This window comes from Salvelinus namaycush, chromosome 20 (assembly GCF_016432855.1).
Source record: "Salvelinus namaycush isolate Seneca chromosome 20, SaNama_1.0, whole genome shotgun sequence".
NCBI lineage: Eukaryota > Metazoa > Chordata > Actinopteri > Salmoniformes > Salmonidae > Salvelinus > Salvelinus namaycush.
Window position 1 is genome coordinate 14,578,833 of NC_052326.1, and position 72,089 is coordinate 14,650,921.

Genomic DNA, 72,089 nt, shown 5'->3' on the forward strand with positions numbered 1-72,089 from the left:
CCTCATGGAGTCTGTTTCTGACCGTTTGAGCAGACACATGCACATTTGTGGCTTGCTGGAGGTCATTTTGCAGGGCTCTGGCAGTGCTCCTCCTGCTCCTCCTTGCACAAAGGCGGAGGTAGCGGTCCTGCTGCTGGGTTGTTGCCCTCCTACGGCCTCCTCCACGTCTCCTGATGTACTGGCCTGTCTCCTGGTAGCGCCTCCATGCTCTGGACACTACGCTGACAGACACAGCAAACCTTCTTGCCACAGCTCGCATTGATGTGCCATCCTGGATGAGCTGCACTACCTGAGCCACTTGTGTGGGTTGTACACTCCGTCTCATGCTACCACTAGAGTGAAAGCACCGCCAGCATTCAAAAGTGACCAAAACATCAGCCAGGAAGCATAGGAACTGAGAAGTGGTCTGTGGTCACCACCTGCAGAACCACTCCTTTATTGGGGGTGTCTTGCTAATTGCCTATAATTTCCACCTGTTGTCTATTCCATTTGCACAACAGCATGTGAAATTTATTGTCAATCAGTGTTGCTTCCTAAGTGGACAGTTTGATTTCACAGAAGTGTGATTGACTTGGAGTTACATTGTGTTGTTTAAGTGTTCCCTTTATCTTTTTGAGCAGTGTATATATATATACACAATTTTAAGCTCTATACTATACCTGTTCCCACTATGCATAGTTGGATCTTATAGTGTGATCGCCAGCCTTGTCTTAACTACAATGCACAGAAAAAAATACATTGTTTCCACAAGGCATTGGATTGTTGGAAATTAAGTAAACCTCTAACATTTTGCTACTTAACCAAACCCCCTAGGGTCTCCATTTCCATGCTGATTACAGACTAAGCATAATGGAACATTTTTTATTTAAGTGCCTTCCCATGTTGCAAGAGAAGGAAAGATGTTAATTCAACAAGACATCATAGTAGATCCAATGAAGACAATGAATCTCCCTTTTCATACAAGAAAAACGTCATACTGCATGATGCATCTTTCTGGAACTTTCAACTCAGATGACAATGATGTTTAATTGATATTGGAGAGAACATCGAATTAACAAACGATAAGGCATTGAATGGCCCATGTTACCAGTGCAATAAAGCATACAATAAAAAAACAAGCCTGGTATATTTTTAAATCAATATCCAATTTATTTTTCACTTTCATGTATTCCTGAATCATTGCATACTATAGGCCTACAGTACAAATTCTGAAGGTCTGAGTTCTAATAGCATTTATTGCGCAACACACTGGAGCCCTCCTCCTGGTACTCCTGCACCTTCACCCACATGGGCTGGAAGCTGCTGAGGCAGGTGATGATGGAGCCCCCCACCCAGGAGGCAAACTCCCTGTGAGCCCCAGATAGCATCCCGATTATGGAGTCCCTCGGGGCCAGTTTCTCCATCTCTGCCTGGAGCCGCTCCGGGAAACCGCTGAACATCGAGGAGCCGCCACACAGGGCCACGTTGGCCATCAAGGCCGCCTGCCACTCGGGGGCGCACTTCTGCAGGCTGTTCGTGGCCAGGATGTGAACTCCGGGCTGCGACATTCCTGCGTCGGATGGACAGAATAGGATCTCAGGGCCACGGAAGCGCTCGTCGCCCAGGGTAATGGTGGTGCCATCGGGGAGTTGATAGTCCAGAGGTGTGCCTTTGTCCTCAGAACTCAGCTGGGAGACGTAGCAACTCTGCTTCTTCATCTCTTGCACAGAGGACTTTTGCTGGAGAGCACTCCCATGTCCAACGTCGGCCAGTAGTTTGCTCAGATAGTCAGACACACGCTTTCCAGCCAGGTCCATGTGAAATGTGGCATGTGGTAAGCAGTAGCCATTGCACACTGGAGAGACAGAGGTGCAGCCAGCCCCAGAGTCCACCACTAGACCAGTAACCAGTCCATAAGAATACATGGACAGCACAGGCTGGTAACCAACATACATCGCTGGGGCCCCAAACCCTTCAAACAGGAGTTCAGCTGTCTTCTCTCGGTTGGAGATGGGAGAGAAGGCTGGGTCAGTCATCAGGATGCCATGCTCTTCAGGGCAGACTTGCAGCTCCTCATAGAGCACATGGCTCCACAGCTTCTCCAGGGAATCCCAGTCACGTATCATTCCACTGGTGATGGGCCTCTTGAGAATGAGATCGTCTGAGTCCTTGCAGGGAATGTTGTTTCCAAAATAACATTCAGTTTGATCCTTTTTGGACAATCCAACCACTGACCTCAGAACTTTATGGGGCTTCTCATCTCCAGAGAAGCCAGCTTTGATGGAGCCTGATCCTGGGTCGATTACAATAGCCACATTCTGCTTGAAGTCCTCACTGCTATCCACTGCAGTCATTCTTAGACCGTCTGTAATTTGTTTGAACAATGAAAGCAAAAGTTAAAGTTATTTTTCTTTCTCTAGTTGTCCCCAAGCATGTCTGCAACAATCAACTCTTATGAACAGAGACTAATGGTCTGAAAGACTGCTTTATTACTTGAAAAAACATGTTTGTCACAAAACCTGTGACATCACAATGGCATCAATGGCCTTGTAGCATCACCACAGTGCTCCAGTCTGGGTGACTATGGCAACGGATGATCACAGGGTTATTTCTCAGTATTTGTGAACATTAGCTGACAAGGATAGCTTTTCACACACACACACACACACACACACACACACACACACACACACACACACACACACACACACACACACACACACACACACACACACACACACACACACACACACACACACACACACACACACACACGCCTGGTAAATTATGAATATTTTTTTTTTGAGTGGCTGATTCTGTGAGTTGGGCAATCATTACCTACGCCTCTTCAACATCTATAATGGGAGAGAGGATGAATGTTCCCATCCAAACTCATCATAGCACTTACAGGACATTTGATGGCCTGTAGAATCATTGAACTGCTGTAAACCTTGAGGTGAAATGTTTCTGCATCCAGTACATATCATCCCTCACTATGTGATTAAGATAAGGATGAATAATAGAGGCTTCAAGCATTGTATGGACCAGTTTGAACTGGATTCCTCACATGCAATAAACAGGGCATGAGAGTGGTTCTAATTTTGAACATTATTCTGTATTACAGTAACAAGGAAAGTAGGAAACGCACAGACCAAGAGTTGTTACTGAAGGCAGATTTGACCCCCAATAGCACCTTTTACACTACCAATCTGCATTGGGTTAACACACTACATTTTAGTGGAACAGGATCCAGTCACACTGATCTAATTACACACATACACACAGACACACACATACGCACACACACACACACACACACACACACACACACACACACACACACACACACACACACACACACACACACACACACACACACACACACACACACACACACACACACTTATGCATCCAATCCTTCCTATGATGGAGTTAACCTACAAGTGTCACCCCTCCGTGGCTACTGCAGTGGAAGAGTATAATTAGAAGCTGTTTGTTTCTGACCCTTGGGCAACAGAAATATTGGCTGTAGGAGTTAACAGTTCACTGATGTAAGTCACTACTAGCCTGAGAGCACGGGAAGGTATTCACTTTCCATGACATACAAGGGGAGTGATACATGCTCTGGAGAGGGGCCACATGTACTGGACCCTATAAGTACTGGACCCTGTTAGTGAATCCTATTCAATATAAGGTAAATCAATGAGAACCTCTCTGATTAAGACTATCTGTCAATGTAATACAGATATCGCTTCACAATACCCGGTCTCAAAATTGTTAAATCTAACAAAGTAGATGCTCCATCTGCCCCATTGATTCAATGACAACAATGCAGTACTTCATATCATATAAATGTCATTGTACAGGTATACATCACTAATTAATTCAACATTGGTCAGGCCCAATAGCAGTCAAGTCTGCCCACAGTCTGTCATAAACGTCTAGGCTTTAGATGAGCTGTTTTATGGCCGGCTTACGCTCTGCATTGAGTGGATGTTGAATTTAAGAAGTGGAATCAAAGTGGACAGTGCCGTCCTTCAGCTCAGTAAAGCTGATTATGTTCAACCAGATAAGCGTGTTTGTATCAAACAGAAAAATGATTGGTGCCCAAAGGCCTGCACAATGACAGGCATGCAGCCAAATGGCAGAGCTCTCACACTATTCATTTAAATCTCCCACAGTCTATTTACATATAGCAGGTACTGTATATTGGTATGCCAGGATCCTCTGGGCTATTTTTGGCTCCCGCTTTGACGGTTTTATATAGTATATGGTGATGAATATCCATGGTCAGTGTGTGCAACCAAGAGAAACTGATTGCATCCTAATGATGATAAGAATGATGACGAGGGTATTAATGAAAAGGACAAATACACCAACCATGTCATAAACAAATGAATTGTAACATTTTATATGGTCCATGCCTAAGGACACTCAGCAAAGCTTTCACCCATTGCTTTTAAGGATAATTGACCAAGGTAATAGCTTTCCAATCTGACTCCTAAGGCTACAAACAGAGCTTTAAAAGAACTAAATTATTAAGCGGCTCTAATTATAGCAAATAAAGAGATCCTTGCCGTGCATAAAACAATGTCTAATTCCTTACTAACTGTCATTGTTTGGGAGATTTTCAAATAACTCCTGTGGGAAGAAGAAAAAAAAACATGGCGGAAAAGTCAGAGCATAACAATTGCAATCTGGCAGTTATAGTATATTTCTGACACTTCTAATCAAGCATCAGCAAACTATTAGATTAGACATCCACCTGCTGGAGGCCCTTTTTATACATGAATTCAGTTGCACTTCAGGCTCTGCATTATCCCACGCATCCCATTCTTTCCAGACAGATTATACAGTACAGGTTATGTTCCTGTAGTCCACAATCAGCTTCTTGGTTTTGCAGAGAGTTGAGAGAGAGGTAGTTGTCCTGGCACTACACTGCCAGGGCTCATTCCTCCTCCCTATAGGCTGTCATTGCTGTTGGTTATCAGGCCTACAACAGTGGTGTCCTCAGAAAGTTTAATGATCGAGTAGTAGTCTTGCATTATGTTATTTGTCATATGCTTTATAAACAACAGGTGTAGACTAACAGTGAAATGCTTACGGGTCCTTTCCAACAATGCAAAGATAATGAAAATAGAGAAATAATAGAAAAGTAAAACAAGTAATTATAAAGGTAATAATAAACACAATGAGAAATTATAACTTGGCTATATACACGGGGTACCAGTAAAGAGTAGGGGTACGAGGTAATTGAGGTAGATATGTACATATAACTATGAATACACTGACACATAATAAAGAGTAGCAGCAGCATATGTGATGAGTCAAAACGTTAGTGCAAAAAGGATCAATGCAAAATGAAAGCTGAAATGTCTTGAGTCAATAAGAATTCATCCCTTTGTTATGGCAAGCCTAAATCAGAACAGGAGTAAAAATGTGTTTAACAAGTCAAATAATAAGTTGCTTGGACTCACTCTGTGTGCAATAATAGTGTTTAACATGATTTTTGACTACCTCATCTCTGTACCCCACACGTACAATTATCTGTAAGGTCTCTCAGTCGATCAGTGAATTTCGAACAGATTCAACCACAAAGACCAGGGAGGTTTTCCAATGCCTCACAAAGAAGGGCACCTATTGGTAAACCAGACATTGAATATCTGTTTGAGCATGGTGAAGTTATTCATTACACTTTGAATGGTGTATCAATACACCGAGACACTATAGAGATACAGGAGTCCTTCCTAACTCAGTTGCTGGAGAGGAAGGAAACTGCTCAGGGATTTCACCATAGGCCAATGGTGACTTTAAACAGTTACAGAAGTTAATGGCTGTTATAGGAGAAAACTGAGGATGGATCAACAACATTGTAGTTACTCCACAATACAAATATTCCAAAACATGCACCCTTTCTGCAGTAAGGCATTAAAGTAAAACTGCAAAGAATATAGCAATAATATTTACTTTTTGTCAAATCCAACACAACACATCACTGAGTACCACTCTCCATATTTTCAAGCATTGTGGTGGCTGCATCATGTTATGGGTATGCTTGTAATCATTAAAGACTAGGGAGGTTTTTAGGATAAAAATTAACCAAATGGAGCTAAGCACAGGCAAAACCCTAGAGGAAAACCTGATTCAGTCTGCTTTCCAACAGACACTGGGAGACAAATTAATCTTTCCGCAGGACAATAACCTAAAATACAAGGCTGAATATACACTGAAGTTGCCAAGATGGCATTGAATGTTCCTGGGTGGCCTAGTTACAGTTTTGACTTAAATTGGCTTGGAAATATATGGCTAGACTTGAAAATGGCTGTCTAGCAATGATCAACAACCAACTTGACAGAGCTTGAAGAATAAATAAAAAAATAATGCTAATATTGTACAATCCAGGTGTACAAAGCTCTTAGAGACTTACCCAGAAAGACATTGACTCAGGGGTGTGAATACTTATGTAAATGAGATATGTCATTTTCATTTTCAATGAATGTGCAAAAAATTATAAAAACATGTTTTTACTTGGTCATTATGCAGTATTGTGTGTAAATGGGTGAGGAAAAAAAATATATTTAATCTATTTTGAATTCAGGCTGTAACACAAGAAAATGTAGAATAAATCAAGGGGTATGACTATTTTCTCAAGGCACTATATGTGAAAATGCTATTCATTGACTGCAGTTCAGCATTCAACACTATTGTTCCCTCCAAGCTCGACACCAAGCTCAGAGCCCTGGGTCTGGGAACCAGATCCTGGACTTCCTGACACGCAGACCACTGCCTATGAAGATTGGCAACAAAACCTCCTCCACACTGACTCTTAACACAGGGACCCCCCAGGGGTGTGTCCTCAGTCCTCTGACGTACTCTCTGTTCATCTACGACTGCGTGGCTTTGCACGACACCAACTCCATCATCAAGTTTGCTGACGACACCACGGTTGTAGGCCTGATAACCAACAATGACGAGTTAGCTTATAGGGAGTAGGTAAGTTAACTGGCATTATGGTATCATGACAACAACCTCTCCCACAACGTCAGCTAAACAAACAAGTTGATTGTTGGCTTCAGGAAGCAGAGGAGGGAACATGCCCCAATCCACGTCAACGAGACTCCAGTAGAGAGAGTCACAAGTTTTAAGTTCCTCTACGTCCACATCAATGAGGACTTGACATGGACCAACAACACCACCGCTCTTGTCAAGAGGGCGCAACAACATCTCTACTTCCTAAAGTGGCTGAAGAAATTCGGCATGCCGCCAAAGGTCCTCTCCAAATGCTACCGGTGCACCATTGAGAACGTCCTGACCGGTTGCATCACAGCCTGGTACAGAAATAGCTCCGTCCATGACTCCAAGGCAATTCAGTGGGTGGTGAAGACGGCCCAGTACATCTGGGCCATCTGGACCATGCTCCCACCCACCCAGGACAAATGGTGCCTGAGGAAAGCCCGCAGCATCATCAAAGACCCCACACACCCCAGCCACGTGCTGTTGTCTCCCTTATCGTCGGGCTGACAGTATAGGAGCACGAGGTCTGATACCAACAGGCTCAGAGACTATTTCTATCTACAAGCCACCAGACTGCAGAACATTTGAGCTGGACTGACCACTTGCTCTGTTTCTCCGCATCTTAGCACACATGCACTCCTCCTCATGCACACACCCACACATACATACTTTAAAAGTTGCGAGCTTACACCACGGGACTTAGAGGTACCCAGCGTCACGGCTTCATTGCTCCAGACCACCACAAGGGGGAGTTAGAGCACTCATTATGCATTTGGGTCCCAAGGTTTTTATATGACCAATCATATCGAGTGGTTCCAATGATGAATATGACGCGAGCCACCCATCACTGGGTGAAGATGGCTAACAAAACATTACGGTGGAACCAAATGTAAGTAGTTATAACGTCATAACGAGTCAAGCAAAAAATGTACAATTGAGAGGAATATGTTAGTTAATGTAGAGACAAACGTTTGTGCATATTTCTTTGTCATAAAGTTAATTTACAAAAATCGCTATTTAGCAAGTTATCTGACTAGCTAACATTAGCCAGCTAGCTAGTGTTGTGACATGATAATTAATTTGTAGTTTGTGTTTTCGGGACTCCTGAGAAAACCAGCAAACCAGGCTGTCGTCTTGTGAAACAGTGGATGTAAAGAATCTAGCTAGCTAAAGCATTTACTGCAAATTGAATGTACAATTGTGTTAGCTTGCCTTGCAATGCAGTTGAAGTAACACAGTTAGCTAACTATTTACTTGCTTATTGTGTAGTGGAGGAGAAAAATAACTGTATGCCTATAGATGTGTAGCTAGCTACAGTATGTAGCCAATATTTGTAAGGACCCTAAAACTGTCACGCCCTGACCGTAGAGATCCTTTTTCTGTCTCTATTTTGGTTGGTCAGGGCGTGAGTTTGGGTGGGCATTCTATGTCTGGTGTTCTATGTTGTTTATTTCTTTGTGTTTGGCCGTGTGTGGTTCTCAATCAGAGGCAGCTGTCTATTGTTGTCTCTGATTGAGAACCATATTTAGGTAGCCTGTTTTCCAACTTTGAGTTGTGGGTGATTATTTTCTGTTTAGTGTTTGTCGTCACCTTTCAGAACTGTTCGTTTGTCGTGTGTTGTTTTGTTAGAGTGTTCAGATTTATTAAAGATACGTATTTATGAATACTTACCACACTGTACCTTGGTCCTCTTCTCCTTCTCCAGACGACGTACGTTACAAAAACGTTAGGTTCTGAACTAATATTCATACCAGTCTGTGAACCTCAGCTATCATGGTTGTTGTATCAACTTCAAGTCTGAATGGCATTAATGAAGCCTATGGATAGAGTAAAATATAATAACTATATACATGTACTGTAGGTATTACCACACATGAGATCCCCACATTGTAGCCTGTACATTGAATATATTCACTGACCATGTACTCTTCCTTGGCAAATAAAGGTGCGGTTCAGGTATGAACCTCTGAGACATTCTTTTTCAGTCATTTCAAACTCCATTCTTTGAATGATGCTGTGTCTGCATGTATGTATTACAATTATACACTTCAAAAGTGTTTGCCACTCCTGCTCCTGGGACATCAATGATTACACATTGTAACTATGCAATAGACTAGAAACATGACTTAAGTAAAGGCTGATTTGTAATTCAAATATACACAACACACACGTATACATTCATGCTACACACATCACAACTGCTGATACCAGACTCTTATTATTCTGCTCAATTTATATGCTTGGTCCCATCCCCCCTTCCTCAACACAGTTGTAAATATTGGACTATAACTAGTTCCATCCTGTATTATATTAAAATGTCATCCACACGCAATCTCAATCGTACTCCACACTGCCCTTTACATTTACATTTACATTTAAGTCATTTAGCAGACGCTCTTATCCAGAGCGACTTACAAATTGGTGCATTCACCTTATGATATCCAGTGGAACAGCCACTTTACAATAGTGCATCTAAATCTTTTAAGGGGGGGGGGGGGGAGGGGGGTTAGAAGGATTACTTTATCCTATCCTAGGTATTCCTTAAAGAGGTGGGGAATTTCCCTTTCCCACCTGGACAAAAGGAACACCTACGTGAGAATGCTGTTCATTGACTACAGCTCAGCATTCAACACCATAGTGCCCACAAAGCTCATCACTAAGCTAAGGACCCTGGGACTAAACACCTCCCTCTTCAACTGGATCCTGGACTTTCTGACGGCCCGCCCCCAGGCGGTGAGGGTAGGCAACAACACATCTGCCACGCTGATCCTCAACACTAGGGCCGCTCAGGGGTGTGTACGTAATCCCCTCCTGTACTCCCTGTTCACCCACGTCTGCGTAGCCAAACACGACTCCAACACCATCATTAAGTTCGCTGACGACACAACAGTGGTAGGCCTGATCACCGACAACGATGAGACAGCCTATAGGGAGGAGGTCAGAGATCTCTTATTTTTGTTGTATTGTCGTGAAGGAACCTGCATGTAAGCAGTTCGTTGTACGATGTATACAGTACCATTGAATAGATCTTACCACAGGCTCCTCCTGTTTCAGCCTCTGCCTATAATTGGTTAGCACAGGAGGTTGGTGGAACCTTAAATGGGGAGGACAGGCTCGTGGTAATGGCTGGAACAGAATTAGTGGAATGGTATCAAATACATGTATTACGTGTGATGGCATTCCATTTGCTCTGTTACAGCCATTATTATGAACCGTCCTCCCCTGGTGGGTAGCAACAGGATAGAGGCCTGATCTGATTTGCCAAAGGGGAGATGAGGGAGTGCCTTATATCCTTCCTGAAAGGGGGAATAACAGTGGTCGTGAGAAATAATAGCAAAAACATTCTGTACGAAGAAAGTGTAACGATGTACGCTGAGAGTCGGGAAGCAAGTTCAGGGAGTGAATACATTTAATTAATAAATGAACAAAACAAGAAACACAAACAGCGCACCAACATGAAACAGAAACAATGACGACTGGGGAAGAAACCAAAGGGAGTGACATATAAAGGGCAGGTAATCAAGGAGATGATGGAGTCCAGATGATGCGCAGATGCGCATAATGATGGTGACCAGTGTGCGCCATAACGAGCAGCCTGGCGAGCTAGAGGCCGGAGAGGGAGAATTAAGGTGAAAATACAAAACTAAATAGCAAAGTTGAGGAGGAGCTGGCAAAAAAGGGCACCATCCACTTCACCTACTTTAAAAAATGCTTTCTAAAAGCCTTTCAAAGGCTTTAAAAAATGCATTTGCCGAAAGACGTGGCCTTTTGAGCAGTGAACCACTATAGCAGAGGTGAAGTTGTGTTCCTGCCAGGGGCACTCCCCCAGCGGGGTCCATCTCCACAGTACAGTCGATTGAGGTTAGCAGAGGATGTTCCCACATCGGCCGACCCATCCCAAAATCAGTGTCCAGTCGACAGAACAAATGTTCCTGACAGTCAGGAATAGTAACCTGTGTCTCCCTCTGAGTGAGCTGGACCGTTAAGTAGTGTCTGACGCTCGGTGGCGACCGTCTGTGTACCCTTGGGCGAGGGGCAGGTCAGCCATGTAATAATGAGTGCACCACCACCCGCCTGCCTTCCCGCCGCCATGACTCAGGGGAGGAACACATCATGCTGTGGCACCACAAACTAGGCTCCTAGGTTTCCTACTGAGTACCCAAATGGTTTTCGTTTACTGCTAAATGTGAAAATGGATTAGTGGTGCAAGAGGTGTAAATTAATGCTTTTTACATCAAGTATCTAAGCTATACATTTTGTACGTTCTTTATGTCTAATAAATCATTGTGTGTTTATTTAATGAAAATAACTCTAAACATATTTTTTATCATTTATTTCCCTGAGCCTCCTTTTGCCATTGAAATGCTCCGTCTGATCATGTGGGTGTGTTGATACAAATATATATAATTTATTTACATACACAGCCCTGATAGGATTGCCTAGACTTTGCCAACCCCACTTAGCCCTTCAAAGTTTTTCTCCAAAAAGCGCTTACTCGAAAAGGGCATTATCATAATCTTCACAATTTCAGAGTATTATTTCAACCTCATAGCGTGGAAACATAGAGAAAAAAAAGAAGAGGAAATCCCATGTTTGACTGCACTGGCCCTTTAAATAAAAAAATCATAATGATAAGATTTGAAACTGTGTGGACTAGGCTGGGGTAAGCTGAATAAAGATCCATATAGTACATCAAATCAAATCAAATCAAAGTATATTTGTCACTTGCGCCGAATACAACAGGTGTAGACCTTACAGTGAAATGCTAACTTACAGGCTCTAACCAATAGTGCAAAAATGGTATTAGGTGAACAATAGGTAGGTAAAGAAATAAAAACAACAGTAATGCTCACAATGCAAATAGTCCGGGTAGCCATTTGATTACCTGTTCAGGAGTCTTATGGCTTTGGGGTAAAAACTGTTGAGAAGCCTTTTGGTGCTAGACTTGGCACTCCGGTACCGCTTGCCATGTGGTAGTAGAGAGAACAGTCTATGACTGGGGTGGCTGGGGTCTTTAACAATTTTTAGGGCCTTCCTCTGACACCGCCTGGTGTATTGGTCCTGGATGGCAGGCAGCTTAGCCCCAGTGATGTACTGGGCCATACGCACTACCTTTTGTAGTGCCTTGCGATCAGAGGCCGAGCAATTGCCGTACCAGGCAGTGATGCAACCAGTCAGGATGCTCTCGATGTTGCAGCTGTAGAACCTTTTGAGGATCTCAGGACCCATGCCAAATCTTTTTAGTTTCCTGAGGGGGAATAGGCTTTGTCGTGCCCTCTTCACGACTGTCTTAGTGTGTTTGGACCATTCTAGTTTGTTGTTGATGTGGACACCAAGGAACTTGAAGCTCTCAACCTGCTCCACTACAGCCCCGTCGATGAGAATGGGGGCGTGCTCGGTCCTCCTTTTCCTGTACTCCACAATCATCTCCTTAGTCTTGGTTACGTTGAGGGATAGGTTGTTGTTCTGGCACCACCCGGCCAGGTCTCTGACCTCCTCCCTATAGGCTGTCTCGTCGTTGTCGGTGATCAGGCCTACCACTGTTGTGTCGTCTGCAAACTTAATGATGGTGTTGGAGTCGTGCCTGGCCATGCAGTCGTGGGTGAACAGGGAATACAGGAGGGGACTGAGCACGCACCTCTGGGGAGCTCCAGTGTTGAGGATCAGCTTGGCAGATGTGTTGCTACCTACCCTCACCACCTGAGGGCGGCCCGTCAGGAAGTCCAGGATCCAGTTGCAGAGGGAGGTGTTTAGTCCCAGGATCCTTAGCTTAGTGATTAGCTTTGAGGGTACAATGGTGTTGAACGCTGAGCTGTAGTCAATGAACAGCATTCTCACGTAAGTGTTCCTTTTGTCCAGGTGGGAAAGGGCAGTGTGGAGTGCAATAGAGATTGCATCATCTGTGGATCTGTTTGGGCGGTATGCAAATTGGAGTGTGTCTAGGGATTCTGGGATAATGGTGTTGATGTGAGCTATTACCAACCTTTCAAAGCACTTCATGGCTACGGACGTGAGTGCTACGGGTCTGTAGTCATTTAGGCAGGTTGCCTTTGTGTTCTTGTGTACAGGGACTATGGTGGTCTGCTTGAAACATGTTGGTATTACAGACTCAAACAGGGACATGTTGAAAATGTCAGCACATGCCCGGAGCACACGTCCTGGTAATCCGTCTGGCCCCACAGCCTTGTGTATGTTGACCTGTTTAATGGTCTTACTCGCATCGGCTACAGAGAGCGTGATCACACAGTCGTCCGGAACAGCTGATGCTCTCATGCATGCCTCAGTGTTGCTTGCCTCGAAGCGAGCATGGAAGTGATGGGCAGGGCATAGCAGGATTTCTTGTAAGCTTCCGGGTTAGAGTCCTGCATTATGAAAGCGGCAGCTCTACCCTTTAGCTCAGTGGGAATGTTGCCTGTAATCCATGGCTTCTGGTTGGGGTATGTACGTACAGTCACTGTGGGGACGACGTCCTCGATGGAATTGCATAAGATTACTCATTTTAGGACATTTTGCATAGTTGACGTTTTAACATTTTGTCTCACTGTTGAAATGCCTTTGATGTTGGTGTTACATATCAAAGAGAATATCTCTTTCTTTCTTTCTCAATAACAGTACGCCCTTAAATACAGGTGGTACTCATAGCTGTTTAATGTGGTCAAACTGAGAGAAAACGCTCAGCAATAGTTTAAATACAATTTAACCTCTCTGGGATCGTTCGGGACGCTAGCGTCCCACCTCACCAACAGCCAGTGAAATTGCAGGGCGCCAAATTCAAACAACAGAAATCTCATAATTAAAATTCCTCAAACATACAAGTATTTCACACCATTTTAAAGATACACTTCTCGTTAATCCAACCACAGTGTCCGATTTCAAAAAGGCTTTACGGCTAAAGCACAACATATCATTATGTTAGGACAGCGCCTAGTCACAGAAAGCATTCTGCCATTTTCCAACCAAAGAGAGCTGTCACAAAAGCAGAAATATAGATCAAATTAATCACTAACCTTTGACGATCTTCATCAGATGACACTCCCAGGACTCAATGTTACACAATACATGTATGTTTTTTTCGATAATGTGCATATTTATATCCAAAAACCTCAGTTTACATTGGCGCCATGTTCAGAAATGCCTCCAAAACATCCGGAGAAATTGCAGAGAGCCACACCAAATAACAGAAATACTCATCATAAACTTTGATGAAAGATACATGTTTTACATAGAATTAAAGATAACCTTGTTCTTAATGCAACCGCTGTGTCAGATTTCAAAAAAGCTTTACGGCAAAAGCACAATATTCAATAATCTGAGTACAGCGTTCAGCCACCAAAGCAAGCCATACAGTTACCCGCCAAATTGTGGAGTCAACAAAAGTCAGAAATAGCATTATAAATCTTCACTTACCTTTGCTGATCTTCGTCGGAATACACTCCCAGGACTCCCACTAAATATGGACGATTACGTCCATATTTATGTCCAAATACCTCCGTTTTGTTCGCGCGTTTAGTTCACTATTCCAAAGGCACAATGCGCGAGCGCAAAATCCAGACGAAAAGTCAAAAGAGTTCCATTACAGTTTGTAGAAACATGTCAAACGATGTTAACAATCAATCCTTAGGGTCTTTTTATAATAAATCTTCAATAATATTCCAACCGGACAAAAGCTAGCGTATTCATTACAGAGGAAAAAGAAGGAACGGCGCGCCCGGTTGACTGCGCAGTAAACAACTCATTGGCCTCAGCCTAGTCCACTTGTTGAAACAGCTCTTATTCGACCCCCTTCCACAATAGAAGCCTCAAACAACTTTCTAAAGACTGTTGACATCTGCTGGAAGCCTTGGGAAGTGCAATCTGGCCCCATAGACACAGCATATTGGATGGGCAATCACTTAACTTCTTCGGGGTAGGGGGCAGCATTTTCACCTTTGGATAAATAGCATGCCCAAATTAAACTGCCTGCTACTCATCCCCGGAATATAAGATATGCATATTATTAGTAGATTTGGATAGAAAACACTCTGAGGTTTCTAAAACTGTTTGAATCGTGTCCGTGAGTATAACAGAACTTATGTAGCAGGCAAAACCCCGAGGACAAACCATTCAGATTTTTTTTTCTTTTGAGGTCACTGTCTTTTCAATGAGATTTCATTGGGACACCAGATTTCTAAGGGACTTGTTTGCAGTTCCTACCACTTCCACTGGATGTCACCAGTCTTTGGAAATTGGTTGAGGTTTTCCTTTGTGTAATGATGAAGTACGGCCATCTTAAATGTGGGTCACTTGAAGTATATTGTTTGAGAGAGGGACATTACCAGAAAAGTTGCGTCAGTTTGTTTTCTTTTTGTATTGAACACAGATCATCCCATCTTCAATTTGTGGCCTGCTGGAGGTCATTTTGCAGGGCTCTGGCAGTGCTCCTCCTGCTCAAAGTCGGAGGTAGCGGTCCTGCTGCTGGGTTGTTTCCCTCCTACGGCCTCCTCCACGTCTCCTGATGTACTGGCCTGTCTCCTGGTAGCGCCTCCATGCTCTGGACACTACGCTGACAGACACAGCAAACCTTCTTGCCACAGCTCGCATTGATGTGCCATCCTGGATGAGCTGCACTACCTGAGCCACTTGTGTGGGTTGTAGACTCCGTCTCATGCTACCACTAGAGTGAGAGCACCACCAGCATTCAAAAGTGACCAAAACATCAGCCAGGAAGCATAGGAACTGAGAAGTGGTCTGTGGTCACCACCTGCAGAATCACTCCTTTCTTGGGGGTGTCTTGCTAATTGCCTATAATTTCCACCTTTTGTCTATTCCATTTGCACAACAGCATGTGAAATTTATTGTCAATCAGTGTTGCTTCCTAAGTGGACAGTTTGATTTCACAGAAGTGTGATTGACTTGGAGTTGCATTGTGTTGTTTAAGTGTTCCCTTTATTTTTTTGAGCAGTGTATTTTGTAGTGACGTTGCACAAGTTGGAAGCTGTGTTTTTCTGGATGAAACGCGCCAAATAAATTGACATTTTGGATATATATCGACGGAATTAATCGAACAAAAGGACCATTTGTGATGTTTATGGGACATATTGGAGTGCCAACAAAAGAAGTTCGTCAAAGGTAAGAATGAATTATATTTTTATTTCTGCGTTTTGTGTCGTGTTGAAATATGCTACTCTCTTTGTTTACTGTTGTGCTATCATCAGATAATAGCATCTTATGCTTTCGCCGAAAAGCCTTTTTGAAATCTGACATGTTGGCTGGATTCACAACGAGTGTAGCTTTAATTTGGTATCTTACATGTGTGATTTAATGAAAGTTTGATTTTTATATAATTTTATTTGAATATGGCGCTCTGTATTTTCCCTGGCCATTACGTTATTGGCCATTACGATTACGTCCCACCTACCCCAGAGAGGTTAAATGAAACTACAAACCTCAGATTTCCCACTTCCTGGTTGGATTTGTCTCAGGTTTTCGCCTGCCATATGAGTTCTGTTATACTCACAGACATTATTTTAACAGTTTTGGAAACTTTAGAGTGCTTTCTGTCCAAATCTACTACTTATATGCATATCATAGCTTCTGGGCCTGGGTAACAAGCAGTTTACTCTGGGCACCTTATTCATCCAAGCTACTCAATACTGCCCCCCTTTCCCAAAGAAGATCCCACCCAACTAAATTAGACGTTACTGTTAGGTGACCTAAACTGGGACATGCTTAACACCCCGGCCGTCCTACAATCTAAGATAGATGCCCTCAATCTCACACAATTTATCAATGAACCTACCAGGTACAACCCCAAATCCGTAAACATGAGCACCCAAATATCATCCTGACCAACTTGCCCTCCAAATACAACTCTGCTGTTTTCAACCAGGATCTCAGCGATCACTGCCTCATTGCCTGCGTCCGTTATGGGTCCGCGGTCAAACGACCACCCCTCATCACTGTCAAACGCTCCCTAAAACACTTCTGCGAGCAGGCCTTTCTAATCGACCTGGCCCGGGTATCCTAGAAGGATATTGACCTCATCCTGTCAGTAGAGGATGCCTGGTTGTTCTTCAAAAGTGCCTTCCTCACCATCTTAAATAAGCATGCCCCTTTTATAAAATGTAGAACTAAGAACAGATATAGCCCTTGGTTCACTCCAGACTTGACTGCCCTTGACCAGCACAAAAACATCCTGTGGCGCACTGCACTAGCTTCGAATAGTCCCCACAACATGAAACTTTTCAGTGAAGTCAGGAACCAATATACACAGTCAGTTAGAAAAGCAAAGGCTACCTTTTTCAAACACAAATTTGCATCCTGCAGCACTAATTCCAAAAAGTTTTGGGACACTGTAAAGTCCATGGAGAATAAGAGCACCTCCTCTCAGCTGCCCACTGCACTGAGGCTAGGAAACACTGTCACCACGATAATCAAGAATTTCAAAAAGCATTTCTCTACGGCTGGCCATGCTTTCCACCTGGCTACCCCAACCCCGGCCAACAGCTCTGCACCCCCCGCAGCAACTTGCCCAAGCCTGCTTCTGCAGAATTAGGATCCCTACAAATCAGCTGGGCTAGACAATCTGGACCCTCTCTTCCTAACATTATCCGCCGCAATTGTTGCAACCCCTATTACTAGTCTGTTCAACCTCTCTTTCGTATCATCTGAGATTCCTAAAGATTGGAAAGTGGCCGTGGTCATCCCCCTCTTCAAAGGGGGAGACACTATAGACCCAAACTGTTACAGACATACAGTATATCCATCCTGCCCTGCCATTCTAAAGTCTTCGAAAGCCAAGTGAACAAACAGATCACCGACCTTCTCGAATCCCACCGTACCTTCTCCGCTATGCAATCCGGTTTCCGAGCTGGTCATGGGTGCAGCTCAGCCACGCTCAAGGTCCTAAACGATATCATAACCACCATCGATAAAAAACAGTACTGTGCAGGCGTCTTCATCGACATGGCCAAGGCTTTCGACTCTGTCAATCACCGTATTCTTATCAGCAGACTCATCAGCCTTCGTTTCTCTAATGACTGCCTCGCCTGGTTCACTAACTACTTCTCAGACAGTGTGTCAAATCGGAGGGCCTGTTGTCTCTGTGGGGGTGCCACAGGGTTCAATTCTCGGGCCGACTCTTTTCTCTGTATATATCAATAATCAAATCAAATCAAATTTTATTTGTCACATACACATGGTTAGCAGATGTTAATGCGAGTGTAGCGAAATGCTTGTGCTTCTAGTTCCGACAATGCAGTAATAACCAACGAGTAATCTAACCTAACAATTCCACAACTACTACCTTATACACACAAGTGTAAAGGGATAAAGAATATGTACATAAAGATATATGAATGAGTGATGGTACAGAACGGCATAGGCAAGATGCAGTAGATGGTATCGAGTACAGTATATACATATGAGATGAGTAATGTAGGGTATGTAAACATAAAAGTGGCATAGTTTAAAGTGGCTAGTGATACATTTTTGATCAATTTCCATCAATTTCCATTATTAAAGTGAGCTGGAGTTGAGTCAGTATGTTGGCAGCAGCCACTCAATGTTAGTGGTGGCTGTTTAACAGTCTGATGGCCTTGAGATAGAAGCTGTTTTTCAGTCTCTCTGTCCCTGCTTTGATGCACCTGTACTGACCTCGCCTTCTGGATGATAGCGGGGTGAACAGGCAGTGGCTCGGGTGGTTGTTGTCCTTGATGATCTTTATGGCCTTCCTGTGACATCGGGTGGTGTAGGTGTCCTGGAGGGCAGATAGTTTGCCTCCAATGATGCATTGTGCAGACCTCACTACCCTCTGGAGAGCCTTACGGTTGTGGGCGGAGCAGTTGCCGTATCAGGCGGTGATACAGCCCGACAGGATGCTCTCGATTGTGCATCTGTAAAAGTTTGTGAGTGCTTTTGGTGACAAGCCGAATTTCTTCAGCCTCCTGAGGTTGAAGAGGCGCTGCTGCGCCTTCTTCACAACGCTGTCTGTATGGGTGGACCAATTCAGTTTGTCCGTGATGTGTACGCCGAGGAACTTAAAACTTACTACCCTCTCCACTACTGTCCCGTCGATGTGGATAGGGGGGTGTCACTCTTGCTGCGGGTTATTCTTTGATCCACCTCCACGCAGACGACACCATTCTGTATACATTTGGCCCTTCTTTGGACACTTTCTCAATAGGGGGGCGCTGTTTTCACTTTGTAAAAAATCGTTCCCAAATTAAACTGCCTCGTACTCAATTCTTGCTCGTACGATATGCATATTATTATTACTATTGGATAGAAAACACTCTCTAGTTTCTAAAACCGTTTGAATTATATCTGTGAGTAAAACAGAACTCATTTTGCAGCAAACTTCCTGTCAGGAAGTGAGAAATCTGAAATCGGGGGCTCTGTTCCAGGGTCATCCTATTAATTTGCATGGAATCTATGGGTCTACATGCACTGCATACGCCTTCCACTAGATGTCAGTAGGCAGTGAGAGTTGGAATGGGGTGTATAGCTCTATCTGAGGCCGAACAAGACCTCTTGGAACGGTGGGTCTAGTCTTTTCACCGTTCAGCTTGGCACGAGAGGGACCTCAGGATTGCGTTCTGAAAAGCTTTCGTTATAGACGTTAGATATATCCGGCTCTGATTTTATTTGATATATGTGTTAAAAACATCATAAACTAGTTATTTTAAACCGACTTATATCAGTTTATATCAGTTTATTGCGATTTTCGGTATTTTCTTTGTTATGCGTTATGGTGAGTTGGACACTTCTGTGCCGCATGGCCAGCTTTGTTAGCTAATTAGACAGATGAAGACGACATTCTACAACCGAACAACGATTATTCTGGACAAAGGACACCTTGTACAAGATTCTGATGGAAGCTCATCAAATAGTAGGAACCATTTATGATGTTATTTCGTATTTCTGTCGAAAATGTTTAGACGTATATTCCGCCCTGATTTTGGGCACTGTCTCGCTATAACGTAAGCTGTATGTCGTACTAAAGTTATTTTTAAAAATCTAACACAGCGGTTGCATTAAGAACTAGTGTATCTTTAATTTGCTGTCCAACATGTATTTTTTAGTAAAGTTTATGATTAGTTATTTGATTAGATTAGGTGCCTCTCCAAGATTTCTCCGGACAATATTTCTGCATTTTCACTACGTATTCACATTGTAAAACCACGATTTGTGCCGCTAAATATGCACATTTTCGAACAAACCATATATGTATTGTGTAATATGATGTTATAGGACTGTCATCTGATGAAGTTTGAGAAGGTTAGTGAAAAAAATTATATACACTGCTCAAAAAAATAAAGGGAACACCTAAACAACACAATGTAACTCCAAGTCAATCACACTTCTGTGAAATCAAACTGTCCACTTAGGAAGCAACACTGATTGACAATAAATTTCACATGCTGTTGTGCAAATGGAATAGACAAAAGGTGGAAATTATAGGCAATTAGCAAGACACCCCCAATAAAGGAGTGGTTCTGCAGGTGGTGACCACAGACCACTTCTCAGTTCCTATGCTTCCTGGCTGATGTTTTGGTCACTTTTGAATGCTGGCGGTGCTTTCACTCTAGTGGTAGCATGAGACGGAGTCTACAACCCATACAAGTGGCTCAGGTAGTGCAGCTCATCCAGGATGGCACATCAATGCGAGCTGTGGCAAGAAGGTTTGCTGTGTCTGTCAGCGTAGTGTCCAGAGCATGGAGGCGCTACCAGGAGACAGGCCAGTACATCAGGAGACGTGGAGGAGGCCGTAGGAGGGCAACAACCCAGCAGCAGGACCGCTACCTCCGCCTTTGTGCAAGGAGGATTAGGAGGAGCACTGCCAGAGCCCTGCAAAATGACCTTCAGCAGGCCACAAATGTGCATGTGTCTGCTCAAACGGTCAGAAACAGACTCCATGAGGGTGGTATGAGGGCCCGACGTCCACAGGTGGGGGTTGTGCTTACAGCCCAACACCGTGCAGGACGTTTGGCATTTGCCAGAGAACACCAAGATTGGCAAATTCGCCACTGGCGCCCTGTGCTCTTCACAGATGAAAGCAGGTTCACACTGAGCACATGAGCACATGTGACAGACGTGACAGAGTCTGGAGACGCCGTGGAGAACGTTCTGCTGCCTGCAACATCCTCCAGCATGACCGGTTTGGCGGTGGGTCAGTCATGGTGTGGGGTGGCATTTCTTTGTGGGGCCGCACAGCCCTCCATGTGCTCGCCAGAGGTAGCCTGACTGCCATTAGGTACCGAGATGAGATCCTCAGACACCTTGTGAGACCATATGCTGACACATGCACATTTGTCGCCTGCTGGAGGTTATTTTGCAGGGCTCTGGTAGTGCTCCTCCTTGCACAAAGGCGGAGGTAGCGGTCCTGCTGCTGGGTTATTGCCCTCCTACGGCCTCCTCCACGTCTCCTGATGTACTGGCCTGTCTCCTGGTAGCGCCTCCATGCTCTGGACACTACGCTGACAGACACAGCAAACCTTCTTGCCACAGCTTGCATTGATGTGCCATCCTGGATGAGCTGCACTACCTGAGCCACTTGTGTGGGTTGTAGACTCCGTCTCATGCTACCACTAGAGTGAGAGCACCGCCAGCATTCAAAAGTGACCAAAACATCAGCCAGGAAGCATAGGAACTGAGAAGTGGTCTGTGGTCACCACCTGCAGAACCACTCCTTTATTGGGGGTGTCTTGCTAATTGCCTATAATTTCCACCTTTTGTCTATTCCATTTGCACAACAGCATGTGAAATTTATTGTCAATCAGTGTTGCTTCCTAAGTGGACAGTTTGATTTCAAGTGTGATTGACTTGGAGTTACATTGTGTTGTTTAAGTGTTCCCTTTATTTTTTTGAGCAGTGTATTTTGCTGGTTTATTCGCTATCGCTAACGTTGCCTTGAATGAATGCGGTTGTGTGGTAGGCTATTGTAGTAAGCTAATATAATGCTATATTGTGTTTTCGCTGTAAAACACTTAAAAAATCAGAAATATTGGCTGGATTCACAAGATGTTTGTCTTTCATTTGCTGTACACCATGTATTTTTCATAAATGTTTTATGATGAGTTTTTAGGTATTTCACGTTGGTCTCTGTAGTTATTCTAGCTGCTTTGGTGAGATTTGTGATGGTGGCTGCAATGTAAAACTATGATTTATACCTGAAATATGCACATTTTTCGAACAAAACATATGCTATACAATAAATATGTTATCAGACTGTCATCTGATGAAGTTGTTTCTTGGTTAGTGACTATTTATATCTTTATTTGGTCGAATTTGTGATAGCTACCTATGCGGTAAAAAAATGGTGAAAATATGCGGTTGAGTCTTTTGCTATCGTGGTTAGCTAATAGAAATACATATTGTGTTTTCGTTGTAAAACATTTTAAAAATCGGAAATGATGGCTGGATTCACAAGATGTGTATCTTTCATCTGGTGTCTTGGACTTGTGATTTCATGATATTTAGATGCTAGTATTTACTTGTGGCGCTATGCTAGGCTATGCTAGTCAGCTTTTTTACTGATGAGGGTGCTCCCGGATCCGGGATTGTGACCAAGTAGAAGTTAACAAACCTCCAAACGAGCTTCAATGCCATACAACACTCCTTCCGTGGCCTCCAACTGCTCGTAAACGCTAGTAAAACTAAATGCATGATCTTCAACCAATCTCTGCCCGCACCCGCCCGCCTAGTATCACTACGCTGGACGGTTCTGACTTAGAATATGTGGACAACTATAAATTTTTAGGTGTCTGGCTAGACTGTAAACTCTCCTTCCAGACTCATATTAAGCATCTCCAATCCAAAATTTAATCTAGAATCAGCTTCCTATTTCGCAACCAAGCCTCCTTCACTCATGTTGCCAAACATACCCTTGTAAAACTGACTATCCTGCCGATCCTTGACTTCGGCGATGTCATTTACAAAATAACCTCCAACACTCTACTCAGAAAATTGGATGCAGTCTATCACAGTGCCATCCTTTTTGTCACAAAGCCCCATATACTACCCACCGCTGCAACCTGTATGCTCTCGTTGGCTGGTCCTCGCTACATATTTGTCGCCAAACTCACTGGCTCCAGGTCATCTATAAGTCTTTGGTAGGTAAAGCTCCGCCTTATCTCAGCTCACTGGTCACCATAGCAACACCAACCCGTAGCACGCGCTCCAGCAGGTATATCTCACTGGTCATCCCCAACGCCAACACCCCCTTTGGCCGCCTTTCCTTCCTGTTCTCTATTGCCAATGACTGGAACGAATGGCAAAAATCACATATATCTCTCTCACTAACTTCAAGCATCGGCTGTCAGAGCAACTTACCGATTGCTGCAGCTGTACATAGCCCATCTGTAAATTGCCCATCCAACCAACTACCTACTTCATCCCCATATTTGATTTGATTTATTTTCTGCTCTTTTGTACACCAGAATTTCTACTTGCACATCCTCATCTGCACATCTTTCACTCCAGTGTTCAATTGCTAAATTGTAATTACTTCACCACTATGGCCTATTTATTGCCTTACCTCCTTACTTCATTTGCACAAACTGTATACATATTTTCTATTGTGTTATTGATTGTACATTTGTCTTGATGACAACTTTGTACCCTTTGTCTTGATGACAACTTTGCACACTCTTGGCATTCTCTCAACCAGCTTCATGAGGAATGCTTTTCCAACAGTTTTGAAGGAGTTCCCACATACAGTGGCTTGCGAAAGTATTCACCCCCTTGGCATTTTTCCTATTTTGTTGCCTTAAAACCTGGAATTAAAATTGATTTTGGGGGGTTTGTATCATTTGATTTACACAACATGCCTACCAGTTTGAAGATGCAAAATATTTTTTATTGTGGGACAATCAAGAAATAAGACAAAAAAAACCTGAGCATGCATAACTATTCACCCTCCCCAAAGTCAATACTTTGCAGAGCCACCTTTTGCAGCAATTACAGCTGCAAGTCTCTTGGGGTATGTCTCTGTAAGCTTGGCAAATCTAGCCACAGGGATTTTTGCTCCAGCTCCTTCAAGTAGGATGGGTTCCGCTGGTGTACAGCAATCTTTAAGTCATACCACATATTCTCAATTGGATTGAGGTATGGGCTTTGACCAGGCCATTCCAAGACATTTAAATGTTTCCCACTCGAGTGTTGCTTTAGCAGTATACTTAGGGTTATTGTCCTGCTGGAAGGTGAACCTCCATCCCAGTCTCAAATCTCTGGAAGACTGAAACAAGTTTCCCTCAAGAATTTCCCTGTATTTAGCGCCATCCGTCATTCCTTCAATTCTGACCAGTTTCCCAGTCGCTGCCACCACCATGCTTCACTGTGGGGATGGTGTTTTTGGGGTGATGAGAGGTGTTGGATTTGCGCCAGACATAGCGTTTTTCTTGATGGCCAAAAAGCAACCATTTTAGTCTCATCTGACCAGAGTACCTTCTTCCATATGTTTGAAAAGTCTCCCACATGCCCTTTTGAGAACAACAAACATGTTTGCTTATTTATTTCTTTAAGCAATGGCTTTTTTCTGGGCACTCTTCCGTAAAGCCCAGCTCTGTGGAGTGTACGGCTAAAAGTGGTCTTATGGACAGATATTCCAATCTCCGCTGTGGAACTTTGCAGCTCCTTCAGGGTTATCTTTGGTCTCTTTGTTGCCTCTCTGATTAATGCCCTCCTTGCCTGGTCCTTAAGTTTTGGTGGGCGGCCCTCTCTTGGCAGGTTTGTTGTGGTGCCATATTCTTTTTAAAAAAATATAATGGATTTAATGGTGCTCCGTGGGATGTTCAAAATGTCAGATATTCTTTTATAACCAACCCTGATCTGTACTTCTCCACAACTTTGTCCCTGACCTGTTTGAAGAGCTCCTTGGTCTTCATGGTGTCGCTTGCTTGGTGGTGCCCTTTGCTCAGTGGTGTTGCAGACTCTGGGGCCTTTTCAGAACAGGTGTATACTGAGATCATGTGACAGATCATTTGCCTCTTACATTGCACACAGGTGGACTTGATTTAACTAATTATGTGACTTCTGAAGGTAATTGGTTGCACCAGATCTTATTTAGGAGCTTCATAACAAAGAGGGTGAATACATATGCTAACACCACTTTTCCGTTTTATATTTTTTTGAATTTTATGAAACATGTTATTGTTTGAATTTCACTTCACCAATTTTGACTATTTTGTGTATGTCCATTACATGAAATCCAAATATAAATCAATTTAAATTACTGGTTGTAATGCAACAAAATAGTAAAAAAGCCAAGGGGATGAATACTTTTGGAAGGCACAGTAGATCATGTAATGGCTTCCCTCCCTCTGCCTACACTCGTGGCCAAAAGTTTCGGAATGACACAAATATTAATTTCCACAAAGTTTGCTGCTTCAGTGTCTTTAGATATTTTTGCCAGATGTTACTATGGAATAGCGAAGTATAATTACAAGCATTTCATAAGTGTCAAAGGCTTTTATTGACAATTACATGAAGTTGATGCAAAGAGTCAATATTTGCAGTGTTGACCCTTCTTTTTCAAGACCTCTGCAATCCGCTCTGGCATGCTGTCAATTAAGTTCTGGGCCACATCCTGACTGATGGCCCATTCTTGCATAATCAATGCTTGGAGTTTGTCAGAATTTGTGGGTTTTTGTTTGTCCACCCGCCTCTTGAGGATTGACCAGAAGTTCTCAATGGGATTAAGGTCTGGGGAGTTTCCTGTCCATGGACCCAAAATATCGATGTTTTGTTCCCCGAGCCACTTAGTTATCACTTTTGCCTTATGACAAGGTGCTCCATCATGCTGGAAAAGGCATTGTTCATCACCAAACTGTTCCTGGATGGTTGGGAGAAGTTGCTCTTGGAGGATGTGTTGGTACCATTCTTTATTCATGGCTGTGTTCTTAGGCAAAATTGTGAGTGAGCCCACTCCCTTGGCTGAGAAGCAACCCCACACATGAATGGTCTCAGGATGCTTTACTGTTGGCATGACACTGCACTGATGGTAGCGCTCACCTTGTCTTCTCCGGACAAGCTTTTTTACGAATGCCCCAAACAATCGGAAAGGGGATTCATCAGAGAAAATGACTTTACCCCAGTCCTCAGCAGTCCAATCCCTGAACCTTTTGCAGAATATCAGTCTGTCTCTGATGTTTTTCCTGGAGAGAAGTGGCTTCTTTGCTGCCCTTCTTGACACCAGGCCATCCTCCAAAAGTCTTCACCTCACTGTGCGTGCAGATGCACTCACACCTGCCTGCTGCCATACCTGAGCAAGCTCTGTACTGGTGGTGCCCCGATCCTGCAGCTGAATCAACTTTAGGAGACGGTCCTGGCACTTGCTGGACTTTCTTGGGCGCCCTGAAGCCTTCTTCACAACAATCGAACCGCTTTCCTTGAAGTTCTTGATGATCCGATAAATGGTTGATTTAGGTGCAATCTTACTGGCAGCAATATCCTTGCCTGTGAAGCCCTTTTTGTGCAAAGCAATGATGACGGCACATGTTTCCTTGAAGGTAACCATGGTTGACAGAGGAAGAACATTGATTCCAAGCACCACCCTCCTTTTGAAGCTTCCAGTCTGTTATTCAAACTCAATCAGCATGACAGAGTGATCTCTAATCTTGTCCTTGTCAACACTCACACCTGTGTTAACGAGAGAATCACTGACATGATGTCAGCTGGTCCTTTTGTGGCAGGGCTGAAATGCAGTGGAAATGTTTTTTTTAGTATTTTGTTCATTTGCATGGCAAAGAGGGACTTTGCAATTAATTGCAATTCATCTGATCACTCTTCATAACATTCTGGAGCATATGCAAATTTTCATCATACAAACTGAGGCAGCAGACTTTGTGAAAATTATTTGTGTCAATCTCAAAACTTTTGGCCACGACTATATGCTGAGCACTTGTTGGCTGCTTTTCCTTCACTCTGCGGTCCAACTCATCCCGAACCATCTCAATTGAGTTGAGCTCAGGTGATTGTGGAGGCCAGGTAATCTGATGCAGCACTCATTCACGCTACTTCTTGGTAAAATAGCCCTTACACAGCCTGAAGGTGTGTTTTGGGTCATTGACCTGTTGAAAAACAAATGATAGTTCCACTAAGCGCAAACACGATGAGATGATCACCTACTCTTTTCCGTTCACCTACTCTGCGTCTGACAAAGACACGGCGGTTGGAACCAAAAATCTCAAATTTGGAAACATCAGACCAAAGGACAGATTTCCACCTGGTCTAATGTCCATTCCTCGTGTTTCTTGGCCAAAGCAAATCTCTTCTTCTCATTGGTGTCCTTTAGTAGCGGTTTCTTTGCAGCAATTTGACCATGAAGGCTTGATTCACGAAGTCTCCTCTGAACAGATGATGTTGATATGTGTCTGTTCCTTGAACTCTGTGAAGCATATTTTGGGCTGCAATTTCTGAGGCTGGTAACTCTAATGAATGTATCCTCTGCAGCAGAGGTAACTCTGGGTCTTCCTTTCCTGTGGTGGTCATCATGAGAGCCAGTTTCATCATAGCACTTGATGGTTTTTGCGACTGCACATTTCAAATTTCTTGAAATGTTGGAAATTGATTGGTCTTAATGTAATGATGGACTATTGTTTCTCTTTGCTTATTTGAGCTGTTCTTGCCATAATATGGACTTGGTCTTTTACCAAATAGGGCTATCTTCTGTATTCCACCCCTACCTTGTCACGACACAACTGATTGGCTCAGGAAAGAAATTCCACAAATGAACTTTTAACAAGGCACACCTGTTAATTGAAATGCATTCCAGGTGATTAGCTTATGAAGCTGGTTCAGAGAATACCAAGAGTGTGCAAAGCTGTGATCAAGGCAAAGGGTGGCTAATTTGAAGAATATAAATATAAAATATATTTCGATTCGTTTTACACTTTTTTGGTTAGTGCATGATTCCATGTGTTATTTCATAGTTTTGATGTCTTCACTATTATTCTACAATGTGGAACATTTTAAAAATAAAGAAAAACCCTTGAATGAGTACTATAGGTGTGTCCAAACTTTTGGCTGGTACTGTATGTAAATAGGGTATTTCTGTTTTTTTATTTTTAATACATTTGCAAACATTTCTAAAAACCTGTTTTTGCATCATCATTATGGGAGGATGTGTGTAGATTGTTGAGGATTTTATTTTTATTTCATTCATTTTAGAATAAGGCTGTAACATAACAAAATCTGGAAAAAGTAAAATTCACTGTTAAAATTAAACCAATGGCCACTACTGATGACGTTCCCTTTAAATGCACCTCTTAAAACTGCACCTCTTGAAATTGCACCTCTTGAAACTGCACCTCTTAAAACTGCACCTCTTAAAACTGCACCTCTTAAAACTGCACCTCTTAAAACTGCTACACCTGCAGAGAGGTTGTTGCCATATGATTACCAGATATCGTTACCCCATAGATTTTTCCAAAAAGCTAGATGGGAAGAACAAGCATGCGTCTCTTGTAGAAAGTAAAAGTCTGCATTAAACTGTTTGTAACACAGAAAAATAGCCTTACGCTGGAGTAAATCACGAATACCCCAGATATTAATTTAACAAAGAGATAAAGACATAAACTTCAACCAATGACCTTCTTATACTAATATAAGCTTTTCCTAAGGATATGTAACTCAAAAGGATTTCCATCCCATTATTATTGTCTTTCACCCCCGACTCATTGAAGTAGAAGTCTTCATCCAAATTGATGTTATTGATAGCTGTTCTGATGTCCAGAATCTATTTTCGGCTCATAGGAAACGATGGCAGAATCATTATGTACAAAAAAAGTTAAGATCAGCGCAAAAAAATGTAAATAGCACAATTGGTCAGGAGCCTGTAAAGCAGCCGCCATGCCCTGCTGCGGCGTTCTCATTTCACCCTCCTAGAATCAGATTGTCATTCTATTCTTTATTAGAAGAACTTAAGCACAAATGGAGCCCACTATAAATAATTGTAATATTGTACTCCATATGTTTAAGTTGTATTACCAGTATCTTTGTATGAATATAAGATTTGGGGAAATTCTTCAGCTTTGTATGATTTGAAATACTGTGCTTTAGGCATAAATAGCGATGAATAACATTTTAGCAATCTAATCTGTATTCTACATCTGGCACCCTTAACATTCCTCTGACCCAACTTCTAATCACACTCTTTGTTAATCTATCCCTATTACTCAGTCACGAGCACTGTCTTTTCACTGCCTATTTGCTGGCATTTCTGCTCCGTTATTGGTGGAACTGTAAAGTGTAACAACCAGGTTTCTATACAGGATGCTATGGAAGTTGCAATTAAAAGCCTCCACTCCCATGGGTCTTTGAGATCCTCCACAACCCGGGGTGGGTGGGGGGTGGATAAGAGGTGGAGGGGAGAGGAACTGACCTCAGGAACGGCATCCTTTTCTCCTGTTAATTAAAGAGAGAAAAGGAGAAAAGGGATAATGTACTGTACGCCTCCGGCGCAGTGTCTCTATCTCTCTCTCTCTCTCCCCCCTTCCCCTTCTCTATCTCTCGCACCATCCCTCTCTCTTTGTCACCAGCTCTTTTAATGAAGCTGTGTTGAAAACTGGAATTTTCAGCTTCTCTAACTTCAAGGCAGGGCATGAATATTTCAGCATGGAGAGGTGATTACTGACATGGTAGGTTTCTCAGGAGACTGGCTGGCCCAGCATACGTGTAACAGGAGCTGTAGAGAGGAGAAGCTGGATCAGCACTTTATCCTCATCACATACTCCTGGATCCATGTGTGTTTTGGCATCCAACCTCACTTCTCTGAGTCCTCACTTTCAACACACTCAGCGGTGGGGGAAAAAGGAAGGGATTCTCTCCATATACACACGCTGGCAGTGATAGTGATTGGCACTATCATACAGCTGTAATTATGACACAGGTTTGCATTGACCGTCAATGGAGTTTGTTCTAATGGAGCTTGCCTCAGAGGCTGAGAAACAACACTTGGTATGATGTAACATCTGTGTACTAGAAAACATGCTATATCTGAATATGATTCTATTCAACTGTCAACCCATATCAATTATGAATAAACCAATGTTGTATAAGGTGCAGATACTACCTCCACTATGAGGACCTCGTAATATAGCCCATATTCCACACTTTCAATATACATTCAATACATCCATGAGTTGAATCAATGTGTGGGCAAATGGTATTGGAGACTGTGTATCAAATAACAGTCCAAATCCAATTTCACCAAGTGCATAAACACATTCCCCTGAAATACTGTATTATTCAGATAGACAGATTCAGAGGCAACAAAATCCCTGCACACTCGCACAAACACACACAGAGAAAAATAAGACAGTAGTGTAGTATACTGTATATAGGAAATTGAATCTTTAGTAAACTGGTCTTTCACTTTTTCACATTTCATTGGAAAATGGCAGAATGGGGTGTATTTTCAATCTATAGTTGTTGTGTAGTGTCAATCAGATGGGCTATATGATAAGTAAGTTACATAATATAATATCAGTGAACCTTTATTGACTGGCTAATCCAAATCTCATTGAGGTGGGATGCTACTGAGTGAAATAGATTACATCCCACGGGTCTCCCAAGCCAGGGTGCCAAAGAGTCTTCAAACAGACGTGATAGGCCACTCCCAGACAGTCACACCCACTCACACCCATCTGAACCACAGCACACAGTCCCTGAGGGAGCTACTGTATATTGTTCTAATGGAAAGGAGAGGATACTAGAGGAAGATTTATGCGTTTACACCCACCAGTATGCTTTTAGACTAGAGCAAGACCGTTATCCTCATCTTACCTCTGTCTCAGAATTACTTTTGGTCTCAATGAGTCACTCTGTAACTCAGGCCAGGCCTTACAGTCAATGGTTCCCTGACGCTCTGCTGCCTTGTACAGCTCCATATCCACCACATCACTTTATCCATCACTGCCTCAGCTGCTCTACAGGAGTGGTGGAGATATTGATGGATTGAGTCACAGATACACCGCGCATGACCTTTGCAGTGAGACACACCTTCAAAGCCCTCAGTCAAACACATTCGTCTGTCAGTGTATATTCAAACACCGTTCATTGGGGCCAGAGTTCATTGGGGCCAGTAGATACTGCCTTCAGCCAGTATAATTCCTCCAAGCACTTTTCCAGTCTGAAGAGCCTGAAGAGCTGCTGCTTGGCAAAGCAGCTAGCCTAGCTGCTAGCTATCAAACTAGCCAGATTTTCTCAACAGTTTCTGATTTGTGTAAAGATGGTAAAATTATGGAACTGAATGAGCTACAGGATAAGACCAGGTTTACCAACCATTTGAGAATAATTCAGATTTTACAGGCAGTCAAGTCAGCAGATAGAACAATTACATTTAAACATGATTTTAACAAATAGGAAAGTTTCATAAAGGATATGAATTCCAAAAAACACCTGGCACCTAGGGTGTATATATATACCAGAAATGTAATGGTGTGGGAAAACTGTTTTAAAATGTGCAGAGAGTCTAAAACACAAATTGTTCAGTATTATATAATGAATATAACTTACTGGACTCCCTCTAAAATGTAGAAGGCAAAAATGACAACCAATAGCAAATGTTGGAGATGTAAATCAGATGATGCTGGGCTTGTGCATATGTTGGTCAAGTTCCCTAAGTTGGAAACATATTGGAAAATTATATTCTCTCTATGTCACGATCGTTGAAAAGAGTAGACCAAGTCGCAGCGTGCTTAGAGTTCCACATAATTTTAATAAACTGAAACTCACTGAACAAAAACAACAAACAACCAACCAACCAAATGAAACATGAAGCTATACAACTAGTGCTGACAGGCAACTAAACATAGACAAGATCCCACAAACACAAATGAGGAAATGGCTACCTAAATATGATCCCTAATCAGAGACAACGATAAACAGCTGCCTCTGATTGGGAACCATATCAGGCCACCATAGAAATACAAAAACACCTAGCTGACCCACCCAAGTCACTATCACGCCCCAACCAACACAGAGAAAAAACAGCTTAATATGGTCAGGGCGTAACACTCTATTTCAAGGAGCAATAGAAAATGGAATACACACAAATGCAGCCTTTATCTTGCTGGGAATTAACCTCCCAGAAAATACACCAAAGGCTTCCATGCTCAGGTCACTAACTCTCCTTGCTAAAAGGGTCATTTTAAGGAATTGGAAAGAGGAACAATCACCCTCATTTGCAGAATGTCTCAAACTGTCAATGAACACTTTCAAATGTGAGAATACTATTGCAAATTTAAATGCAAAGTTAAAGGATTATGAAACAATATGGGCCAAGTTAGTTGGAGTGAACAAAAACAGGGGAAAATATATGTTATTTATAATATTTAATTAATACTAATCATGTGTATTGATACAAAATTATTGATACAAAATCATTACACCAATCATGTAATTTTATACAGATAATGAAATTGCTGTCAATTTTCATCATGGCTCCAACTTTATCATTATTCATAATATGAATTATCTATTTATTTTTTGTTCTTGAAATTTCGTTGCAGCCCTCCCATATATTCAACATTTGTATTTAGATTTTTTGTTTGGATGAAATTGGGATATCTTCTTATGGCTAGGGGTTCCGCTAGCAGCACCCCTCGACAACATTCCGCTGAAAAGGCAGCACGCGAAATTCAAAAATGTTTTTTCGAAATATGTAACTTTCATACATTAACAAGTGCAATACACCAAATGAAAGATAAACTTCATCTTAATCTACCCATCGTGTCCGATTTCAAAAAGGCTTTACAGCGAAAGCACAACATATGATTATGTTAGGTCAGAAACTAGTCACAAAAAACACACAGCCATTTTTCCAGCAAAAGAGAGGTGTCACAAAAAGCAGAAATATAGATAAAATGAATCACTAACCTTTGATGATCTTCATCATATTACACTCATAGGACTTCATGTTACACAATACATGTATGTTTTGTTCGATACAGTGCATATTGATATCCAAAAATCTCAGTTTACATTGGCGCGTTACGTTCAGTAATGTTTTGCTTCCAAAACATCTGGTGATTTTGCAGAGAGCCACATCAATTTACAGAAATACTCATAATAAACATTGATAAAAGATACAACTGTTATTCACAGAATTAAAGATATACTTCTCCTTAATGCAACCGCTGTGTCAGATTTCAAAAAAACTTTACGGAAAAAGCAAACCATGCAATAATCTGAGTACGGCGCTCAGACAACAAATCAAGCCAAACAGATATCCGTCATGTTGGAGTCAACAGAAGTCAGAAATAGCATTATAAATATTCACTTAACTTTGATGATCTTCATCAGAATGCACTCCCAGGAATCCCAGTTCCACAATAAATGTTTGATTTGTTCGATAAAGTTCATCTTTATGTCCAAATACCTCCTTTTTATTCGAGCGTTCAGTACACAATACAAACTCACGACGCGCGATCACTAGGAGCAGACGAAAAGTCAAAAAGTTCCGTTACAGTCCGTAGAAACATGTCAAACGAAGTATAGAATCAATCTTTAGGATGTTTTGAACATAAATCTTCAATAATGTGCCAACTGGAGAATTCCTTTGTCTTCAGAAATGCAATGGAACTCAAGCTAACTCTCACGTGAACGCGCATGGTCAGCTCGTGGCTCTCTGGCAGACCTCTGACTCATTCCCCTCTCATTCGCCCCCACTTCACAGTAGAAGCCTCAAACAAGGTTCTAAAGACTGTTGACATCTAGTGGAAGCTTTAGGAAGTGCAATATGACCCCATAGACACTGTGTATTCGATAGGCCAAGAGTTGTTTTAGAAACTTCAGAGTGTTTTCTATCCAAATCTACTAATAATATGCATATATTAGCAACTGGGACTGAGTAGCAGGCAGTTTACTCTGGGCGCGCTTTTCATCCAAACGTGAAAATGCTGCCCCCTATCCCAAACAGGATATACAACGAAAGGAAAGTCAAAGTAGGATGACAGAGAACAATGTTGTGATGTGTTTACATGTGGTGTTCTTTGGTTAGTGTGATATGTTGTATGTTGGTAGGAATGGTAGGAACAGTATGAAAAAACAAGCCAGACTTTCCACCTAAGCTGTTGAATACACAGAACAGGCCTATCAATTTTGTGTTCACGGCCGACACGTCCCTACTGTCCTACGTGCCAAAGGCAAAAATGTGGTACTCATGAGTACGCTCCATAGGGATGGGAGAATGTGTGGCCAGGAACGTAAAAAAACAGAAATCATAATGGATTACAATGCCACAAAAGGAGGGGTGGATAATTTAGACAAGCTGGTAACTGGCTACAGCTACCCTACGCTGGCCACTTGTGATATTCTTCTACATTTTGGACATCTCGGCGTACAACGCGTTTGTCATCTGGATGGCGTTAAACCCAGATTGGAACAGAGGGAAGCTCCAGAGAAGACGACTCTTTCTTGAGGAGCTGGGCAAAGCATTGGTAAGACTTCAAATCCAGAGGAGACAACATATCCCAAGGACCCCAGCTTCTGCAGCCATCGTGAGGAGGATTCAGGAGGAGGATGCTGGTGCCCCATCCGCCCGACCCACAGAACCAACAACTCCAATACCGGAAGTAAGTGTGAGTGATGTTGTTGCATGTGTGTTTGTCTGACTCTCCTACCTTGGCCTGCTGTAACTATATATGTGACCTGTTTCAGGAAGCTAGGTGTAAGTCACAACTTCACAGGAGAGCCATTTGAACCTATTATTTTAAATATCAAAATGTGTTTTTGGGCAGAAATGCCTTCTGGAACATGTGAACTTTCATGTGCCTTAATAACAAATGTGTATGCCATCTGTAAATATGAATACAATTGTTAAATTATGAGCCTTGTTGGTTAAGCCACAGAAAAAGTCAGCAACCTTCCCACTAGCCATGATTGGCTGAGATAATGAGTGGGCTGGACATGCCGAGAGAGGAGTTTGGATTGGTCTGCTGCAGAAGGCTTTTGTCTATTTGAGATAGTCAGTCTGTGTTGGTAATCCTGTCGAACGTTGCTTTTTAAAAATGCATTGTGTAGCAGAGCTGCATAAGTATTGGTCTCCACTTTCTGGAGGATCAAGTTTTGAAATTAGTGGAATTAGAGTATGATAGCTAAAGAGATGGAGAAAACACCTGTCTCCGGATTACATCTTCAAACTAAGGGCAATCGTGGCATGGCATTCGTGACAGGGAGAAGCGTCCATCGTGCATGATGATGTATACAGGTAAGATAGTCTAGCATTAGCTAACTACATTTTCAAATATTACACGTTTCTAATTTTCACTAAGTGGTTTCATTTCAAGCTAAAGTGTACTGTTAACTAGCAAGCTAACTTTAGCTGGCTGGCTCCCTAGCGGACGTTATTATTCTTATCCCAGAGCCGTTTGCTTTTCTAGTTAGAGTCTAATGTTAGCTAGCTAACATTGAACCTGGTTGGTTAGCTCCCAGTGTATTCATGCAGGGTAGTAACGACATGATTTGGCACTACAGTGCTTTGCAAAAGTATTCATCCACCTTGGTGTTTTACCTATTTTGTTGCATTACAACCTGTAATTTAAATAGATTTTTATTATACACAAAATAGTCCAAATTGGTTAAGTGAAATGAAAAAAATTACTTATTTAAAAAATTTCCAACAAATAAAAAACGGAAAAGTGGTGGTTGCATATGTGTTCACCCCCTTTGCTATGAAACCCCTAAATAAGATCTGGTGCAACCAATTACCTTCAGAAGTCACATAATTAGTTAAATAAAGTCCACCTGTGTGCAATCTAAGTGTCACATGATCTGTCACATGATCTCAGTATATATACACACCTGTTCTGAAAGGCCAAAGTGTCTGCAACACCACCAAGCAAGCAGCACTATGAAGACCAAGGAGCTCTCCAAACAGGTCAGGGACAAAGTTGTGGAGAAGTACAGATCAGGGTTGGGTTATCAAAAGATATCTGAAACTTTGAACATCCCACGGAGCACCATTAAATCCATTATTAAAAATGGAAAGAACATGACACCACAACAAACCTGCCAAGAGAGGGCAGCCCATCAAAACTCATGGACCAGGCAAGGAGGGCATTAATCAGAGAGGTAACAAAGATACCAAAGATAAGCCTGAAGGAGCTGCAAAGTTCCACAGCGGAGATTGGAGTAAGCCGTACACTCCACAGAGCTGGGCTTTACAGAAGAGTGGCCAGAGAAAGCCATTGCTTAAAGAAAACAAATAAGCAAACACATTTGGTGTTCTCCAAAAGGCATGTGGGAGACTACCCAAACATATGGAAGATGGTACTCTGGTCAGATGTGACTAAAATGTAGCTTTTTGGCCATCAAGGAAAATGCTATGTCTGGCACAAACTCAACACCGCTCATCACCCGAGAACACCATCCCTACAGTGAAGCATGGTGGTGGCAGCATCATGCTGTGTGGATGTTTTTCCATTGGCAGGGACTGGGAAACTGGTCAGAATTGAAGGAATGCTGGAGGGCGCTAAATGCAGGGAAATTCTTGAGGGAAACCTGTTTGTCTTCCAGAGATTTGAGACTGGGACGGAGGTTCACCTTCCAGCAGGACAATGACCCTAAGCATACTGCTAAAGCAACACTCGAGTGGTTTAAGGGGAAACATTTAAATGTCTTGGAATGGCCTGGTTAAAGCCTAGACCTCAATCCAATTGAGAATATGTGGTATGACTTAAAGATTGCTGTACACCAGTGGAAACCATCCAACTTGAAGGAGCTGGAGCAGTTTTGCCTTGTAGAATGGGCAAAAATCCCAGTGGCTAGATGTGCCAAGCTTAGAGATATACCCCAAGAGACTTGCAGCTGTAATTGCTGCAAAAAGTGACGCTTCAAAGTATTGATTTTGGGGGGTTGAATAGTTATGCAAGTTTTCCGTTTTTTTGTATAATTTCTTGATTGTGTCACAATAAAAAATATTTTGCATCTTCAAAGTGGTAGGCATGTTGTGTAAATCAAATGATACAAACCCCCAAAAATCTATTTTAATTTCAGGTTGTAAGGCAACAAAATAGTGAAAATGCCAAGGGGGTGAATACTTTCGCAAGCCACTATGTTCATTGTTGTCTAACTAGCTAGGATTAGCTGGCTGGCTCGTTAGCTAACGTTACATGTGTGATAGTACACGTTGTTTACCTAGCTAGGTTCATTGTTTACCTAGCTACATATCTTAAGCTAAAGTGTACAACACCCATTGAATATGGCCGGTGTCAGTAAACATCTGCATAAAATCATTATGAAATTATTGCCAGCAAAGCTGGTTAGGCTGTTTCAATGTTATCTATAGGTGAACAAATCATCAACCAGAGCGTCAAGTGTGCACTCTGAACGCTCCGAGAGCAAAACGAGATGGGTGGGGCTGAAGCTTAAGAGGGTGTGAACAATGCTGAATGGGTGCAGACAAAGAGCTCTTCACTAGATAACAAAACATTCAAAGGCCATTTTCTCAAAAGTCAGTTTACAAGTTAATCAAAGCAGAATTACTTTCCCATTGTTCCTCAAATATGCAGTGCATGATATACCATTTTGTAGCTCTGAGTCTCATTACATTTATCGAATGTAAAAAACACAATTTCAAATTTTGCTACAAGACAGAATCCAGGGGGTGAGTCACATATGTGAGATGTTAGTAAAATTGCTGTTTTCTTCATTATAAATTTTAGCCGGTAGCAACAAGAAGCGCTGCAATGTGTATGGACCCAAAAAGGGACAGGAAGACACTACACATGCATCATGTGCAAGAAATACATTTGCAACACACACAGTAAACTCTGTCCCACATGTGGTGTGTAGACAGGCCTTAATTTGTGTTCAATGGGGCTCATTTATCATTTCCAAAAAAATACCGTATGTAAAATGTCCTTCCAATTTGTTCAGTTCAACACAATAAACATCAAGTGATGAAAACCTTGTTTCATTCATATTTGTTCAAGATAAACAGGATTTATTCCAGGCATGTCTTGAATATAATTGATTTTTGTTTACTCATCACATTTTTTTTTAAAGTGCTTTAATTGATAAATGTGATCTAGCAGAGGTAAATGGCAAATATTAACCATATATGCTGTCTATAGCGCTTGTAATTGATATAACTCAACATCTAAGAATTAAGTATTTTTACATAAATTGTTATGGCTGTATTGTTTTAAAAACTCAATGTTTTGGGTCCATCAGACTCGTGAACAGTGGGTGAATAACAAAAACACCACACAAGGGTTAAATCAATAAAAATAGGTCTGCAAGCCATCGTTACAGAAACAGTCAAATAGCTTCAAGAGCTTTCCAAATACTGGTGCTCAACAAAGAAAAGAAAGGACGTGTCACGCTGGTATAATGGAGTTGGAGACAGGCGCAGGAATACACAATAGGGTTTTTTAATACACCCAAAACAAACATGTGTACAAAAACACTGGGCTGTACCCAAACAAAAGAGTGAGGGTCAACCTCGTTGAACGACACAGAGCGATACCCGTAATACACAATATATATATAGCACTCAGCGTAACAGCTGCACCAACACAAGTACTCACACAACCAACGGACATGGGAACAATAACCGACAGAGGCAACAGAGGGCACATGTATAACATACTAATCAGGGGAAATGGGAACCAGGTGTGTGTAATCAGACAAGACAGTCCGGGGTTGATGATAATGAACCCGTTCAGTGAAGCCTAGAAAGCCGGTGACATAGACTGGTGAACAGAATTAGCAGCAGTACCGGGGGGATCCGTGACAGGATGATCTGACCAAAGAGGTCTAAGACATTAAGAACAGTTTGCATTTCTCCGGGGAGAGGTGGATGACAAACTGTAAGACTGGGAAAACAGTATATCTAGAGGGACAATCAAGGAAGAATAACACTGTTGTGGATGACATCCTTGAGTCTCCATATGAGACCCAGACGGAGAAAGTAAGAAATTATTACCAAAAAACTGCAGATGGATCATATGAAGATTGAGGTGGAGCCAAAGGTCTATAAAACCTGTAACCAGCCCAGGTGACAGACCCAGGCCTATAGTGGTCAAGTTCCTAAGGTTCTGTTTTGGAGAGAGCCAAGAACTTGAGAGGAACCACCCACTGGGCACACACTGGTTGAATAAACGTTGTCTCCACATCATTTCAATGAAATTACTTTGAACCAACGCAGAATAGATGTTGAATTGACGTCTGTGCCCAATGGGCAACATCAATGAGGACTTCTCTGAAGCTGTGCGCCAAAGGCAGAAAGGACCTATCCCAGCTATGAAAGCTGCCAGAGAGTATGGGGACATTGCTTACATCTGCTACGAAAAGCTCATTGTCCACCCTCTCTCCCAAAAGCCTGGGAGGAGTGAGAGAGCCAAGCTTCTGGGTCCATAGTTTCAGCCCAACATCACACACACACACACACATACATACACCAACTAGCACTGACAAGTGCCTGGTTGACTGACTATTAGCCAAACAATGTTTTTGTTTATTTTCTCCATAATATTGCTATCTCCGATGAGCTACCCAGGAAAGGGCCAAAAATAGCCCATATTAATATACTGTGTGTAGCCTTCAAAATAAGGTTCATGAAATCAATAGCTTGCTAACATCGGATAACATTCACACACTGGCCATCTCTGGAACTCACTTAGATAATTCCTTTGATTATACAGCAGTAGCAATATAAGGATAAAACATCTACAGAAAATACATGAATGTCTATGGGGGAGGTGTTGCTGTATGTGTTCAGTGCCATATTCCTGTAAAGCTTAGAGAGGATCTCATGTCAAATGTTGTTGAAGTGTTGTGGTTGCAAGTTCACCTGCCTCATCCAAAGCCTCTTCTTTTAGGCCACCAAGTCGTAACAGTCAGTATTTGGATAATATGTGTGCAATGCTTGATAATGTGTGTGATGTTAACAGAGAGGTCTATTTTCTGGTTGACCTGAACATTGACTGGTTAGCAACTAGCTGTCCTCTCAAGAGGAATCTTTCTAACTGTGACTAATGCCTGCAATATGACCCAGGTTCTCACTCAAACAACTAGAGTGCATATCAATAGTGTTGGATCTGTGACATCCACTTATTGATCATATCTTCACTAATACTGCAAAGCTTTGCTCCACAGCAATATAATTTCCCATTTGATGTAGTGACCATAACATTGTGGCAATAACAAGGAATGTCAAAGTGCTAAAGGTTGGGCATAAAGTAACTTATAAAAGATCATACAAAATGTAGCAGCCTTTACACCTAAACATTAGTGATCTGACATGCTATATTGCATGGAAACGAGACTATTTTTCAGTCTGATCAACTCTAGGCTACTAACAACAGCAGCTGCATAGTCTAACCTACTATAGTACGCACCCTGTCCCTCTGGCAATGGTAAATTATTCGGTAACCTTGTGTATATATAGCCCATTTGTTTGTCATAAAATGTGAATGGGATCAAACTTGGTTTATATTAAAACTTGGGCTGATTACGCTAACTAGACTTTTTCAAATTCAAAATTAGTAACTGGAATTAAACAAACACAATAGCTTACATAGACTGTGCGTTAATTTTTAATTAGGCCTACAGTTGCATAGGGCGGGACTACACGATGCACGCCTTCATAAAGCAAGCTCAGCCCTGGGAGTTTTATTGTACAATCATGTTGCTTTTTCTGTGTCTTTCAGTGGAGGTTCCTCAGAGGAGGAAGTGAAGGACCATCCTCCTCACTGAACTTCATAAAAATGTGTGAAACATTTAAAAAAGTTTTTATTTTTAGATAAAACTATACTCAAATCAAAATCAAATTGTATTGGTCACATACACATATTTATCAGATGTTATTGCGGGTGTAGCGAAATGCTTGTGTTCCTACAGTAGCTCCAACAGTGCAGTGGAATCTAACAATTTACAACAATACACACACAGCTAAAAGTTAAATAATGGAATTAAGAAATATATAAATATTAGATTGAGGAAAATATAAAAATTATACAAAATATATTCACATGTAACCAAATAATTGATTAAAACACACTGTTTTGCAATAAAGGTCTACAGTAGCCTCAGCAGCACTCTGTAGGGTGGCAACATGGTGTTGCTAGCTAGCTTCTGTCCTCATGGTTCTCACCCCCTTTCATAGACTTATACAGTAATAAGGATAACTTCCGGAGGACATCCTCCAACCTATCAGAGCTCTTGTCCACCTAATCAATGATCAGTGAATGAATTTAGTACTGAAAGACAACAGTTTTGAACAAATTAATTTCTTCCAAAATTAAGGAGAAGCAAGAGAGAGAGAGATATTTGGTTGTATTTTTTAAAACTTTCACTTAGCTAGCAAATGCAGCTAGCTAGTTTAGCCTACTCAAACACCCAGCTCAATCAGAGAGGCATGCTATGTTAGCTAGCTGACTATGGCTATCCAACACTGGAACTCTTCCAAGTCAAGGTAAGCTTTTGGTTTCATTAATTCATTGCCATCGGGGCCTACTGCTTTCTAACCATACACTGTACTGCATGATTGTAGCGGATTTATTAACGCCTCGATCACACCGACAACGACATTGTGTTTTGGTACACCAGAGGTTGATTCATTTCCAATGGAATACTGTGTTTTACTTGCAGCATTGCATTGCAGAGGGCGTTCTGTGTGGTGCAACTCTTGTTGCAAACATATCCAGATGATGCCACATACCATTTTGCGCAATGATGCTGTCGGTATGATCGAGCTGTAACGCGTTAGTTCGAGTAGTTCTAGTTGACTATGAAGTGACAACGATGTAGGTTTGGCTTGGAAAGGTTTTTTCACCTGGCCACAGACAGCTGATGTGTTGTCCACAAGTGAAGGGAAAATGTGAGAGGAGGAGAACACAGATAATTGCAAGAAGGAATTATATATACAATGAGCAAAGTGATCATGCTGTTTTTATGTGGCTGCTAGTAAAGGTAACAGTATGTGTGTGATCAGGGGTTCCGTTGAAAAACGTTTCTTAAACGGACGCAAACAAAATGAAATGGGGATAAACATACCTGAATTTGTCAAAAATAAACTCTCATCTGCAACTGTTGGACTAATGATTACACCCTAGATCAGCTAGATGCAGACAAGAGTGTGCAAGGTGGTATTGAATGTGTCACTGTCATCTTGATTACTCAAAATTCTCTCGACCTGTGCACCTACGTTGCAAACTTTCATTCACAGGCTAGGTTATAGCAACCTCATGTTGCATATAAGGATAATTAGAGTATCATGTAGTAGCCTAAACCTATCAATGTTACATTGAACTGGGTGAATGGAATATGAATGACAGTCATCCAATATGCTGTAATAGAAATAAGGCCATGCTCATAAAATCTTCCTCCCTCATCTTAAATGGCACCGACCGCCACTGGTGTCTGTGTATAGGAAACCCCACTAGTTCTTCTTTAAAATACAGTATAAATAATATGAACAAGTACAAGGTTGCTGCAGTTTGACAAGGTTTTCATCTTCCCCAAGGCCAGGAGTTTTTCCAGGAGTTTATTTGAAAAACTCTGGTCGCATCATAGCCCCTATTAAACCTTTTTACAACAGCTGACTCACGCCATACAGTCCAGAGTTTTACCTGGTTAAGTTACCAGCTCAAGAAAATCTACGGGCTGAAAAAAAGTCAGGCTGCTCAGCTGATTGGTTGACATACTGTAAATTGGGACATTTTGTGACTAAACTTAAAGACAGACTCAGTAAATCCAGTTTAATATATATCAAAATGTATAAATGAATTTTCCATTTGGATCACTTCAAAGTGATTTAAAAATAAGGTTTTACTAATTATAAGCACAGCAGCTGTCACGCCCTGACCTTAGAGAGCTTGTTATGTCTCTATTTTGGTTTGGTCAGGGTGTGATTTGGGTGGGCATTCTATGTTCATTTTTCTATGTTTTGTATTTCTTTGTTTTGTTTTTCTATGTTTTGTATTTCTTTGTGTGGTTCTCAATCAGGGACAGCTGTCTATCGTTATCTCTGGTTGGGAACCATACTTAGGTAGCATTTTCCCACCTGTGTATTGTAGGTAGTTATTTTCTGTTTAGTGTTTTCTGCACCTGACAGGATTGTTTCGGTTTTGTTTATGCTCTTTGTTATTTTCTTTTTTCTTTTTCTTTTTTTAAATATTTTTTTCTTTTAATTTTATCCCCTTTTCTCCCCAATTTTCGTGGTATCCAATCGCTAGTAATTACTATCTTGTCTCATCGCTACAACTCCCGTACGGGCTCGGGAGAGACGAAGGTCGAAAGCCATGCGTCCTCCGAAGCACAACCCAACCAAGCCAAGCCGCACTGCTTCTTAACACAGCGCGCCTCCAACCCGGAAGCCAGCCGCACCAATGTGTCGGAGGAAACACCGTGCACCTGGCCCCCTTGGTTAGCGCGCACTGCGCCCGGCCCGCCACAGGAGTCGCTGGAGCGCGATGAGACAAGGATATCCCTACCGGCCAAACCCTCCCTGACCCGGACGACGCTAGGCCAATTGTGCGTCGCCCCACAGACCTCCCGGTCGCGGCCGGCTGCGACAGAGCCTGGGCGCGAACCCAGAGACTCTGGTGGCGCAGCTAGCACTGCGATGCAGTGCCCTAGACCACTGCGCCACCCGGGAGGCCCCGCTCTTTGTTATTTTGTTCCAGTGTTCAGTTAAATAAAAGTCATGAACACTTACCACGCTGCGCTTTGGTCCGATCCTTCTTCATGCAACGATGACCGTTACAGCAGCTTTGTTTATAAATTGCAGGTCAGATTTCTCTAGGTATTAGGACGCATATTGATAATTTATCTCACGCAAGTTTTATCTGTCCATCTTATCCATCCACAACTACAGAAACACATCATCAATACATACAGTTGAAGTTGACATACACTTAGGTTGGAGTCATTAAAACTTGTTTTTCAACCACTCCACAAATTTCTTGTTAACAAACTATAGTTTTGGCAAGTCGGTTAGGACATCTTGTGCATGACACAAGCAATTTTTCTAACAATTGTTTACAGATAGATTATTTCACTTATAATTCACTGTATCACAATTCCAGTGGGTCAGAAGTTTGCACACACTAAGTTGACTGTGCCTTTAAACAGCTTGGAAAATTCCAGAAAATGATGTCATGGCGTTAGAAGCTTCTGATAGGCTAATTGACATAATTTGAGTCAACTGAAGGTGTACCTGTGGATGTATTTCAAGGCCTACCTTCAAACTCTTTGCTTGACATCATGGGAAAATCAAAAGAAATCAGCCAAGACCTCAGAAAAAAAATTGTAGACCTTCACAAGTCTGGTTCATCCTTGGGAGCAATTTCCAAACGCCTGAAGGTACCACGTTCATCTGTACAAACAATAGTACGCAAGTATAAACACCATGGGACCACGCAGCCGTCATACCACTCAGGAAGGAGACGCATTCTGTCTCCTAGAGATGAACGTACTTTCGTGTGAAAAGTGCAAATCAAAACCCTGACCTCAATCCTATAGGGAATTTGTGGGCAGAACTGAAAAAGCGTGTGCGAGCAAGGAGGCCTACACACCTGATTCAGTTACACAAGCTCTGTCAGGAGGAATGGGCCAAAATTCACCCAACTTATTGTGGGAAGCTTTGTGGAAGGCTACCTGAAACGTTTCACCCAAGTGAAACAATTTAAAGGCAATGCTACCAAATACTAATTGAGTGTATGTAAACTTCTGACCCACTGGGAATGTGATGAAAGTTTTTGATATTTCATAATCACAATTTACATAAATAAGATTTACTGAGTCTGGATTTAACAAAACATAGAAGAAATTATATTACCAAACCAAGATAAATCACATAAAACACAATGTAAAAAGACTTGAAATGATATCATGGGCAGAAAACCTGTGTCTGCACCACCACGTACTCTCACTACTGGTGTCCCCAAGGGCTCAGTTCTAGGCCCTCTCCTCTTCTCTCCATACACCAAGTCACTCGGCTCCGTCATATCCTCATATGGTCTCTCCTATCATTGCTATGCAGATGACAATCAACTACTTTTCTTCTCCCCCCCCCCCCCCCCTTCTGACACCCAGGTGGCGACAGATATCTCCGTTTGGATGTCGGCCCACCACCTCAAGCTCAACCTCAACAAGACAGAACTGCTCTTCCTCCTGGGGAAGGCCTGTCCAATCCAAGACTTCTCCATCATTGTTGACAACTCCACGGGGTCCCCCTCCCAGATTTCAAAGAACCTTGGCGTGACCCTAGACAACACCCTGTCATTATTTTTTTGTGTTTTATTTTTTTATGAACCAAGATGGCGGCGCAGTAGGACATGTATATCTGTCTTTGTCTTATCCCGTGTCTTATCCCTTGTAAATAGCCGGTCTTTTTCGTATATATCTTAATCTCACTTTCTATTTCCGAACTAAATATACTTTCCTGCAACCCGTCTCACCCAATGTTGTACGGATCTGCTATTTTTATTCTTTATAACTGGAACTTCTATCAGGAGCTAGCCAGCTAACTAGCTACTAGTCTTTGTTAGCCACGGCTCGCGGTCCTCGCCTTGTTTTCCCCCGGCATCATTCAGCCTTAGCTCGGACAACACCTGGCAGTCTTACACAGCGCGATATCAACCCAGAGCATATCGGACTGCTTCTCTCTACCATATCACCGTATTCCTGCCACTCAGGATCATCACACGAGATCATAGCTAGCTAGCTGCAAATGAGTGGCTACTGTTAGCTAACGCCTCTGTCCCGAAGCAAGCACCAGCTAGCCTTGAGCTAGCCTCGGGCTAGGCCCAAATACCAGCTAATTCTAGGGCTACAATACCTCCTTTGCCATTTGGCCTGGACCCTTTATTGTCGACACGGAGCCCCGCCGATCCATCACGACTGGACTGCCGACGTGATCGCCCGATGTGGTCTCAACAAGCTATTCTGTTACGATATCGCCGCAGAACCATCTACTAGCCCTGGCCCGCTAGCTTTTCTGAACACTGTGTCCCCTGCTCGCCCAGCTAGTAGTGACTACCGAACAGCATCCTGACTCACCTATTGTTGCTCTTTTGACCCTGTGATCACTCGGCTACACAGCTGACGCACCCTAGACCGTTTCAACAACACGGTACCACACTTTGTTTACCTGTCGGCCCCAGCATCGAACTCAGGTCCTGTATGTACCTAACTGACCCACTCTGCCTATTCATCGCCATTTACCCATTGTTGTCTAATCTCTTCTGATCAACAGCTGTGATTGCTTTATGCTTCTCTCTAATATCAATATGCCTTGTCTACTGCTGTCTTGGCTAGTTTTTATTGTTTTATTTCACTGTAGAGCCCTCAGTCCCGCTCAAAATGCCTTAGATAGCTCTTTCGTCCCACCCCACACACATGATGAGACCTCACCTAGGTTAGTTGATGCCTCCAGAGACGAAACCTCTTTCATCGTCACGCAACGCATAGGTTTACCTCCACTGTACTCACATCCTACCATACCATTGTCTGTACATTATGCCTTGAATCTAATCTACCACGCCCAGAAATCTGCTCCTTTTATTCTCTGTCCCCAACGCACTAGACGACCAGTTCTTATAGCCTTATAGCCGTACCCTTATCCTACTCCTCCTCTGTTCCTCTGGTGATGTAGAGGTTAACTCAGGCCCTGTAGCCCTCAGTTCCACTCCTACTCCCCAGGCGCTATCATTTGTTGACTTCTGTAACCGTAAAAGCCTCGGTTTCATGCATGTTAACATCAGAAGCCTCCTCCCTAAGTTCGTTTTTTTCACTGCTTTAGCACACTCCGCAAACCCTGATGTCCTAGCCGTGTCTGAATCCTGGCATAGGAAGGCCACCAAAAACTGTCAAAGGGGGTGGAATTGCAATCTACTGCAGAGACAGTCTGCAGAGTTCTGTCATGCTATCCAGGTCTGTGCCCAAACAGTTTGAGCTTCTACTTTTAAAAATCCACCTTTCCAGAAACAAGTCTCTCACTGGTGCCACTTGTTACAGACCCCTCTCATCCCCCAGCTGTGCCCTGGACAACATATGTGAATTAATTGCCCCTCATTTATTTTCAGAGCTCGTACTGTTAGGTGACCTAAACTGGGATATGCTTAACACCCCGGCCGCCCTACAATCTAAGCTAGATGCCCTCAATCTCACCCAAATTATCATGGAACCTATCAGGTATAACCCAAATCTGTAAACACAGGCACCCTCATAGATATCATCCTGACCAACCGGCCATCTAAATACACCTCTGCTGTCTTCAACGAGGATCTCAGCGATCACTGCCTCATTGCCTGCGTCCGTAATGGGTATGCGGTCAAATGACCACCCCTCATCACTGTCAAACGCTCCCTAAAACACTTCAGAGAGCAGGCCTTTCTAAATCGACCTGGCCCGGGTATCCTGGAAGGATATTGACCTCATTCCGTCAGTAGAGGATGCCTGGTTATTTTTTTAAAGTGCTTACCTCACCATCTTAAATAAGCATGCCACATTCAAAAAAAATGTTGAACCAGGAACAGATATAGCACTTGGTTCACTCCAGACCTGACTGCCCTTGACCAGCACAAAAACATCCTGTGGCGTATTGCATTAGCATCGAATAGCCCCCGCGATATGCAACTTTTCAGGGAAGTTAGGAACCAATACACACAGGCAGTTAGGAAAGCAAAGGCTAGCTTTTTGAAATAGAAATGTGCATCCTGTAGCACAAACTCCAAAAAGTTCTGGGACACTGTAAAGTCCATGGAGAATAAGAGCACCTCCTCCCAGCTGCCCACTGCACTGAGGCTAGGAAACACTGTCACCACCGATAAATCAACGATAATTGAGAATTTCGATAAGCATTTTTCTACGGCTGGCCATGCTTTCCACCTGGCTACCCCTACCCCGGTCAACACTTCTCCACCTCCCGCAGCAACTTGCCCAAGCCTCCCCATTTCTCCTTCACCCAAATCCAGATATGATGTTCTGAAAGAGCTGCAAAATCTGGACCGCTACAAATCAGCTGGGCTAGACAATCTGGACCCTCTCTTTCTAAATTTTCCGCCGCAATTGTTGAAACCCCTGTTGCTAGCCAGTTCAACATCTCTTTCGTATCATCTGAGATCCCCAAAGATTGGAAAGCTGCCTTGTTCATCCCCCTCTTCAAAGGGGGAGACACTCTAGACCCAAACTGTTACAGCCCTATGTCTATCCTACCCTGCATGTCTAAGGTCTTCAAAAGTCAAGTTAACAAACAGATCACCGACCATTTAGAATCCCACCGTACCTTCTCCGCTATGCAATCTGGTTTCAGAGCTGGTCATGGGTGCACCTCAGCCACGCTCAGGGTCCTAAACGATATCATAACCGCCATCGATAAAAGACAATACTGTGCAGCCATATTCATTGACCTGGACAAGGCTTTTGACTCTGTCAATCGCTGCATTCTTATCGGCAGACTCAACAGCCTTGGTTTCTCAAATGACTGCCTCGCCTGGTTCACCAACTACTTCTCAGACAGAGCTCAGTGTGTCAAATCGGAGGGCCTGTTGTCCGGACCTCTGGCAGTCTCTATGGGGGTGCCACAGGGTGCAATCTCGGGCTGACTCTCTTCTCTGTATACATAAATGATGTCGCTCTTGCTGCTGGTGATTCTCTGATTCACCTCTACGCAGACAACACCCTTCTGTATATTTCTGGCCCTTCTTTGGACACTGTGTTAACTAACCTCCAGACAAGCTTCAATGCCATACAACTCTCCTTCTGTGGCCTCCAACTGCTCTTAAATGCAAGTAAAACTAAATGCATGCTTTTCAACCGAACACTGCCCGCACCTGCCCGCCCGCCTAGCATCACTACTCTGGACGGTTCTGACTTAGAATATGTGGACAACTACAAATACCTAGGTGTCTGGTTAGACTGTAAACTCTCCTTCCAGACTCACATTAAGCATCTCCAATCCAAAATGTTATCTAGAATCAGCTTCCTATTTCGCAACAAAGCATCATTCACTCATGCTACCAAAAATACCCTCGTAAAACTGACTATCCTGCCGATCCTTGACTTCGGCGATGTCATTTACAAAATAGCCTCCAACACTCTACTCAGCAAATTGGATGCAGTCTATCACAGTGCCATTCATTTTGTCACCAAAGCCCAATATACTACCCACCACTGTGACCTGTATGCTCTCGTTGGCTGGTCCTCGCTTCATATTCGTCACCGAACCCACTGGCTCCAGGTCATCTATAAGTCTTTGCTAGGTAAAGCCCCGCCTTATCTCAGCTCACTGGTCACCATAGCAGCACCCACCCGTAGCCAGCACTCCTGCAGGTATATTTCACTGGTCACAGCCAAAGCCAATTCCTCTTTTGGCCGCCTTTCCTTCCAATTCTCTGCTGCCAGTGACTGGAACGAATTGCAAAAATCACTGAGGCTGGAGACTCATATCTCCTTCACTAACTTTAAGCATCAGTTGTCAGAGCAGCTTACAGATCATTGCACCGGTACATAGCCCATCTGTAAATAGCCCACCCAACTACCTCATCCCCATACTGTTATTTATTTTTTTGCCCCAGTATCTCTACTTGCACATTAATCTTCTGCACATCTATCACTCCAGTGTTTAATTGCTAAATTGTAATTATTTTGCCACTATGGCCTATTCATTGCCTTACCTCCCTAATCTTTCTTAATTTGCACACACTGTATATATACTTTTCTATTGTGTTATTGGACTGTACGTTTGTTTATTCCATGTGTAACTCTGTGTTGTTGTTTGTGTCACACTGCTTTGCTTTATCTTGGCCAGGTCGCAGTTGTAAATGAGAACTTGTTCTCAACTGGCCTACCTGGTTAAATAAAGGTGAAAAAAAATTCTCTGCAAACATCAAAGCAGTGACACGCTCCTGCAAGTTCATGCTCTAAAACATCCGTAGAGTATGACCTTACCTCACACAGGAAGCAGCGCCTAATCCAGGCACTTATCGTCTCCCGTCTGGACTACTGCAACTCGCTGTTGGCTGGGCTCCCCGCTTCTGCCATCAAACCGCTGCAATATATCCAGAATGCTGCAGCCCGCCTGGTGTTCAACATTCCCAAGTTCTCCCATGTCACCCCTGCTCCTCCGCATATTCCACTGGCCTCCAGTCGAAGCTCCCATCCACTAAAAGACCGTGATACTTGCCTACGGAACAACAAGAGGAACTGCCCCTCCCTACCTTCAGGCTATGCTCAAATCCTACACCCCAACCCGAACACTCCGTTCTGCCACCAAAGTCTCTTGCCCTCCAACCCCAACGGGAGGGCAGCTCCCGCTCAGCCCAGTCCAAGCTATTCTCTGTCCTGGCACCCCAATGGTGGAACCAGCTTCCCTCTGAAGCTAGGACCGCAGAGTCCCTGCCCATCTTCCCAAAACATCAACCCTACCTCTTCAAAGAGTATTTTAACTAATCCTACAACACTGCCCCAATACACTCCATCCTCAGATATACCCTCCTCCATCTTTACAAAACTTTGTCAATATGACTTGACCATGATAACTGACCATCCATAGTTACTTATAGGAGTTCAGCTTTTTCAACTTGTTCAATGGTCACCCCATGTATGCACAACTCCAGTTGAGGTTTTGAACCAAATGCAATGCTTTTGGTTTTAGATGTATTTAAGACCAGTTTATTGTTAATGACCTATTCTGACTCTAACTATAAGACCCATTCTGACACACTTTGCTAAGAGTCTCAGTGAGCTCACAGGCTGCAGGTGCTGATGTGTAGTGTGCAATCATCAGCATACATTTTAGCTTCTTGTTAAACAAGTGGAAAATAATTTGTAAAATAGAGGAGAGTAGCGTTGTACTGTACATATCTGCTGTCAAAGAATTTCCATTAAAGAATAATCTGAGTTCTATTGGATAAATAACTCTCCAACCATGTGATGGCAGGTGATGTAAAGCCATAACAGGTGAGTTTTTTCAATAACAAATGATGATCAATAACATCAAAGGCTACACTGAAATCTAACAGTACAGCTCTCCAACTATCATCTTACTATCCATTTAGTTTAGCCAATCATCAGTCATCTGGAGTCAGTGGAGTACAAGTTGAGTGACCTTCCCTATATGCATGCTGAAAGTCAGTAGTTAACTTGTTCTTTGAAAAAGCTCAGTAAGCTCAGTGTGTGGAGACTACAGCCCTGCCAGGGGGTGTACAGGTGTGAGGGTAAGACTGGGTATATAGCGGATAATGCAATAAGCATCCAAATCTGTGGGGTTTGGAAGTGCTTTTGGCCTTTGTGGAAAAGGTGACAAGAAATGGAATCAACTACAGCAACAGACCTCTCTCAGAGCTGAATTCAGCATATTTTTAAATAATGTACAATGAGGGGTTTCATGTGCAACATTAATTATATTGAAAAAGACCCAGTCTGTAATCTTGACAAATTAAATTAATATTGCTCAAGACTGCATTCTTGTTCTAACATAAAGCTGTCAGTGTGATTTGATGACCCATGATTACATAATATCCAATCCTGTATATGACATTGTGGCATTCTTTGTTCCTAAAGGAATGGACGGTAAATCATAGGCAGACTATTGTATATTTGAATAGCATTACTCTTTCCTTTGCATTGATTATGCAGGAGCTGATCCCGTTTAGTCTGTCAACTCAGGCATTGTCCCTCTGTGCACACACACTATGCCTCCTGCCATGCAAGTATCACTATTGATTTGAGCAATAAAGCATTGAGAGCAGAGTCACAGAGCCTGTTTGCCTGAGGGGCAGGAAGTGATGGTGGCACAGGCACAGCCCTGGGGGAGGAGTGACAGTCAGTAGCACCCTGCAGGGACCTGCTGGACCACAACACACTTCCCACTGGCACACACCATTAGACAACCAGGCCTTCTGGCTATAACACATTCACTCTCTCCTCTCCTCCTCTCTGGTTAAGAGGATGCAGAGAAGAAAACAGGATGAAAGTTTGTTGAGTGCTGCCTGAAACAGTTCCAAGCTGGTGACTCAATGGGTGAGATGTTGTTAGATCGAGATTTGAATTTCGGAGAGGCACAAAATAATAATCCTGCCTCATTTCAGATTCGTAGGTGCACCTACATAGATTGTCAAAAATAAATTAAAAAGTATCTAAGATTACAAATTAATCATTGGAGTTCTGCTAAAAATCTAAATGAATTAATCCTCACACTTATCAAAAGGTTAAGAAGTGTATCTTCTTTGGGCCACGAATGAAAGACTGCCTGTCTCCAAGGTTCTGGATTGGGTGCAGTTAGAGATGATCAGGATGTTCAGATGAAGGAATTACATTTGCCCTGCACAAAACCATTCATAATGCATGCTGTTTAGACCATAGAGAGGATGTTATCTCACACACTCAAGTGTAACATCATCCATCATTCCAGATTTCTCTTCCCAAGGACTGTTTAAGCATAAAGGACTATATTAAAGGACTGTATAGATCAAGGCTAGATAAAAAATATAAAAAATTATCATTAACTATTTAATTTATCCATTATTTTACCAGGTAAGTTGACTGAGAACACATTCTCATTTACAGCAACAACCTGGGGAATAGTTACAGAGGAGAGGAGGGATGAATGAGACAATTGTAAATTGGGGATTATTAGGTGACTGTGATGGTTTGAGGGCTAGATTGGGAATTTAGCCAGGACACCAGGGTTAACACCCCTACTCTTACAATAAGTGCCATGTGATCTTCAATGACCTCAGAGAGTCAGGACACCCGTTTAACTTTCCATTTGAAAGACGGCACCCTACACAGGGCAGTGTTCCCAATCACTGCCCTGGGGAACTGGGATACTTTTTAGACCAGAGGAAAGAGTGCCTCCTACTGGCCCTCCAACACCACTTCCAGCAGCAGGTCTCCCATCCAGGGACTGACCAGAACGAACCTTGCTTAGCTTCAGAAGCAAGCCAGCAGTGGTATGCAGGGTGGTATGCTGCTGGCTTAGACCAACTATTACCAACAGTAAATAGTAGGGCTGTCACAGTTAACGTGTTAATGCGTGCGATTAATTTAAAATGCACAACAGCATAATTTTTTGGGACGCCATTAATGCATTTTCATATTTTTTACCCTTTGAACCTAACTAGTTCAAATTCAAGCCCACACGCTCACACTAGTTTGCTCTGTCACCCACTTGCTATGAGTGAGTGATGGAGAAAGCTGCAAAAGGGCTCAGGTAGCATTTACAAGCAAAACATACCGTTGAGGCCATCAATACTAGTAACGTTAGTAGTGAGAGGGCCGGCAGTAGAGGATATCCTCGGGAGGCTACTCTAGACGAGAGTGCGAGCGGGAGGCCTATGGACAAGTTAAGGAGCAGCAAGTTAACAAAAGCTGCAAAGTGGATAGCTACAGCTTGCAAGCCAATTCACATTGTGGAGGATGAAGGATTGAGGGATATCATTTGGATCGCATCGAAGAATTTAACAGATGATTTACCCTCGAGATCCACCATAGTTGAATGCACAAGCTGTATGAAAACGAGAGGACTAGATGCAACGGCTGTTGCTCTCACAGGAGACCACTGGACGTCGGTGAGTAACCACAACTACCTCGGGGTTACAGCGCACCTTGCTGAGAGGCACTATGCTGAAATGTCCGCTGAGCATTTCATGGATGTAGCAAAACAGTGGAACGTTGACCAGAAAGTTACCACACTTGGCACAGACCGTGCACGGAACGTGATTGCAGCTGCGAGACACCTGCCTTTTGAACACATGCCCTGCACTGCGCACAAATCAAGTCAAATTTTATTTGTCACATGCGCCGAATACAACAGGTGCGGACTGCCCTACAAAGGCAAAACACAGTAAAAAATCTTTGATCTGTTGTAATAGCCAGGTATATTATCTGATTAATGTGGTATTTAGTTTCCTGACACAAGAACAAGCCAGTTGATCAGAATATATCATGGAGTATTGGAAATTACTGTCTGTCTAGACAGAAAACTACTTTGAAGTTAGATTTTCTTTTAAATAGTTACTGCGTTTTGCCTTTGTAGGGCAGTAGACTTTACCGTGAAATGCTTACTTACGAGCCCTTTCTCAACAATGCAGAGATAGAAAGTAAGAAAAAATAAAAGGAAATAGTCAAACAATAAAATAACAATAACGAGGCTATATACAAGGAGTACCGGTACCGAGTCAATGTGCAGAGGTGTGAGGTAATATATACATGTACTGTAGGTAGGGGTAAAAGTGACTAGGAAATTAGGATAGATAATAAACAGAGTAGCAGCAGCGTATGTGAAGACTGTGAACAGTGCCCTAGCCTAATGCTGAAAAGTTGTTGGGAATTTCAAACACAGCCCACCAAAAGCTGCAGCAAGATGCAAATGGGCAACAGAAGGAGTTGGAATTCCACTCTGGAAATGCTCTAAGAGATGCTCTGGCCCAACAGAAAACGAACATTACCATGCCAACTACAGCTGAACTGGAGAAACTGCAGAAGCTGGAGACACTAATGGAGCCCTGCAGGTAGTAATCTCCTTTATCACACTATCCAGGATACACTTCCACAGTCCATCCCCAGGTGGCAGCAACCAGGTCTAGGTTCTGAGCCAAAGCTAGAGAAGCACATCAGGTGCTGCCAATTAAAGGGAATTGTCAGAGTGCCAACTTGGGGAGTCAGCTGGTTTTGCTTGTTTTTGAGTATTTAGTTTGGGCATGCCTTTGTATTTTTGTACATATTTGTGTTTCGTCACCATCTGAACAAATAATAATCTGTTTGGACTAGCAGATCAAAAAGAGACAGAGCTGGCCCTGGACCAAGGTACAGTTACTGTCTCCTTAGGCACATACACTGATTTCTCACATAAATGCACACTTTCATTCAGGTTACAGACCATGTAAATATACTTATGATCCCTTGTCTTAGTGATTGCAACAATATTAGGAGGCTAGTTTTGGGGTTCGTAACATATTGGGGCTCGTCCGGGATAATTGTTAACATGTTAGCATGTGTGGTTGTAGTCCGGGTGGTTGTAAACCAGTGTGGGTGGGCATTGGTTGACAAAGTTTGTAGCAGGTGTTTGTGTTGAGCTAGCATGCTAGGTAAAGTTTTCAACAGTGCTAGTGTGAGTTTCAGGTTGCATATTTGCAAGATGGCTGATGGCTTTGATCAACAGAAATGTGTGGTGTGGCCGTGCCCGCAATGGTAGTCAAATGTTTTGCTACTGTAGGGCTGATGAGGTATTTTGCTCGGGGCCCAAATTATTTTATGTTGACTACTCTGGCTATGGTTTTGTTAGTGCTGTGTGCAGGATTAGATTTCCCAGTTTGGAGTCTGGAGGACTCTGTGGCACATATGTTAGTGCTAGGCTAACTGTGGCTATAGTTTTTAGCATTTGTGCATGGCATTCTGGTTTGGCTTTTGCCTGGTAGGAGTGTATCTCTGTGATTTGGAGTGCGTGCATATATTGGTTAGTTAGCGGTGAGCTAGTGGATAACTGACTTGTCAGTCTATTGGTTCTATTTAGCGTACTGTATTGACTAGCAGTGTTTTGGGCAGATTTAGAGGATAGTTTGGGGTTTTCTCAAGCTATTTAATTGTTTAAAAAAATATAGGACAAAACACACCACGAGGAGAGACAGCACCACATAAAGAGAGACCTAAGACAGCATGGCAGCAACACCTGACAACACAGCTTGGTAGCAACACAACGTGACATGGCAGCAGCACAAAACATGGTACAAACATTATTGGGCACAGAAAACAGCACAAAGAGCAAGAAGGTAGAGAACAATACATCATGTGAAGCAGCCACAACTGCCAGTGTCTCCATGATTGAGTCTTTAAATGAAGAGATGGAGATAAAACTGTCCAGTTTGAGTGTTTGTTGCAGCTCGTTCTAGTCGCTAGCTGCAGCGAACTGAAAAGAGGAGTGACCCAGGGATGTCTGTGCTTTGGGGACCTTTAACAGAATGTGACTGATAGAACGGGTGTTGTGTGGAGTATGAGGGCTGCAGTAGGTATCTCAGATGGGGGGGAGTGAGGCCTAAGAGGGTTTTATAAATAAGCATCAACCATTGGGTCTTGTGACGGGTATACAGAGATGATCAGCTTACGGAGTAGTATAGAGTGCAGTGATGTGTCCTATTAGGAGCATTGGTGGCAAATCTGATGGCCAAATGTTAAAGAACATCTAGCCGCTCGAGAGCACACTTACATGCCGATCTATAAATTATGTCTCCGTAATCTAGCATGGGTAGGATGGTCATCTGAATCAGGGTTAGTTTGGCAGCTGGGGTGTAAGAGGAGCGATTACGATAGAGGAAACCAAGTCTAGATTTAACCTTAGCCTGCAGCTTTGATATGTGCTTTAGAGGACAGTGTACCATCTAGCCATACTCCCAAGGACTTGTATGAGGTGACTACCTCAAGCTTTAAACCCTCAGAGGTAGTAATCACACCGGTGGGGAGAGTGGCATTCTCCCCCCTTAAATAAAGGACGCACCGCGGCTGCCTTCCAAGCAATGGGAACCTCCCCAGAGAAGAGAGACAGGCTTGGCGATGATGGGGGCTGCAACCTTAAAAAAAGGGTCTAAATCATCTGATGCAGATGTTTTTTTGGGGTCAAGTTTAAGGAGCTCCTTTAGCACCTCGGACTCAGTGACCATCTGCAGGGAGAAACTTTGTACCGGGGCAGGGGGGAAAGAGGGAGGAGCATCAGGGCTAGTCGCATTAGAATAGGTGGGAGATGAGGAAATGTTGGATGGGCAAGGAGGCATGGCTGAGTCAAATAGTAATTAATGAAATGGGGATTAGAGCTCAGCCATGTGTTCCTTGTCAGTAACAACCACATTAAGGGACATGGGCAGCTGTGAGGAGTAGGGTTTATTCTCCAGGTCTTTAACTGACAGAGAGAATTGCCTATAGCCTGAGAGCACTAGCTCTCATTCAGGCAAATGAGAAATAAGTCAGCCTGAGTATGCATGTACCAAGCCTTTCGCCAAATGAAATTCTTGAGGTGGAGTAACTGCCAGATCACGGTCGAAACAGGAACCTGTTTTTAAATCAAATTTTCTTTATGGGGGTGTGTTTGTTAACAATACCCCTGAAAATATATTTGAAAAAAGTCCAAGCATCTTTGACAAAAGGGGATCAAGCTGATTCTATACCAATTTAGAGGCCAAGTAATGAACAAGCCTTCCTTCATGAAAGTTTTTTTTTTAGCAAGCGTCTATGACAAATCAGGACTGGTCATGTCCCTGAGCAGCCATTACGAACACAGGCTGTAAAACAGTGATCACTAAGGTCATTACAGGAAACACCAGACTGGTACCTATCAGGATTATTTGTGAGGAAAACATCAAGTAAAGTAGCCTTTTCTAGGTGTTTGGAGGCATACCTTGTGGGATTGGTAATAATCTGAGAGAGATTTAGGGAGGCCTATTGCTTTAGGACTTGGTCAGGTAGTTTAAGCATGTTCCAAATTCAGACTTAGTTTAAGGGGCCAGGAGAGAGCTTAGGGCATTTTTGGTACAGGCCGGTGCTGATGGTGGACGATAACAATCAGCAACAGTCAACAAAAATCTATTTTTAAAGTGTAATGTTAAAACCAACAGATCAAAGTGTTTGGGGACAGACTTGGTGGAGACAACCGAGCACTGAAGATGTTCATTGGTAAAGTTGCCACTCCACCACATTTGGAAGATCTGTCTTCCTGAGAAAGGTTATCAGTGTTCAAAACCACGTCTCAGTAATGACCAACACATCTGGATTGGAGCTGTGAACCGACTTTCAATTGATCAATTTTAGGTAATAAGCTTCTAGTGTAATAATGTGCTGAAAACCCAGGCTTTTACGAGAGCAGAAATCAGTGAACCAGATATCAGAGCATAAGTCAGTATTGGAGCTAGCAACAGTAGATTGGCCAGGGTGTACGTGCACATTTCCAGATGCCATCAGCAGTAACACAATCAGGGCACGGCAGAGGACAAGGAGAGCTCTGCAGTGTTGATTTTCTTTTTGACATATGCATCAGATGGCAACAAGATCATGTTGTACAGCAATTTCATCAGGTAACATGAATAGGATGCGATGCCAAGAGTCTGTGTAACCAATAGTCAGAGTCCCGAGTGTGGGGGGGGGGAGTCTGTCCCACGGGTCGGGTAAACAAGCAAGTTCATAGTCAACAAAGCATGCAGGAGTCATAAAGCACAAGAAAAAATATAACGACTTGGGGCTAGCCATTGTAAGTTTAGTCACTCGCCCCAACAGTGTGTGTGCTGGAGGTGAGCGAAAGCTTGTAAGAGACGGGGGAGTGTGGCAGGGGTACCTGTACCAGATGGGGAGACAGGCCAGGGCAGATGGTGAACAGATCGCCAGGTGGCTGCTGCATTGCTGCTTGGATTCCAACGGGAGTAGGTGTCCCCGCCCACTTGAGAAGCTTTTTTCAGGAGATAGATTCCTTGTAGAATATCCCAGCTAGCTAACATAGCTAGCAAGTCTCTGGCCACCATTTGTTTCCACGTGGAAAGGGAGGTTGTTAGCTAGCTATATCTCTTCAGTTTCTGCGAATGGTCCTTTACGACATCCAAACAAAGTTGTCCTGTGGCTGTTGTATTTTTGAGATTGTGAGGAGTATCTCTTTTGATGTGATCAAAGCAACAGTACTGTTTCCTATTGAGGTAATTAACATTTGAAGCATCCTGGCTGCATATCAGTTCAAAATGTAGATGAATACAGGGGGTACTGTATTGTGGATGGAGGGGGCTTCAAAGGCATCTGGGTGGGGGAGGCTGTGAAACTCCTGCCATTGTAGATTGAAAGGGCTTTGACACCTCACTTCACTTCTCAGTGCTAACTGAAGTTGCAGACAGATCTGTTCTGTCCTAGCAAGCTTGGTAGCCTTAACTTAGCATTCCATCCTTGTAAAATATATCATTGTAATGTATTTTTCTCTTCTTTAAAAGTAGCTCCAGACTACTCATTACTCACGCTCTTCCAGGTTGGATGTTTTTTTCTTCGTGTTTCTTGTCCATACGGAAACATCCAAGTGTATCTTTTTGTTAAAACATGCTGAAAAATCTGCTCATGATCTCTCTCGCTCTTTCCCAGCTAACGAGGGATCAGTTATGTCAAGTGGTTCTCCCTAGTGAGGAATGTGATTCTTGTGTGTCTCTAGCAGAGATATGTAATGTACCCTCTGCAGGTTGAGTCGAGTGTCAATTTCTTTGGTGGTTGAGTGATACTGAGCCACTAGGTTTTATTTATGATCTGAGAAATTAGTTGGTTCCTCCAAGTGATTTGTTGAAGTCAGTGAGTCTTTTGTCCTTTAGCTGACACGTTCTTTGCCACAGAGGAAGTTGTGGTTACTCAGCAGGCTGACTGAGGTTATTTGGGCGTCAGGTTTTGATTTAGCTGACACATTTATCATGGAGTTTAGTGAGGATCTGCTGGAAGATCCGACCTGTATTTTGTGGGGTGACACTGCTGTGTCTTGAATTAGGCGCTTGAAGAAGTGAGTTTGGTGGAAAAAGCGAGATCCACCGGTTTTGTCACTTCTGGTCGCTGAGGAGCGGTTGACAGCTCCTGCAGCATGTAGGCCTAGTGTGTGTCCTGTTAAGGTGGAGGAGGATATGGCTAACAGTTCCCCCTCCAGTGAGCGCTCAGGGCTGGAGCAAAGAGGCATTAGGGAATGTGGATGGTGTTCCTAGTGAGTTTTCTGAAGTTGCGGTCAATGTTAGCTTCTCCCTTGATCACGTGGACTGGGATAGGTTCCGGGTAGCTTCCGAGAATAATATTGACGACTATACTGAAAGGGTAACTGAGTTTATCAGGAAGTGGATAGGGGATGTTCTACCCACTGTGGCTATTAAAACCTACCCTAACCAGAAACCGTGGATAGATGGCAGCATTCGCGCAAAACTGAAAGTGTAAAACACCACATTTTAAACAAGGTGACTGGGAATATGGCAGCATACAGAGTAGTCATTCCCTCCAAGGCAATCGAACCGGCAAAACGTCAGTATAGACACAGTGGAGTCGGAATTCAACGTCTCAGACACGAGATGTATGTGACAGGGTCTACAGACAATCACGGACTTCAAAAGGAAAACCAGCCACATCTTGGACACCTACGTCTTGTTTCCAGACAAGCTTAACACGTTATTTTCCCGATTTGAGGATAACAACGTGCCACCGATGTGGCCTGCTACCAAGGACTGTGAGCTCTCCTTCACCATTGCTGACGTGAGTAAGACATTTAAACGTGTTAACCCTCGCAAGGCTGCCGGCATCCCTAGCCACGTCCTCGGAGCATGCGCAGACCAGCTGGCTGGTGTTTACGGACATATTAAATCTCTCCCTATCCCAGTCTGCTGTCCCCACATGCTTCAAGATGGCCACCATTGTTCCTGTACCCAAGAATGCAAAGGTAACTGAACTAAATGACTATCGCCCCGTAGCACTCACCTCTGTCATCATGGAGTGCTTTGAGAGACTAGTCAAGGATCATATCACCTCTACCTTACCTGCCCCCCTAGACCCACACCAATTTGCATAATGCCCCAATAGGTCCACAGACGATGCAATCGCCATCACACTGCACACTGCCCTATCCCATCTGAACAAGAGGAATACCTATGTAAGAATGTTGTGCATTGACTATAGCTCAGCATTCAACACCATAGGACCCTCCAAGCTCGAGGCCCTGGGTCTGAACCCCACAAACTGCAATTGGATCCGTGACTTCCTGATGGGCCGCCCCCAGGTGGTGAAGGTAGGAAACATCTGCACTTCGCTGATCCTCAACACTTGGGCCCCACAAGGGTGCATACTCAGCCCCCTCCTGTACTCCCTGTTAACCCATGACTGTGTGGCAAAGCACGCCTCCAACTCAATCATCAAGTTTGATGATTGGAGGCTGAAGAAATTTGGCTTGTCACCTAAAACCCTCACATACTTTTACAGATGCACAATTGAGAGCATCCTGTCGGGCTGTATCACAGCCTGGTATGGGAAATACACCGCCCGCAACCGAAGGGCTCTCCAGAGGGTGGTGTGGTCTGCACAACACATCACTGGGGGCAAGCTACCTGCCCTTTAGGGCACCTGACATCACCGGAAGGCCAAAAAGATCATCAAGGACAACAATCACCCGAGCCACTGCCTGTTCACCCTGCTATCATCCAGAAGGCGAGGTCAGTACAGGTGCATCAAAGCTGGGACCGAGATCATGGAAAAACAGCTTCTATCTCAAGGGCATCAGACTGTTAATTAGCCATCACTAGCACAGAGAGGCTGCTGCCTATATACACGGATCACTGGCCCCTTTAAATAAATGGAACACTAGTCACTTATGTTTACATATCTTGCATTAGTCATCTCGTGTATATACTGTATTCTATTCTACTGTATCTTAGTCTACGCCGCTCTGACATTGCTCATCAATATTTATATATTAATTCCATTCGTTAGTTAGATTTGTGTATTTGGTATATGTTGTGAAATTGTTATTACTTGTTAGATATTGCTGCACTGTTGGACGTAGAAGCACAAGCATTTCGCTACACCCACAATAACATCTGCTAAACACGTGTACTGTATGTGACCAATAAAATCACGGTTGCTCCAAGTCTCTTATAGCTGGCTACATATCAGATGGAGCTTGGTGCTTGTGATCATGGGTCGAGTAAATGGAGTTGGTCTCTCAGTTTAGAACCAGAGGGGTTGTCATTTGGTGTGCAGAGCAGTGAATTTGATGGTTTGACTGGTTTCCGGTTTTGAGAATGGCTTTGTTTCAGAGTTGAGTGTTTCTGTAGTTAAATTGTGAAATTGGAGCTGTAGGGTTTAGAGTGTACATATTGTGTCTCGTCAGTTAAAGAAGTTTGATAGAAAATAAATACTTTATTTTCTTGTTGGGGAAGGTTAGGACAGACACATACTATCCAGGATGCACTTCCACACTCAAATAAAATGTTATTGGTTGCTACACAGATGTTATCGCTCTTGTCCTTCCTGTGACACTGGGTGCTGTAGATGTGCAGGCAGTGTGCCCCTGGTGATGCGTTGGGCAGACCGCACCACCCTCTGGAGAGGCCTGCGGTTGTGGACAGTGCAATTGCTGTACCATGCGGTAATACAGCCCGACAAGATGCTCGAAAAGGTGCAATTTCTTCAGCTGCCTCCTTCACCACTGTCTGTGTGGGTGGACCATTTCAGGTTGTCAGTGATATGCACACAGAGGAACTTGAAGCTTTTCATCTCCACTGCGGCCCCGTCTATGTGGATGGGGGCGTGCTCCCTCTGTCTACTAAAGTCCATGATCTTTTTGTTGTTTTTTACATTGAGGGAGAGGTTATTTTCCTGGCACCACTCCTCCCTTTAGGCTGTCTTGTCATTGTTGGTAATCAGGCCTACCGTTGTCTCCAACTCAATCATTAAGTTTGCAGACATGTGTCCACACAGTCATGGGTGAACAGGAAGTACAGGAGGGGGCTGAGAATATACCCTTGTGGGGCCCTCTGAGGATTGTTCCGTTAGGAAGTCCAGGACCCAGTTGCACAAGGCGAGGTCCAGTCCCATGACCCCGGGCTTAGTGACGAGGTTGGAGGGCACTATGGTGTTGAAGACTGAGCTGTAGTCAATGAACAGCAGTCTTACATAGGTATTCCTCTTGTCCAGATGGGATAGGGCAGTGTGATGGCGATGGCGTCATCCATGGATCTGTTGGGGTGGTATGCAAACTGCAGTGGGTCTAGGGTGTCGGGTAAGGTTGAGGTGATATGATCCTTAACTGGCTTTGGTCAACAACTTGCTGAAGGAAGAGTCCTGTGTAGCTCAGTTGGTACAGCATGGTGCTTGCAATGCCAGGGTTGTGGGTTTGATTCTCACGGGAGACTAGAACGGGGGGAAAATATATGCGTTCGCTGCTGTAAGTTGCTCTGGATAAAAATAAATAATAATCAGAGCTACCGAAGAAGAAAGTGGCCCTATTGTTGGGTTCTGAGTCTGAAGTGGAGTTGTGAAATGTGTGGAGCGTTACAAATCTGATCCCAGCATCAACATGGAGGACTCTACTACAGTGATGGTCACACCATGCAGGCTGGCCCGTATTGCACCCAGGTATCTGGCAACACCTGCCACCTCAGTACCTTGTGAGAGGTTGTCTTCACACTCTGGGCATATCGTGCAGAAGGAAAAAAGCAGATTTATCTTCTGAAAATGTCAAAAGGCTTGTTTGTTTTATCAACTGGCTCAGTGGAAAGATAGGACTAATGTGATTGGTAGCAGGTTTATGTTCTGTTAAATGCTATTAAAAACATTCTGCTACAGACTTTTTCCATCTCTTACAATCAAAGCATGGGTTGCCTATAACTCAATGCACTGCTTTTTAACCCATGGATGCGTATGGGCACACTGGTGTGATCATTCTGCACAGTCTTTACAACGTTCTGTCCTCAATGTGAGCTATTTCTTTTTGGATGCAATGTTCAGACATTCACAGAAGTAGCGACAGCATAACACATTTTACATCCAAATTGACTAATCTACATTAGTCCTAGCACTGACTGAGTAAAAAGTGAGCTAACAGAAGCGGTCATATATGGCAAGCTCTCGGCTGATAGAAACCATAATATGAATTAGCTAATAGCAATTACTATTTACAATTCATCAAATCACGGGCTCACCAGTGATCGAAACATTTTCTAAAAGTCAAAAGTAAACCCATGTTAGGTCGAGTTTGTTTTTCTGCATCAACCAAAGAAGTGACCAGATGAGTTGGGTCTGTTTGCAGTATGCATGTTTAAAACTTCTTATGGCTGCAGGGGCAGTATTGAGTAGCTTGGATGAAAGGTGCAGAGGTGCCCATAGTAAACTGCCTGCTCCTCAGTCCCAGTTGCTAATATATGCATATTATTATTCGTATTGGATAGAAAACACTCTGAAGTTTCTAAAACTGTTTGAATGATATCTGTGAGTATAACAGAACTCATATGGCAGGCAAGAACCCGAGAAAAAATCCAAACAGGAAGTGGGAATTCTGAGGTTGGTCGATTTTCAACACAGCCCCTATTGAACACACAGTGGGATATGGATGAGTTTGCACTTCCTACGGCTTCCACTAGATGTCAACAGTATGGCCATGACCTGGCCATGCTCTGACCATGCGTGTTCACATGAGGGAGCTCTGTTCCATCGCACATCTGAAGTCAATGTAATTCTCCGGTTGGAACTTTATTGAAGATATATGTTAAAAATATTCTAAAGATTGATTCAATACATCGTTTGACATGTTTCTACTGACTGTTACGGAACTTTTTGACATTTCGACTGCTTTTAGTGAACGCGCTTCCTGACTTTGGATTTGTTTACCAAACACGCTAACAAAAATAGCTATTTGAACATAAATGATGGACATTACCGAACAAAACGAACATTTCTTGTGGGAGTACTGGGAGTGCATTCCGACGAAGATCAGCAAAGGTAAGTGATTTATAATGCTTTTTATGAGTTTTGTTGACTGCACAATTTGGCGGGTAACTGTATGGCTTCCTTTTGTGGCTGAACGCTGTTCTCAGATTATTGAATATTGTGCTTTTGCCGGAAAGCTTTTTGAAATCTGACACAGCGGTTGCATTAAGAACAAGTGTATCTTTAATTCTATGTAAAACATCTATCTTTCATCAAAGTTTATGATGAATATTTATGTTATTTGACGTGGCTCTCTGCAATTTCTCCGGATATTTTGGAGGCATTTCTGAACATGGCGCCAATGTAAACTGAGGTTTTTGGATATAAATGAGCTTTATCAAACAAAACCTATATGTATTGTGTAACATGAAGTCTTATGAGTGTCATCTGATGAAGATCATCAATGGTTAGTCATTCATTTTATCTCTATTTCTGCTTTTTGTGACTCCTGTCTTTGGCTGGGAAAATGGCTGTGTTTTGCGGTGACCTAATATAATCGTTTGTGGTGCTTTCGCTGTAAAGCCTATTTGAAATCGGACACTTTGGTGGGCTTAACAACAAGATTACCTTAAAATGGTATAAGATACATGTATGTTTGAGGAATTTTAATTATGAGATTTCTGTTTGAATTTGGCGCCCTGCACTTTCATGGGCTGTTGTCATATAAACCCGTTAACTTCTTATGGCTGCAATCCCGTTAAGGCAAAGGGGGTGTGTCGTCTAACTTCATTCACTTCCGGAAGTTTACTTGAAAGACAAGTGAACTATTTATTCACCTCGTTTTGCTATAACATCTTTGGTCTGACAGATGTTTACGTGACACCCAGAATGCATTGAATTTCAACAAACATGGCTGGCAAATAGCTTAGCATTAGCTCATAGGTACAAACTTCAAAGTATTTTACACGTGTCCATTACAATCTATGCAGTAATTGGAATGCATGATTTGTCACCAGCACTTAAACGTGAATAAAATGCTAAATAAAGAATTATGACCGTGAGGATTCTGACAGTGACTGTGAGGAGCTGCCCCCCAACCTTGTGGCCATTGAGAACCTTGAATCTGAGGACCCCTTGCCCACTGACAAATTCCCAGGTCACTCTGAAGATACTGGTGGTGATGGAGGCACACCAAAAGTGGGTGTAGTATGGAAGGTCTGCGATACCTGGAAGGCCATCACCCAGGTCAGCTCTCTTGGCCCTGCTGTTGGCTTGGAGTCCCAGTCTGGAGTTCAAAGCCCTTTGCCATCTCCCTATGAGGCAGAGTGCCTCAAGCTGTTTCTGACAGAGGAGCTGGTGGGAGACATAGTGGAGGAGACCAATTGCTATGCCTTGGAGCTACAGGAGAAGAGGGAGCCACAGAAATGGTGGACCACTTGACTATAATCACATAATGGGGGCAGTGGCTAAGGCGGGCATGATGAACAGCTTTTTGACATGCGTCCGGAAAACCACCAAGTAGTATAAGACATTTTTCCATCTGATCAACACTGCGGTCCTCAATGGCCAAATACTGTAGTTCACCGCCCGCTAATAAGTGAGAATTACTGAACAAGATTTGTCATTGGACATACAGTTCACATATCAAATACAGTTCCGTTATGCGATTGCATATATTGACAATCTTACCCACTCCCCCATCCTCCTTACTGCCTCTCAAAATAGCATGTTGCTAGCATGCAGAAGCTGTTCATCTTTGGCACGAAAGATGTCCAGTTTAAGTTTTATGTTCAATAATGGGTGTGGTTTCTGAAAATGCAGAATAAAGCGGAATTATTAGTAATTATACAAAAATTATCAGGATATAGCAAAACAATATTATAAGTAACATAACTGAAGAGCTTCACATGGGGTCAGGGCAGAGCTATGCTGGCCAAATGTATACACAGGCTAATGCAATGGTCATAAGGCCAGGGCAGCTTCCAAGGATACAAGACAAGCGAATACTTATTTGACGCCATGAGCATTGTTCTACAGAACTAATAGAACATTTTTACTATATATAAGCACAATTGAGTATAACACCATAAAGGTTATGAAATCAGTACCTCGCGTGTCTGCGGTTATAAAGGAATACACACACACAAAATACATCATACTCCAGACATAAATACGGTGTGCTACAGTAGAAATGACACCAGGATAAACTATTATGATAAGGTAATAAGGCCCTTACTAATAATTACTGTTTGCGCTCCTATCAAAGTAAGGAGAACAACTGAAGGCAATGCGGGAACCAGCTGGAAAATTTGCAAGGGGGAAAAAGTTCAGGCATGTTCTGACTGGAGATGTGCAAATGTCTGCATACTTGACCTGAGGAAACACATTTTCAAACGATCACAGATTTCATGGACACCAAAAGGATATGGCAAATTGTGTAGGCCCCATAGTCTTCCAAAATGCCTAATTGCAGCTGCCTTAACTAAATTACATGTTATCCCCTTTAACTCGTCATTATCACCCTGTTATTGGTGGACATTCAAAGAGGTCCCACCTGTTATGTGGATAGGACATGATTAGAACATTTGTACTACCAAGAGATTTTTGAAATGTGGAACTGTCCTCCAATTATGCTGGCCCTTGTGACTGCAGTTTCTCCCAGTCCCCCGGCCATGTTATACTGTTTATCCCCCAGGCTGTCCAACTGCTCAGTAGCTATGTTTCCATTAACTTGTCCAGTGAGTTTCTTTTCGACATTTTCGAAGGATCACATAGAAAATAATGACAATTGCCTGCTACGGTGCGTTTCCATTGAACTGTCTTGTCAATGAAAACAGCTGGATATAATTTACTAATATTTAACCGTTATTGTAATAATACTCATGTGCCAACGTATCGCCACTGTCCGGGCTATGGTAACCTGACATAGCAGGCATAAAATAAATGGTGTCATGGTGAAACTTGCATCCAGCCAACAAGAAAAGCAAGACGAAGCAATTCAGTCATTCTTGAAAATCAGGACAAAATTCCTGCAAAATAATATTATTGCCAATAGTGGCAAACCGTTGAACAGAAGCTTTTACTTGTGAAAACGAGTTCCAAGACCAGTAACTGTTGATGACCAATCAGGGGGATTAGAAAAATATTTTGGAAAATGGAAACCAAGCTCTATTTTGTTGATGCCAGTTTCAATCTAGTGGCGTGTAGCTAGCTAACATTAGCTGTCATATTTTTGCAATTTTTTTTGAACCCGTGGGGTTGGAAGATGATTTATTGGGAGGAGGATGGAAATATGTGTGTGGTGGACTCATTCATAACACTTATTTTGAGTGATACACTCATTTATCTTCAAGATTGAGATGGTAAGAAAATGCAGGTCTTATTCTCATAAATAGCCCATACATTCATTATTTGTGACAATTAGGTCTTTCATTGGATGGATTATCTTGGCAAAGGAGAAATGCTCACTAACAGGATGTAAACACATTTCTGCACAAATCTTTTTGAGAAATAAGATTTTTGTGTGATCTTTTTCTATGTGATATTTTATTTCAGCTCATGTAACATAGGACTAACACTTTACATGTTGAGATTATATTTTTGGCAGGCTTCTCATGCTTGCATGGTGATTGAGTTAACCAGTAGCTACACTGACGCCAGCTTTCAATGGTTTCTGAGTGGCAGCTTTTATTACGACTCAGGATATGACCTAGATGCAGACACCGGTGGCGGATAGTACAGTTCTCAGATAATTGTTTATAAACAGGGGGCAAGCAAAGGGCAGTTTGAGGACAGGCAGAGGTTCGTAATAAGGTCAGAGTCAGGCAGGTACAGGACGGCAGGCAGAATGATCAGAACCGGAAAAAAACTAGGAATCAGAACTTGAGGAACAGGAAGACCGGAAAGCACACTGGTAAGACCTGACAAGACAAACTGGCAACAAACAGAGAACACAGGTATAAATACATAGGGGATAATGGGGCAGATGGGCGATATCTGGAGGGGGGTGGAGACAAGCACAAAGACAGGTGAAACAGATCCGGGTGTGACAGCTTTAGTCGGACTTGTGAAGTTGAGAAGGATGGATGCAAATTCTGTTAGCTAGCTAACGTTAGTTTAACTTAAATTTGATGTAGTCAAGTTATAATAGTTAGCTAGCTCTGTTTCTAGCATTTCTTTATTTTGTACTTAAATGCAGAGGTCAAGGCCAATGGACATCTTTGTAAAGGATATGCTGAATGAGTGTAACTTGGCCTCCTTGATTCCAAAGTTTGAGGGTAAAACTGAGAAATTCCTTTTTGAGGGTGAAGGGACAGAGCTTGGGGGGGAGGGGCACTGATTTGAATTGACCCTGCGTAAAACAGCATCTACGTCTTCCACATTGTTGTCGATATCCAATAGTACAACCTTAATGGACACTTGAAAGACTTAACTTTACCAGAGCCTCTTAACCATGCAGCCACTTTGGCACTAGATACATTACATGCAGAGGAGGCTGGTGGGAGGAGCTATAGGAGGATAGGCTCATTGAAATGTAATAAATAGAACAGTATTGAACACATCAAGCATAGAAACCACGTTTGACTCTATTCCATTCCTGCCGTTACAATGAGCCCATCCTCCTATAGCTCATCCCACCAACCTCCTCTGATTACATGCACAGTTAGTCTGGCCTTAATTTTACCATACTTGCTTTATTGTTCATTTGCACAGATTCTGTCACTGTTCTAGCTCGTAACCCTCTGCATGTCAGATCACTCCCTGCAGATTTCCCCACAGGCAGCTAGGGGTTCGAACTGATAACCCACCCGTTATCACCTTCCTTTCGAACCTCGAAGCTACTGCCACCCCTATTCATTTAGCTCTTTCCTTGCCTTTGTTCAACCATTTGAACTGGCTTATCAACCCTTCCGTCCTCACAGTATGTAATTGAGAAATGTAGGTATAACTATCCCTTAAAATCTCCCCCCTGCACTTAAGCCTAGCGGTTAACTGAAAGGTTGCTGGTTCAATTCCCCGAGCCAAGAAGGTGGAAAAATATGTCGTTCTGCCCTTGAGTAAGGCAGTTAATCCCCAACAACAACTGCTCCACAGGTGCCGAATACGTAGATGTCGATTTTAAGGCAGTCCCCTTGCGCCTCTTTGATTCAAAGGGGTTGGGTTAAATGCGGAAGACACATTTCGGTTGAATGGATTCAGTTGTAAAACTGACTAGAAACCCCCTTTCTCTTTCACACTAGAATAAATAGACCAGGAAACGCTCTTGCTTTTTGACAAATCAACTATAGCCTGAAGTTAAAGAAGAACATAAAATACTTACACGCAGTGACTATTCTTTAAACGCCATTTTTTTTCTATACGAGGGGGGGTCCTTGGGACACACACATGAATACATAGGACTGTGGACAGCGCAAGCGACACTAAACTTGAGCAGTAGCTGCGTCTTGCCAGGTACATATTGAAAGATTTGTTGTGTATTTTGAAAAATAGTTTGCTCACAAGACTCCCTTATTCCACATTTTGTTGTATTACAGCCTGAATTAAATTTGTATTTATCTCACCCATCTACACACAATACCCCATAATGACAAAGTGAAACGTTTTTAGACATTTTTTCCTAATTTATTGAAAATGAAATACAGAAATATCTCATTCACACCCCTGAATTAATACATGTTAGAATCACCTTTGGCAGCTATTACAGCTATGACTCTCTCTGGGTTAGTCTTTAAGAGCTTTGCACACCTTGATTGTACAATATTTGATTTAAAATAATATTTAAGCTCTGTCAAATTGGTTGTTGATCATTGCTAGACAGCCATTTTCAAGTCTTGCCATATATTTTCAAGCCATTTTAAGTCAATTGTAACTAGGCAACTCAAGAACATTCAATGTCCTGTTGGTAAGCAACTCTGTTGTATGTTTGGCCTTGTGTTTTAGTTTATTGTCCTACTGAAAGGTGAATTTGTATCTTTCTGTTGGAAAGCAGACGGAACCAGGTTTTTCGCTAGGATTTTGCCTGTGCTTAGTTCTATTCCGTTTCTTTTATCCTCAAAAACGACCTACTTCTTGCCGATGACAAGCATACTTATCACCGGAGGCTGCAGCTCATAATAATGGTCAGAATGGAGCAAATGGAAAGGCATCAAATGCCTGGAAACGATGTGTTTATGTCCTGAATGCAAAGCGTTATGTTTGGGGCAAACACCACGTCACTGAGTACCACACTTCATATTTTCAAGCATGGTGGCGGCTACATCATGTTATGGGTAGCACAAGAGGTTCGTGGCACCTTAATTGGGGTGAACGGGCTTGTTCTAATGACTGGAGCGGAATCCGTAGAATGATAACAAATACATCAAAGTTCATTTCTTTGCCATATGTTTTGCAGTTTTACTTTAGTGCCTTATTGCAAACGGAATGCATGTTTTGTAATGTTTTTATTCTGTACAGGCTTCCTTTTCACTCTGTCAATTAGGTTAGTATTGTGGAGTAACTACAATGTTGTTGATCCATCCTAAGTTTTCTCATATCACAGCCATTAAACTCTGTAACTGTTTTAAAGTCACCGTTGGCCTCATGGTGAAATCCCTGAGCGATTTTCTTTCCTCTCCGGCAACTGAGTTAAGAAGGACACCTGTATCTTTGTAGTGATTGGGTGTATATATAGACTAAAGTGTTATAACTTCACCATGCTCAAAAGGATATTCAATGTCTGCTTTTTCTTTACCCGTCTACAAATACGTGCCCTTCTTTGCGAGGCATTGGAAAACCTTGCTGGTCTTTGTAGTTGAATCTGTTTGAAATTCACTGCTCGACAGAGACCTAACAGATAATTGTAGGTATGAGGTAGTCATTCAAAAATCTTGTTAAACACTAGTATTACACACAAAGGGAGTTCATGTAACTTATTGTTTCCCACTGATTGTATTTAGGCATGCCATAACTAAGGGGTTGAAGATGTTTCAGTTTAAAAAAAAATATATTAATTTGTTTGTGAATCATTTCTGGAGACACTAATATGTTGTACCTGTATTTGACAGTGTTTAGTTCTGAGGCAGTGCAGTAGTGTAGCCCGCTTTCAGAGTTTCAGGCCATGCTTACCTTGTTGCAGGTAATTCTCTAACATTTTGAACCATGTAAAAAAAAGTAAATGGCATGTAAGCAGGTGGGAGAGGAGAAAGCCCAGCCATCTCGGTGCCAGTTGTTGTGTAGTAGTAACTGAAGATTTTACTCAGTAACAGAGGTCCAAGCGGAGAGGTACGTTTTAACGTGGCTTTACTGTCGCATCCATATTATAACTTTCCGTATCCCTTGTTTCACATCTTTAGCCTTACAAGTATTTAACCTTGACCTTTCTAACAGTGACACCTTGTGGTGAACATGGTAAGTGAACACAAGTCAAAATGAATATTCTTGCATATGTTGTCTTGACAGTGTTTGCAATATGTGTACCAAATTGTTACAATACAAATATCTGTGAATGATTTATATGCATTTGTGCCAGACCATGCCTACATGAATGTTTATTGGTCATTTTGTTTTAGGTACAAGTCTGAAAAATATTGAGACCTTTGTCCATAGATGCCACACATCAAGTTTCATGCAGATCGGTCATTAGGTGCCAGAGGACTAGCGTTTTTCACAAAATTCTAAATGGCGTAAACTCCGACATGGTTCCATGAGGCAAATTAGTTCCTTGTGAGGAGAGGGACCTGTATCGAATTTCATGACTTTAGGTCAGAGGGTGCGACCTTTTGAAAGTTAGC

General features: G+C 42.7%; 1 protein-coding gene and 1 pseudogene across 1 annotated transcript; one reads left to right on the plus strand and one right to left on the minus strand.

The window, feature by feature from the left end:
* Positions 1-1,223: 1,223 nt before the first annotated feature.
* Positions 1,224-2,333, minus strand: LOC120065598 (actin-3-like). The gene has a single exon (XM_039016661.1). The coding sequence runs from the start codon at positions 2,331-2,333 to the stop codon at positions 1,224-1,226; it is 1,110 nt and encodes a 369-aa protein (XP_038872589.1).
* A 2,310-nt stretch (positions 2,334-4,643) lies between these two features.
* LOC120065599 lies at positions 4,644-50,373 on the plus strand (annotated as a pseudogene).
* Positions 50,374-72,089: the final 21,716 nt, after the last annotated feature.

What these genes read in the sequence shown, in the direction of transcription:
- LOC120065598 (XM_039016661.1), bottom strand. Translation starts at nt 2,333, where the DNA reads ATGACTGCAGTGGATAGCAGTGAGGACTTCAAGCAGAATGTGGCTATT.